The sequence below is a fragment of the Sceloporus occidentalis genome, unplaced genomic scaffold, assembly GCF_023333645.1.
Source record: "Sceloporus occidentalis isolate IW3139 unplaced genomic scaffold, rSceOcc1.0.p SCAF_52, whole genome shotgun sequence".
Lineage (NCBI taxonomy): Eukaryota > Metazoa > Chordata > Lepidosauria > Squamata > Phrynosomatidae > Sceloporus > Sceloporus occidentalis.
The window spans coordinates 4,481,994-4,542,941 of NW_028317032.1; the positions used below are offsets into that span (position 1 = coordinate 4,481,994).

The 60,948-nt window shown below is 39.4% G+C and overlaps 1 protein-coding gene across 1 annotated transcript; it reads right to left on the reverse strand.

Moving 5' to 3' along the window:
- Positions 1 to 32,514: 32,514 nt before the first annotated feature.
- On the reverse strand, positions 32,515 to 60,733 carry LOC149288350 (phosphatidate phosphatase LPIN1-like). The gene is given in 21 exon segments (XM_089491826.1): positions 32,515 to 32,674; positions 34,073 to 34,176; positions 34,537 to 34,651; positions 35,212 to 35,364; positions 35,747 to 35,833; positions 36,125 to 36,273; positions 37,518 to 37,659; positions 38,358 to 38,425; positions 39,816 to 39,908; positions 42,870 to 42,939; positions 44,400 to 44,493; positions 46,222 to 46,412; positions 47,170 to 47,263; positions 48,124 to 48,430; positions 49,071 to 49,197; positions 52,374 to 52,481; positions 55,308 to 55,427; positions 57,049 to 57,176; positions 57,178 to 57,357; positions 60,245 to 60,340; positions 60,530 to 60,733. Coding segments are annotated over 21 exon segments (2,778 nt in total). The 5' UTR covers positions 60,722 to 60,733.
- Between the last annotated feature and the right edge of the window lie 215 nt (positions 60,734 to 60,948).

Below are 60,948 nucleotides of genomic sequence, written 5' to 3' on the forward strand. Positions count from 1 at the left end.
CACTGTGCTTTACATTCTTGTGAAGCCTATGGTAGCCTCGGCTGCCGTACAAAAGCAAACATATCTGTTACAAAGTTAATTAAAAAAAAAGAAAGAATAATAATAATATAATAATAAAATACAAAGCGAGCATTGGCGATTCCGAAACACAGATGTTACACAAAAATGCGATGTGGAACACAGCTGTTTTCGCAATGTGTTACAATGGCTTGGCTTTTACTGATTGGCTGCGGAGCTGGAATACCCCCCTCCGGGAGAAAACACATTTTAATATCTCCTAAATTATAATTGGGAACATTAAACAGACAAAACCATCCTTTGTTTTGGTTCTGTTAATTTAAGACATCTCTGAATTATTATTGTTTTTTTTAAACAAATTATCCTGACGTTGTACATAATGTGATAGCCGAAGATAGACTGGAGATTAAACATGTAACACCTTATTAGATTAGCTGCTTCTTTTTACATACATATGTTTACTCCGTAAACCCATATTGCACAAAACATAATGAGGAAATGGCATTAAGCTCCAGTTTATATTCCTTCTAAATGTAATAGCTAATCAGTATAATAGACCCATTTTTCATCTTAAATTAGGCATGTCAGAATGACTCACACTTTTACATAAATGAACCTCTAATCGCATTTTAACGGAAGTGTAGCTGTCAGTGCTATTTAACTCAAACGAGGAAGACTAATCCCAGGTTGCTACTCTCTGCCAGGGTGTTGATAAAGAGACATAAATATGTTTCCCGATGCCGTTTGCCTTTGCAAATACAACGCTGTGACGTCTTCCGTTGGCCGCTGGTTGTCCAGACTTGCAACTGATATTTTTTTCAAGAATAATTAAATATTGATTATTTCCATTCTGCATACACTGTGGAGTATATATATATATATATATAAAATCAGGGATGTTACATTACATATATTATTCTAGTATTATTTAAATCATTAATTAATGTTAATATAGATAGAAAGCAGACAGGCATTTTTGAATGATAGGTCGTGGAGTGTATTCATCAACCGTGGAGTTTGAAGGAGAGTTGGACTTTTTGTCACCCTAAATATCCAACTATTATTTGCATAGCCTGTCCGCTTATTGGGAAGATCCTTGTGATGCTTATGAGTGCTGGAAATGTGCCAATCCTTTTAAAACTTCTTGCAGAAGAGATTTGGCACTTTATAATGCAGAATTAAATAAGGGAGCTAAAACGCTCCTGAGAACATCTACATTAGTGAATAAGATCCTCCTGGATCAGGTCCCCCAGGGTGCCGCTGCTCAATGGAACAAGGGAGATCTTTGACGTCCTTTTACACTATGGAAGGAGTGTGCCGAGCCAGCACAGCCTCCATAGACTGCATTAAAAAGCCAAAGGTAAATACACCTCTGATACGACCCCATGTATCGTCTTCAAAATATTTATTCAGTTTCGCCCAGTTGTTTTTTCCTCTTAAACCAATAGAATCGGCACTTCTTACCTAAAAAGTTAATCACTGGAAAGAGCAAATGAATAAAATTCTAATTTTTGAGCAGTTAAGTAGCGTCATAAATTGAACCTCACTAACTCCTCATTTATAACTCATATACTGCACTAAATGCTCTGTTGACACAGACCACTGAGATACGTTTCTTCGGTGGCACTGTGCACATAGCTACTAACGTGCTTGAATGAATTGTCTTTAGCCTCTTTTTACCAATAATTTAATATTTTACTCTTGATATATAATGACATTTTCCCAGAGATCCTTGTTGTCTTAGCATATTCAGTATGACAGACTTACTGATCGCTCTCAGCAGCAGTGTAAAAGGTGAAAGTAAAATGATTTAAGCGTTCTTTCTGTTGGAACTGGGGTTATAGGTTAGGAGTACGGTATTTTTTATATTTTTATTATTTTATTTGTTTTTTGTTTCTTTCCAAAGGCTGATCCTTTTACTTATTTAGTGAACCTGAACTACAAAAAAATTATTTAGTGATTTTATTCCAAGTCTTCTACCTGTGGCAGTAGATATTATATATGTATAATTGCATGTTCAAAATAAAACTGGTTATTTTATATTAAAATAAATAATCTAGACACCCAGGGTAGCTATGATGTCTATTGCCCCTAGTTCCACTATCAAAGGGTTTCATATTTTCATTAATTACTCAACTTGGGGCCACAATCAGAAATTTTTGGGGCTCAGGTCTCTACCCCATCATGGTCCATCTTGTTAATTCTCAATGTTAAAAACTCAATCCTTCTTCCTACAGAGCACCGCATGTTTAAAACCACAGCTCTCCGTGGCCCTATGGTACAGATGTGTCCCTGGAAAACAAGTCATTGGTATTCAAAGTAGTTATGGACCAACCTCAGCCAGTTTCTAAACTTTCTCCTGCCAGAAGGGTTGAGCTGTATAATGCATGTTTATCCTAGACGCCATGTTAACTCCGGATTATGCAGGGCCAGCTCAGGCTGTCCTGCTAGGGAAATGCCCAAGAGGTGGCCCTTCATAGTGCCTACATTTTATGGAAGGGTGCGCGCTGAATAAACATATGTGTTTGTTATGAAATAATATGCTAAATTTTGCTTTTCGTGTATCTAACTTTCAGGATTTTCAGGCTGAATAAAATTATCTGAATAGATACCATGTTTGCTACTAAACAAATGCAGAAACCGTCCGTCAAAAAGTTGGACACTTATAGCAATATTATCCCTATTTAGAAATACCCCTACTAAAGCATACAGTATCCAGCCAGACCATAATTCACACCATAACAAAGAATTTCCTAGAACGTATGAATGTCTTGACTTCTTGGAAATTTTTTTTCATGCCGCAAACTCACAAACCTTTCTTGGTCCTTGTCTTATGCCTATCACATGTACTGTATTAACTCTTACCAGTCTGACTGGGTTGTATCGCATTCATTGTGTTCGTACTCAAATATTATGGCCCAAATCACAGATGGTAAATATACAAGGTATGAACAGAAAGACATATTATGTACTAATACGCATTATCAAATATATATATATATATATATATATATACGCATGTACTTCCAATTGATTCCAACAATGAATTCTGGGCTCCCTTGGGTGTGCTTAACTAATCGCATACAATTGAGTTTATTATTTGTAAAGAAAAAATAAAGGAAATAAAATCAATGAAAAGGTGAAAATGTTAATATAATTACTAGTGCACAAGGCTATTTGAATTGAGGTTACCGTGCCTCATACAAGCATTTGGCAAATTAATATCATTCACTTAGTGTCACGATTCAGCAACCTTCCTATTGATTAGTAACCCTGGATTCAACAAAAGATGAGTGGAGCGGGACCCAAGACACAATAAAACTTGGGATGCTATCGCATCTGTTCCTTGTATAAAGTAGGTCATGTGTGAGTGCAGTGATTACTCAGGCCAGGCTTTTATATCCGTCCTCTTATGCTGTCCTCTCAAGCATCTATGCCCTCTAACGTTCATAAGTGTTCACCTTATGATTCACTCAATAAAGACTTTTACGGCACGGAGGTTAAACCTGGCACAAACCATAGCTGTGTTCTTCATACTTCTAATTAAGGTACGACAAAAACACATAAATAATCCTAATTCGTATTTTGATGCCAAGTAACACTGATACGGATGGATATTTGTCTTAGAGTGAGGAGCAAAGTAAGTCACTTAATTGTTTGAGAATGTTTTAGAAGGCAACATTTGCATGCCAATTTATTTATAATGTATATATTCAGTTTGCATGAATATGTCTGGATTTCTATTTTGATATTGAGACACTTCACTTGTTGTCCTTGGTCCGTTACAGAATGGTGAAGTATAGTCCAGAGTTTTGGTAGTGACAGTAAAATGGTTATTGCCAATGGCAATGTAATGATTCCCAAGAACAATATTAATAATAAATGATGTGTTACTGAGTTCCATCACATCCAGTGAGTGTGTTCACTGTGTAAACGCATTAGAAAAACATTAAAGAATAGCTTATTCAACGATAGTCGTATGGGTCTCCAGTCGTATATTGAAAAAGCTATGTATGTTAGGGCTGAATGACACAAGAAGGTATGGCGGCTTAATGTTGGTAGAAACATTAGAGACAATTCAGAGGAAATCCAGCTTGATTCTCTAAAATCTTCATTTTCGTCATTGGTCCTCACATACTCCCCAACGATGTAGGGATCTCCTGTACAGGACACACGTTTTCTGCTTATTGATGTATGTCTGGGAATTCTTGTGTTTGACATGGAGGCTACAGGTATCACAAGTTATTAGTAGCCTCTTAGCCAGCCCTTTATTTTAAGACACAAATATCTGTTGACTCTTCCCATAGCCCAGCCAATTGCCAGAGGAGAAGAGACCTGGCCCATAACGAGCAGTAAAAGGAGCACTTTTGGGGACCATTCATAGAAAGCTATTAATAGAATCATCTACAATTATTTAAGGGAATCAGACGATCTGTAGAAATTATAATAATAGAATTTCAAAATGTCATGTCATGAAAGAGATATAATCCCTGCCCCTTTATGTATGTGCTCACTTTATTGTAAACTTGAGCTGTGCACACACAACGTATTGCCCATGGTTGTCTCGGCTCATACAGTTTTTGCAATCGTGAAGAAGTAAACAGGATACAGTATGTCATGTGTTTTTAGTTACATACAGAATATTTGGCAGGGAAGAGTAATCATGTTTATTTTCTAAAAATACCCATTGGAGTGACAAGGATGAACTGCGGAATGTCCACCATGGCCAAGAACGCTCATTTCATTTGAAATATGTCAAACTATGAAGGTAAAAAAAAATAATAGTGCTGCTTCCCCTACCCCGTCTCCTATTATTCAAGATATGAATGCTTATCTGAAAGCAGTTTAAGTCCCAAAGATTTCCGGGAAGGCCTTTTACCCCTTATTTGGAAGCTTTGCTTACAAACCAAAACGATGAAAAAAAAAAAAAAATAACCGTTGAAGGGTATGTGCAGAGAAAGGTCATGTAATCCACATCAGTGCGCCTCTCTCGGCATTTGCCTCCTGAGGTCAAAAATAGATTAGTCATTATTTAGCTTCAAGGCTAGTAAAAGAAAATTATTTATATCTCATTTCACAATAGCAACTAAGACAGTGATTGATTTGATTGATTGATTGAAAGGGTAAGATTATCATGGCCTCTTTAAAATCAGAGCTTTTGGCCATACTGGAGGAACATCGGTCCTTTGACTATATGTTTAATTCCCTCACTCTACGACAATGATTCGAAGATGTCTTTTGATACATTATTTGATGGTTGTAACATTGTACACTGATACAAAGGTATGATTCTTAACACTACATTTTAGTAAATTCTGCACTTGAAGGTGACATAAGAATGAGATTAACTGATTGGCCTTCGAGTAACTTGAGTGAAAGTGGAGCTGGTACTGGACAAGTGCTTTATGTTAGATACTGTATATCCAGGAGTCTAGAATACAGTGAAGTGATTGTTGGTGGTTTCTCAATTAAGTTCTCTATACAGATAGGTCCATGAACCTGGAGGTAGTTGCATGGCCTGTAGGACTGGGCCCACACCTGAACTGAGGATGACTGGATAGCACAGCCACTTTAAGACCAGCGGCCACCAAATGATGGAAGTGCGGCTTTTGGCTTGATATCCACAGCCAAGCAGCATTTTTATACTCACACAGCATTTGGTAGGACATATTCAGCCAGTTGCAAGACACTGCAGCTACCAGCCTGCAGCCCACCGGGCATTTTCGAATGTGTGCCAGATGGCCAGTCCAGGCTTGAGTGGGCCTTATACCCAGACTATATGAGGGAGTGCTGACCCTGAAAGAGTCTGAGCTTTGACCTGGAATACACGCCTTGTAATCCAAAAGCAGTGGGTCAGAAATAATGAAAATAATCATGAGCACGCTGAAGTTAATGAAACCTGCTATTTGTAGTGAGTATAATACAATACACCAACCTAAGAACCTAAGTTACTTCCTCGGTCAAAGTGTCAGGCGTATTAAGGCATGTTAAATAGTCTAGTCTGCTCATAAACCTACGTGACTAGCTTATTCAGGCTGCAAGAGAAAGGAGCAAAACATAGAAAGGTCTCTGGGGAGTAAAATAAAAAGGGACACATTGAAATACTATAACAGTCAATAACCAGTTTTATATAAGATATATTACCCAATACTGCTTTACTAGTAATCTAACTGCGAGTGTTAAGCTTGGTATACCAAATGCCATTCTGCTAACCCCTCTCACACATCCCGACTGTGCAGGTCAAAGGAATCGCTGCATACAGATGGCTCTTTCATTAGGACAGGTGGATCTGCCAGGAAGACTGAAAGACTGATTCATTCAAAGGTTCTCATGTAACAAAATTGTTAAAAAAACTGCAGGTGACTTTAGGACTGGAGGAATACTGTTTTATCCACTTTCTGCATGACTCTGTAATAACAAATATTCAGAACTCTGCCCCCCCCCATCTATAGCAGAGGCAGAAGCTGCTATTATATGGCGCCATCATTTCTTAGTAAACGATTAGTAAGCTGGAATTCTAGAACTTTTCTTACACTATGTCTAGGAAAAAAAATGGCCGACGTGTTCCATGTAATGACATCAAAGCAACTTGTGAGTTATAGTTCTGATGTCTCTCAAAGAATAAATAAACCTTATATACCTTTTGATGGTGTGCGTTTGTACCGATACTCTGCATGTTACGAATAAAGGGTTTGACAATATGACAATAGAACGTGTCACTCTCCGTATAATGATCTAATTACAAAATCAACAAAGGTAATATTGCTTCAATTTTTATGCAGATTAATAATCGTTCTCATCAAAAATGCATGGGTACGCACCAATTTGTCTTGTTTAAAACTATTTAATTAAGCCGCAAGTTTAATTTAACGTAAAACCTTAAATTGAAGATAGTCCAAGTATTTTTTTAGGCAGGCTGTTAATTTCCATATTTGTCCACTTTAGGAATTCTCGTTTGAGAAATGTTTGTTCACCAAAGGTGGGCGCTAAAGCATTGTCCTAGAAGACAGAATAAGTTTCCTGCCTAGCTCATATACAGTATGGAGGATTGAACCTAACCGGCACATCCACCATAGTGAACTTACTCTGTTTTTTTTTACTTGTACTGAATAGCAACTAACTTACTTATAGCTTCTTAAAAAAAAAAAAAAAATCTGGCTTAGGTAATAAGCATTCAAGCGTTGATTGTCACATGGTCAAGAATACGATCAATGTGCATCCGGAATGTAATGTAACCATAACCACAGGATATTTTAGAAGGGCTTGTACGGTTCCATTATGGAAAGTAGCTGGAAGATATCCAGCTTTGACAAGGCCGGCCAGTCATGGATATCCTGCTGTAGCCACAAAGGACCAATGGAGGAAGCAGACTCACAACAATTGAGAGAAAAAAAAAAAGGTTTGTAACCACAGGAGTCGAATGAATGAAGCCAAGAAGAGATGCCAAGTGATGCAATCCATGAAAAAAATAGGCTCCTACACTGGAGTATTCATCATTCATTGTGACCTACGAGGAATGTGCTGACAGACGCAAAGTGTTTTCTGTAATATTCTGCCAGTGAACTGGAACAACTGATGTTTATATATCTAGTATCTTGAAAGAAGGGCTCCATCTGCTGGGGAGCAGAGATACTTTGTGCCCTACAATATAAAAAGTAAGACATTCCCTCTTCCACATATTATGTAATTGTATAAAAAAAATAGTTTTTAAGATAAAGGTCATACCCTGTAAAAATTATTGAATACTTTTCGGATGCTGAATGGGGCTTAATGGGGCAATCCAGCGTCCCGGGCAGCCTTCTAAATGAAGAAAGTACTTTTTGTAAGTAGTTTAATATACATTATGTAACCTGTAAAAATAAAATTACTTATCTCTAGATCTAGAGCACAATACTCCCTTTTGTGACCCCAATTTGCGGGATTGCAATCAGTAGCAAGAAAGCGCTCCCGCTGAAATCAATGTGAGCACATGGGGTTTCAGTAGACCTCTGGAGGAGCTGTCGATGTAGGAGAGTGGGAAAGACGCAAATGCATATGGGGGGCTATACACGCATTTACAAGGGGGACACCACAAAAAATGAAATGGACCATCTAGCTGTCATATGCTTTGAAGTACATATAACGACTGGTGTGTCCTTTAGACTTTGACAAAAGCGCATAAGTGAGTAATTTACTAAACCGATTAATATATAGTAAGCTCAGGATTCTGTCTTGTGTTTCAAAATGAACTCTCTCTCATTTCCTCCTCCCAGCATAGACATGACAGGGAACCCTCCAGACTTGGTCCAGAAACCCCAGGAATCAAAGCCACTGGGATATTCCCACCTTCATGACTTACAACTCCTCCAACGTACATTGTAATCATATACAAATGCCTTATAGTTTATTAGATGTGCTTTTATATGCACATAATATAGAAAAATACATGTGACTCTTTGTTTACTGGGTACGTTAGATTGACATACTTACTTTAATTACAAGCCAACCCAATCTCTAAATTCATTATTAACAAGAATAATAACGGAGTGCATCAGTCATGATATAAGGGGTTCTGTCAAATTATCCAATTGATGGTACACATATGGGTTAGGTGTCATGCACCTGACGCTATTATTAATCTGACCATAGATCAATACCAGCTAAAAGTTAATTTGTTAATTGATCTTCAAATCCATAACATTGGCAAAAAAAATCAATGAGTGCTATTTCAAAGACAACTATATATTTTCTGTCTTGATATATTTTGTTACTGTTTATTCTTGTTTTTATTTGTGGTATTAGTCTTCTTAGAAATCACTTCATACCGGTCCTTAGAACCAAAAGGAAAGACATTCAGACTCATAATTTATTCAGAGATTGAAAATAACCATGGGAACATAGAATAAGAACCATTCTGCCCATGAGGGGGCTAACTTCCCCAGGGGCCTCCAACTTCACACCTGGTCTGTGCCATCATTGCCCCCAAACAACTTGTCTGTGCCTTCTTTGCCTCTTTTTCCCACATCTGTAAACACACTTACACAAATTACACACACTTACTCATATTCTCTAACACATACATACACATTCATTCTAACACACACTCCATCTCACCCACTTACACATCCATGCTCACACACACATTACACATCCATGCTCAAACACACACACAGAAATACACATCCATTCTCACATACACAATTACAAATTAATGCTCAAACACATACACTACACATTCATGCTCACACACGCAATTACATATCCATGCTCACTTGGTCTATTCTTAGATGTTGGATAGCATTATGTCCATCTCATGCATGTTTAAATTCCCTCACTGCATTAGCCTCTACCCCTTCTCATGGGAGGCTTTTCCATATATCTACCACCTTCTTATTAAAGGAAAATATTGTTATAGTCTGGAATTAAGTATATATATACTCTATTCATGCGCTTTGTTGGTATTTCAATAAAATACATGTTTGTGTGCTTATTCAGAAGCTTTTGAAAGTAGAAATTCTGGCAGTCCCTATTGCGTAGTTTTCTATATAATGGCTTAGCTCAGCCAAGACTACTGAATCATTTTCATAGTATGCAAGCTGTTTTCATTTAGATTCATTTCACAGTTCTGGTCCAGCACTGCTGGATCTTTCTCCTGATGGTATACAATAACACTGGGATTACCATGTGTCGTCCCAGCAGTTACAGATGACAAAAAAAAACAGAGCCTCAGGAAGGAAATGAAATGTGGCAAAATTAGAGTAGACCTGTGGTTAGGAAACTGGTTTCTGAAATGGAGAACCAGCATCCGAGTCCTAGAGCCAGACCTAAGTCACAAGTCAATTTATAGCACAGCGTTCTTCCTGAAAGAAGTAGTAATGGTATTTCTGTGGTGTATGGGGATGATGCATTGCCTCTGTATGTCCTGGGATCAAACTATTTTTTATGGTTGTTAATGTAACATTAAATTACCTTCTGGAAAAATTTGAAAAGTGTAGCTGTTGCTACTATTAAGTAGTTCAGGAGCAGCCATGGGGGAAGTCACAAAATCCAAGTTGCTGGCCTGGCTGCATACACATGTGGATGGGGGAAATGCTAATCTGGAAGATGGCTCAAGCTGATCAATACAAAAAAGGATGAATTAAGATGCAGTCATTGATGGTTTCCATAGGTCCATAAATCACATTTTGTTCTCACTCATTAAGGATGATTCAGATCCTAGTGATAGAGGAACAAAGAACTTATCTGGCTAAAACACATGTTCAATGCATTCAACGTACACAGTCCTGTACAAATCACAGTCACCAAAAGGAATAACATTAAAAAGTCCATACAATGCGCACATAAAGGACCCGATTATGGTCAAAATTCTGTATAAAGCCCTTATTACGCTACACCATTGTCTTCCTCATGTATAGTCCTGGCACTAGAACTAGTATAATAGGATAGCTTGCTCTCTGTGGACATCAATGGATGTCTTAGTGTGAGACAATTAGGAAATGTGACCTTCTGTGGACTCCTCCTAGGTCAAGCCCTGCCTAAGACCATTTGCTATATGCTTCCAAAGACTGGGAAAGTACACTATAGCAGGACCAGCACGTCTGCTAAGAGAGACACTTGTGACGCAGAAAAAGTGGCCACAAGAGCAGATCTGTTAATGACATTAAGACAAAATACCTGCGCAAGCTGCCAGCGGGTGACACACCTTGATTATGCAAAGGACAGACCCTAGATCTATGTGTGCTTACACAGGTTGTGCTATCTACGCCTTCCATGGGCACCACATCTCTCCTTGAGGATCTAGGACTGGGCTCTCAGCAGATGGGAATGGACTCCCATACTGTTGGACTTTGGCAAAGGTAGAGGGACTAAATGGTAGCCCTGCCTTCATAGTAACATATAGTAACATAGTCATTTAGGTTAAAAAAAGACCCAAGTCCATCAAGTTCAACCCTTCTACCTATCCTTCCTACTTGTGATCCAAAAAACCCTCAATGAAGCTATTTTCGGATTTTGACGGAAAATAATATTATTTTTTGTGGGGGGGGTCCTTTGTGACTCCAAAAAGCAATTAGATTTCTCCTTGGATCAAGAAGCTCTAAAATATGCTTTTCTAAAAAAAATAGCTAGACCCTTTTTAAAGCATGCATTGAATCTGTGACGGGACGCCCTGTACCGACTGGGTACTTCCCGCCAAACATTACTTCCTCCTGCCAGGACACCAATGATTAACCCCTTCAGCGCCAGACAGAACCAGCGTTGTAGAGAGAAGGGGGGACGTCGCGGCACTGGAGCTGCGCTGGCACTGGAGCTGCGCTGGCACTGTGGCTAGCCGAAGCTTAGCTACACAGCGGGGCTATTGTCCTGAAAAGGACAATAAAGGATCATCGCGGCCCACCCCAAGCATCAGACAGCCCACCCCAAGCATCAGACAGCCCACCCCAAGCATCAGACAGCACTCATGTTGAGGTGAAAACAGGACTCAGTTTATTTGGAAACGCAGGGGTATTTAAACAGTACAAGGGGTAATTTACATACAATAGACATAGCAAGCCACACAAAGTTCTTCATCAGGTCCTCCTTTGCACACAGTACATACATTCGCCTCTAAGTCTATTTCCGTCAATTTGTGCAGTAACCTTTTGTGTGGAACCGTATCAAAGTCCAAAAAGGTCACATCTTCTGCTACTCCTAGGTCTATATTTTTATTGACTTCTTCATAGAAATCTATAAGGTTGGTTTGACAAGACCTGTCTTTCACAAAACCATGCTGGCTTCTACTAATTATATTCTGGTTTAAGGTGTGTTCTTGAATGTCTGCCTTTAGCAACCCTTCAAATAAATTCCCCACTACAGATGCCAAGCTCGCTGGCTTGTAGTTGCTGAGATTTTGAGACTGGGCACCACATCTGCCTTACGCCAGTCTATTGGCAGTAAACCTGAACTGAAAGAATCCCTAAAGACAAAAAAAATGTGTTGGCCAGATTTAGCTTCTTAAGTACCCTTGGGTGTATAACATTTGGCCCTGGGGCCTTATCTAGCTTAACTGTGTTTAATTACTAAAGCACTTTTTACTTTGTTAGACAATCCCATGCTTGTTGCAAAAGTTCCGTAAAATCAGCCAGCAGGGGCTCAGCCATCGGTTCTTCGTTGGTGTAAACAGAAGTAAATCAGCATTGTCTCTGTCCTCACTAACGGAATGTCCAATTTCAGATAACAAACGACCAACATTTTCTGCCTTTAGTTTTTCCCATTTACATACTTAAAAAGTCTGTTGGGGATTAGTTTTACTCTCCTAAGCAATCACTTTCTCATTTTCCAATTTAACCATTTTAATCATCTTTTTGCAAACTTTGTTGGCATCTTTGTACTCTATTGACGATGCTGCTGATCCCTCGCTTTTATAGTTTCAATCCCAATATGTTGTTTTTTTATTTCCCATCTTACATTACTGGTAAGCCACGTTGGTTTTTATTTGCTTCCTTCGTATTTGTTTTCCAAAGTTATGCATAGTTATGTGTAATTTTGTAACATTGACTTTAGTCCTCCGGAAAACAATCTATCCAAGTCTACGTGTTCAATAGATACCATTACTCTGTCAAAATGGTCCCTTCTAAAATTAAGTGTCTTGGTGAGAAGTTGCCAATTTGCTTTTTTTTTAATTGAGACCATGTTATGGTCACTATTTTCCAAGTGATCTCTTGGATATTTGAGATGAGCTCCTTATTGCTAGTTATTGCCTGGTCCAGACAGGAATTCAGAAAGTTGCTGCCCTTAATGGAACTAGTTGTTCCACAAATCCAATGTACTGTACTGTACCCCCCCAGAACCTAGTTTAAAACTCCTCCATCCCTCTAGCTATTCTCTCCCCTTATACCCTAGCTCCCTCATCATTAAAGTAAGACTGATGGATCATCCCCAGCCCCTACACACTTTCCCATTTTGGGCAATCTCTACCAACTTCATGTACATTTTCTGCATATGCCACTCCTAAAATGTATTATTTATTTTTATATAACCTAAAATAAGATATAGCATAAAAAACACTTTCCGCAAATATAAATTATACATAACAATTTTTTGCCGTCATGAAAGAGAAAATCTATCCCAGTCTTTTACTTTTTTTTGAGAATGCCCAGACTAATTGTGAATATGTCTAGTTACTGAGTATATTCACATTCAATTAAAACGCAAGTAATGTTATACTAAGTGATTAGGCTCAAACATTGAGAGATAAAGGCATGTTAATCACACTAATAGCTATCAGGATACGGGATTCTTACTAAATCAATTTTTCATTAAAACGTTCTTCTCAGGTAATATTCCACAGGGAGACAGAAACATGAAAATAAGTCCCACAATCGCAGCGAGACCGCTGATCTTTCATGAGATCGGTGCTGCATTTTGATGAATCTCTCTTAAGAAGTTATCTGCAGGTTCTGATATAAATACACAAAGTTACATGAACTGCAATGTTCTGAGACCCGTTTGGACCGTTATTACATAACCTCCAACATTTTGGGTGTCCAAATCTGCTCCCTGGGCCGGTCAGGGGAGATTCTTTGATCTCCCAAATGGGCTCATGATCCCCATTGCTCAGAAACGTAGGACAGAGGGGCAGCTGCCCCATACAACGAGACAGCACCCCTAAAAGTCTGTTGTGATATGTTGCATTTCCCTATAGCTGCCAGATATTAGTTTAAATTGAAGTCTACTTCTTTTTATTATTTATTCAACCACAGACCGGCGTGTATATTATGTGACACCATCCAGATCAACACGGTCCCTGTTGATATGCAAACATTTCCTTAACACAAATTTAAAAAAAAATTCTGGTGACTTGAATTTGAAAGTGATTTCATTGCTAGAGATAGTCAAAACTGCAGATTCAGAGTTGCTTTTAGCCCCAAGCTCTCTTCTTGTCGTATTTCATGTACTTAATCATTTTTATTCTGCAAGTATCTGCCAAGAATAACATTTTTGCATCCATCAGAAAGCAGAACCTACTGATAAAAATGTATTTATTCCTGTTGCTGATATTAGATAACAGGTTGTTATATCTTTGTTTAAAAACATATCCTTTATTATTTTAAATTAAGATGCTTAAGTAGACAAATTTAAATGATAAAGATATGTTAGATGTTCTAATTATTCTTATTGCTTTTAATTCTATAATACAGGGGTAGATCAATATCTTCCAATTAATATATTAAGATGTTAAAACAAATACTTAATAAGTACTTCAATCATGTTGAACAGTCCTTCATCCTCACATCTTGACTTTGACGTTTTAACGTCAGGAGTAAGGTGTTCAATTCCAGCACTCTTGGTCTCAGAGAGGATGTCAGAGAAAATCAACCAATGCAGAATCCCAGATAAAACATCCCTTATACGCACCGGCCCATATATACAAAAATATACACATAGACTGCCCTTACTTATACCTGCCCATACACACACACATATACACATACACTGTCCTTACTTACGCCTGCCCATACACACACATATACACATACACTGCCCTTACTTACACCTGCCCATACACACACACATACACATACACTGCCCTTACTTACGCCTGCCCATACACACACATATACACATACACTGCCCTTACTTACGCCTGCCCATACACACACATATGCACTAATGAAATACAATCTTACTGGCTATACTAAACATAGGAAGTATAACTATTGAGTTATAGTGCTATCCCCCTCTCTCCCAGTGGCGTCGGCAGGGGGGGGCCAGAGGGGGCCATGGCCCCCCCTACATCATGCTGTGCCCCCCGGTGTGCCCCCCCAATTGAAACGCCGTCTTTTTTTTTTTTTTTTTATAGACCCGGAGGAGAGAGTGAGAGGCGCCGAGCGGTTGCTGAGGATTAAGTTCTCAGCAACCGTTCGGCGCCTCTCACTCTTCTCCGCGACCGCGAGGCCTCTGCCTGGTTCGCAGTGCCGGCATTTCAAGCCGAGCGCCGGTATATGATGTCATATCCGGCGCCCAGCAGTGAAGCCGGCAGAACCAGGGATACAGAGACCGCGCGATCTCACCGCTGGACAACCCCAAGGTAAGTGAACTTCAAAGTTAGGAGGGGGTTAGAGAGAAGAGGTAGATAGGAAGTGAGAAGGGGTAGATAAGGATAGATTGGGAGGGAGAGGGGGTAGATTGGGAGGGAGATGGGGGTGGATGGGATACATTGGGAGGGAGAGGGGGGTACATAGGATAGATTGGGAGGCAGATGTGGTAGATAGAGAGGCAGATGTGGTAGATAGGGAGGGAGATGTGGTAGATAGGATAGATTGGGAGGGAGAGGGGGTAGATAGGATAGATTGGGAGGGAGAGGGGGTAGATAGGATAGATTGGGAGGGAGAGGGGGTAGATAGGATAGATTGGGAGGGAGAGGTCTTTATGGGACAAAAACGGCGTACGTTCAGCTGTTTGGGGACAAAGTTGACATAATGTGTAACTTAGGTGCTGGTCAGGTTCTATGTGGGCAGTGTGGACACCAGGGTTGGCTTTGGGGTGTGTGACCAGTGATCTATGCCTGTAATTTAGGGGGTTTTATCTATACCTTTAATGCAGAGTTTATATATAATTTCCAATTGATTTATATCTGCAAAGCTGGGTTTTGTGTCATTCTGTTCATCTGTATCGGCTATATTTCCATACATTATTAATGTTTACCTGCAAATATAGGATTTGCATGTCTTATTCAGTTGATCAATACCTGGAGTGCTGTTTCCATGTGTTGATTATTTGATCTAAACCTTTAGTGCTGAGTGTACATGTGATTTCCAGTATATATATACCTGCAATGCTGGGTTTGTGTGTTCTGTTGGTTTATACCTGCAATGCTATGTTTCCATACATTATTTATGTATACCTGCAAATACAGGTTTTTTTTTAATCTCATTCAGTTGCATGTGCTGTTTCCATGTGTTGTTTATTTGATCTATACCTGAACTACAGGGTGTAAGTAAAAGAGCGCTATGGTTTAGTGAATGAGGGGACAAAGGGACTCTGGGGATGATTACAGGGGAGAGGACCTCTCAATGTCACGGTGCAGTCAGAAGGAGGGAACACTGCACTGACTCTCACTGTCTTCCCCTGATCTGCAGTCAGTGTGGCAAATATATTGGCTGCAGTGGCTAATATTAATATATATCGGAAGCTGGGACTAATGTTTATATATATCAGCAGCAGGGGCTAATATTAATATATATTGTCTGCAGGGCCTATTATCAATAAATATTGGCTGCAGGGGCTAATATTTATATATATATTGGCTGCAGGGACTAATACTATATATCGGCAGTAGGGGCTAATATTAATATATGTTGGCAGCAGGGTATAATTTCTATGTATATCGGCAGCAGGGTATAATATAAGTATGTATCCGCAGCAGGGGCTAATATTAATATATATCCGCAGCAGGGGTTAATATTAATATATATCGGAAGCAGGGTCTAATATTTATATATATTGTCAGCAGGGGCTAATATTAAAGAATGAAAAATAACTGTCACTTAAGCTGTTATTTTGAAATCATATTTTAATCACAGTCTTTACTTCAAAGAGATAAGTGCATATTATGTAGTTAAAAATGCACGTCTAACGTGTGTGTGTGTGTGTGTATATATATATATATATATATATATAGTGTATATGTACCGTTTTATAATTGGCCCCCCTACTTTGGTCCCTGGCCCCCCATGTGCCCCCCTAAATATGAAACCTGCTCTCTCCCCATCATCTACCAGCCTTTCTCCCCATCATCTGCCCCCCTTTCTTCTAATCTCTTAACATTCTCCACTTCCTTTTCCATCTACTATCCTGTCTATTGCCTGGTGCGCCGGCAATTGATGCTGAGATATTATGTCATATCACACTATTCGACATCAGTTGTTGGAGTAAAGTCATAAGGGAGCATGGAAGCTGAGATCTGAAGTGATGACCCTCAAGCTCCCTTAATGTTTGGCCGGTTAGAGGGAGATTGTGATCTCCCCAACCGGCCCTGCTCATTGATCACACCTGAGGGCACCTGCTATCCAGACCAGCGCTCATGGTGTCTTGCACCAGCCTCCGCGCGGCCCAGAAGACTAGTCCCAGAGCAGGCAGCCTATCGGAAAATCTCTGGGTATCCCAGTAAGCCAGTCCGTCTCTGGCACCGTGCCTGCGCCCCTTGCTTTGCGTACTTTGGGTGGCCTTTCCACATGGAAAGTTTCAATTTGACCTGTTATTGTACTCGGTTCAACTGCAGATGGCCCCTACTGACTTTAATACATCTTGTGTGTAAAAAACACAAGTGTGCAAAACAAGAAACATAATTCAATTTAACCCCTTCGTGACAAAGGCTGATTTTACTTTTTGTACCCTTCGTGACAATGGCCGTTTTAACATTTCTGCGCTGCTCGTGTTTAGCTGTAATTTTCTTCTTTCCCGTTTACTGAACCCACACACATTAGATATTGTTTTTTTCAGGACAAGAAGGGATTTCTTTAGATGACATTGTTTTGATTGTATCATATTATTTACTATTAAAAAAAGTATAAAATATGGTGAAAATTTAGAAAAAAATGACTGTTTCTAACTTTTAGTTGAAAAATCTTTTACTCATCTATAAAAGGTAATAAAAAAACCTGCTAAATAGATTCTACTATTTGTCCTGAGTTTAGAAATACCCAATGTTTTTATGTTTTTTTGCTTTTTTCTGCACGTTATGGAGCAATAAGTACAGGTAGCGTTTTGCTATTTCAAAGCCATTTTTTCCAAATCTGGTAATTCTTCCCCCCATGTGCCATTTCGGGTATCTTTGAAGCCGGCCAATGCAATTTACCCCATCAAGTCATATATTTTTGAAAACTAGACAGCCCAGGGTATTCCAAATGCTGGTATTTTAACCCTTTCCAAGCACTTATTCTACCATCAGCCTTTGTCAAACTTTATGGTAGTAATTTTTTTGCATTTGTTTTTTCACACACATTTTACTTTAGGTATGAATAAACAGGTTCTGGTATATGTCACTATCAAAAAACACCCCAATATGTGTTTAGCAACATCTCCTGAGTACAGCGATACCTCACATGAATGATTTTGCCTGGCTGTTTGGGGGCAAAAGGGCCACATTTGGGGCATGCACATTTTTCAATGTTGCACTTTGGCATTTGGGGATCCACTGCCCATGCCCTATTTGGTACATCTTTGAGCCGGGCCATTTCAGTGTGCCCAATAAAGCTATATATTTTTGAAAACTAGACACCCCAGGGTATTTCAAATGCTAGTATTTTAACTCTTTCCATGCACCATATCTACCACCAGTCTTTGTCAAACTTTGTGGTAGTCATTTTTTTCCATTTGTTTTGTCACACACATTTTACTTCAGGTATGAATTAAAAAGTTCTCGTATATGTCACTATCACAAAACACCCCAATATGTGTTCAGCAACATCTCCTGAGCGCAGTGATACCCCACATGAAGGATTTTGCCTGGCTGTTCGGGGGCAAAAGAGCCACATTTGGGGCATGCACATTTTTCAATGTTGTACTTTGGCATTTGGGGATCCACTGCCCGTGCTCTATTTGGTACATCTTTGAGCCGGGCCATTTCAGTGTGCCCAACAAAACCATATATTTTTGAAAACTAGACACCCCAGGGTATTTTAAATGCTGGTATTTTAACTCTTTGCATGCACACATTTTACCACCAGCATTTTTTCAAAGTTTGCAGTAGTATTTTTGTGTGTGTATTTTTCCCACACACACCTACTTTATGTATGAATTTACAGCTCCTGGTATATGCCGCTGTCACACGACACCCCAATATGTGTTCAGCAACATCTCCTGAGTACAGTGATACCCCACATGCATGGGTTTGTCATTTTTGGGGGGAACTAAAAGGCCACATTTGGTACGTGTGCATTTTTCTAATTGGAAATTAGATGTGTGGCCATCCTTCCCCCCGTGTTAATTGGGACCTTGTTGAACCCGGCCAATTCAATTTACCCCATCAAATCATACATTTTTTAAAAGTAGACACCCCATGGGCATTTAATATGCCAGTATTTTAACTCTTTCCATGCGAGAATTGTTTTAAGCTAATATGCTAATTTTAGGACTTGCTCACAAAAATATATTTTTTATATATATATATTTTTTTTTTGCCTTTTTTTAATTTTTTTAACATTTTTTTTCAACTTGAAGGTTCCCCTGATAGTGACATCAGTGGGAAATTATTTTTACACTTTACTGTTTTTTTACTATTTTTTTTCTAATTATTATTAATTTTATTTTATTTTTAATTTATTTTTTCTAATCACACTGTGATTAGAAAGCTGAGCTCCATTGACTTGCATGGTTGAATGCAGTACCTATATTCAACCTGCAAGTGGAGCCAGAGTTCTCTAGAGGGTCTGGAGACCATCTAGCGAACTTTTTAGACTTTATTGTTTTTCTTTATTGCAGATGGCGAAGATCACCGGCAGCTGCGGCTGTGACCGCTCTCCGGAGCGGTCACAGTCCATCCCCAGGTAAGTGTTTGGTGTCGCTGGATGCCTCCTGATCGAGGCATTCCAGCGACACCATTTAAGTTTAGGAGGCGATCGTTGATCGCCTCCTAAACGCTTTTAAAACGGGCGTCCGCCGCCATACAAAGTATGGCGGATGTTGACGCCCCGGGGAGGGGCCAGAGTTTCGGTGCAGAAAGCGAAAATAGATCGCTTTCTGCACCCGTTTAATGACGTTTGTCGTTATCGACATGAATTTCCGTGACGTGCCCAGACCGGCAATTGTCATCAAGGGGTTAAACACTTTTAGCTCTGGGTTACGGATTTTGTAGATTCAGTCTTCCTTTATTTGGCATTCAACGAACCTCCTGTCAGAATCCTGAGCTCTGAATTACATGAACCGTATTCAAACACCGCCTTCTATTTTGATAATTCTGCGCATGTAGTGCGGTACTGTTGGGATTATAATATTTTGGCAATTAGATGCTGTATGCTTTTCAGTGCTCACAAATTATTTAAAATGCTTTACCAATGTGTCCATTGGACCATATACAAGTTCGTAACAGTGGAAAATCCTTCCAGAAGCAGGCTTTTATCTGTGGAGGCGTCATATTGAGTTATAGTGCTTTTTGAAAGAGCCCATGAATGTTGATAGAAAACACTATCATAAATATATGCAAACAAATTGTTTCTAAAGTCTAGACATGGCACATCACATTATATCAACAATACAAAAAAGAATAAGAAAGTAACAGGTTTATTGTATTAATGGGAAGTACATACATCCCTCCTATTACTTTTCTTAGGGGTATCCAACAAATTACAATCCAGTTTTTGCTGAACTATACCTACCATGATCTTTAGATAGTATTTTGTGCCAAAAGGCTTGCGGCGTTATTGTTAAAGTTCTAGGGAACCAGCTGTGTGCCTATGGAATCATGTTCTAAGGGTAGCCAATGGCTGCCTTCCTGCTAACGGGATACATTTGTAGCGCACTTTGGGCTATAAAGGAAGAAGTGGCCACATTAACTATTTACTGCTACTTAGTGGCACAGAATCAGTTACTTCCAAGCCGTTTGGGTCAGTGGTCCTGGTGGAGGATTTGAAGCTATCACCATGGAAAATAATTGTATTAACGAGTCTAGAGACCCACACAAACATGCAAATGACCTGTTTGGATATCGGGAATATGTATAACCAAGAATTATTACCAAGGAGGAATATTTTTGTGTCTCTGGCTGACTACACAGTTCCAGGAGTTGATCGTAATCTATCTTTGTGAGCTTTATTGTATTTCTTTTTGCTAGTAATCTTCTTTCACCGTCTACAGATATTGGTGTTTTATTGTGACAGTTTCTTTTAAGAAATACTAAGCGATTGCAAAATCGTAAATAATTTCATACTTTGTTGTCCTTTGTTTTTTTCTTGCTGATATGATGTCCCATCATTTATATAGTTGATACAAAGTTCTGAAAACCCTCTTAGTTTATGGCACTTGTCTTAGTCTACAGATAAATTCTCCCTTCCTGCTGGTTAAAACTCGTATAACCCGTGCAAGTGATGTGCGGGGTATTTTTGAAGGAGTGAAAAGTTATTATGAAGGTCTGCCTGAGAGTTCCTTCGTCAAGAAGAGCTGAGTTTGTGCCCCATTAGTGTCATTAACACACTAATCACCATTGTATAGTAGTCATTTCTCACACCTGTTGGTAGCCACTGGTGTCCCACCAGGATTTACATCACTGGGGGCACCAGGCCCAAGGATAGTCCTGCACATGTGGCCAAAAGCCTGTGCAAAGAGTATCCATGGGGTACAATAAAGTCAAGATAATCATAACTACCATGGATAACAACATAAGATAATCTTTGTAAAGTTTCCTACCAAGCAGGGGAGGGCTGGCAGCCTAAGGCCTGGGGGGCAAGTCTAGTCAAGTGGCCCGTTGCGCCACCGAATCAGCCCACTATACATGCCCATCTTTTCCTGATTTTCTAACGCATATTGATGTAATGTGATGGGACTGGGAGTAAAAAGAATTATGTTTAATACATTAAAAAACAGCTAATCTTTGTAACAAAATAAAATTTAAATATGTAAAAAATTGGACCGTAGGCATTTCCTTGGGCCCCTGCCTGTAATTATCCCCAGAGTCCCTTTGTCCCTCATTCACTAAGTCCCACCTCTGTTTTACTTACTTCCGGTAGTTCAGGTATAGATCAAATAAACACATGTAAACAGCACGTGCATGTATAGATCAACTGAATAAGAAATACAAACTCTGTATTTGCAGGTATACATAAATAATGTATGCAAACATAGCATAGCAGAATAACACACAAACCCAGCTTTGCAGGTACAGATCAACTGGAAATCACATAACAACTAAGCATTACAGGTATAGATAAAAAACCCTAAATTACAGGCATAGATCACAGGATGCACACCTCCAAAGCCAGTCCAGAGTGAGCCAACTTTGTCCCCAAACAGCCCAGGGTGAGCCAATTTTGTCCCCAAACAGCCTGCCCTGACACCAGTACAAGCTCTGCAACACCGACACCCAAACACACACACCAGTACAAGCTCTGCAACACCGACACCCAAACACACACACCAGGACAGGCTCTGCCACACCGACACCCAGACACACACACACCAGGACAGGCTCTGCCACACTGACACCCAAACACACAGACACTAGGACAGGCTCTGCCACATCAACATCCAAACACACACCAGGACAGGCTCTGCCACACCAACACCCAAACACACACACACACACACACACACACACACACACACACACACACACACACCAGGACAGGCTCTGCCACACAGACAGCCAAACACACAGACACCAGGACAGGCTCTCCCACACCGATATCCAAACACACACACACACACACCAGGACAGGCTCTGCGACACTGACACCCACATCCAAAATGCTTTCCACACTGGTTTGTTTGTTTGTTTTCCCCCCTTGTGTATTGATGCCCAGCCAGCCCCCCCCCCTTTGGTTTTAATGTATTTCCCCCCACACCCTTGTGTATTGCCCCATGTGGATTTGTGCCCCCAGCCAGACCCCTTTGTACATTATGCCCCTTGTGTATTGCCCCATGTGGATTTGTGCCCACAGCCAGCCCCCTTTGTACATTATGCCCCAACACCCTTGTGTATTGATTTATGTGATGTCCCCAGCCAGCCCCCTCCCTTGTGTATTGATGCCCCCCTTTGCATTGTTAATGACTGACCCATGTAATTTGAACCCAGCCCCCCACCCCCCACCTTTGTGTATTGATTTATGTGGTGCCCCAACCACCCTGTTGTGTACTTATACCCCCTAGCCACCCCCATTTTGCATTTAATTGTTGTCCCAATGCAGCCCCCCTTTGAATATGGCTCCCCTTCCGCCTATTACCCCAACTATTTTTTTATTTTTTTAATACTTACGTTTTTGCCGCATCCTTCACTGCTGCTGTGCTCCAATGTGCTCTTCTAGCTGTCACGAGGAGCTGTTCCGTGTGACTCCGCCCCCTTGAGCGGCCCATCACATTGACGATGTGACGTGCCGCTCAAGGGGGCGGAGTCACACAGGACACTGGGCGGCACTGTGCAGGCACGCTGGCACGCGGCCGGCCTATTGCGGATGCTGCGGGCATTAGACGGCCCTGGTGTGGCTGAATCAGCCGCTTAAATGGGCGGCCGCGCGGCCATTTAATGTAGATTCAGGGAGGTCTGGGGGGCAATTGCCCCCTGGGCCAGCCTGCCCCTGCTACCAAGTACCAGTTTCTGTCACATGAACATACATGATGGTGAAGATTGGTGATGCACCACAAGCCCTAACAACACTGTCTCAGGGGCAAACTGTGTCCACCAGGGTATCAAAGGCAATAAACATGTTAATGTGTAGATCAACTTCCATTTTGATCCATTTCTACATTTATTAGGTTTGTAGTAACTTGGTGGCTTAACGGCTTGGAGTTAAGGTATAGTTGCTCTGGGCCCTACAGAGAGAGCGGCAAGTGAGCCGGCAAACTGTTTTTTCCTTCACACTCAGGTTTGCCCTAAAATTATGGCAATTAATAGGAAATAAAGTTAAATGTTTTAAGCCATAGGAAGACAAAGTAATTACCCTAGTTTAGTGAAACAAAGTATATGTTCTCCAGTTTGGGGGGTTTTTTTTGGTAATAATCGAAAGAACTTGATGGTTGATATGTTAACAAATAATTTGTTGGGATTATATACAATGCAAATTCATGAATGCTAAATGTTATATATTGATAAAAATTTACCTGCAGGTTTTTTTTTTTCCCCAGGGGGTAAATTCTTTTATAATTTATAGTAGTCCATGAAAAGACAGCATGTAGTTTAGATGTCAAAATGCTTTTGAAATGTTTTCATTACACTACCAATTGTGTATCTTTTTTGCACCATTCTACAATATATAGAAATACAAAATGTCAGTTATTAATGTATCAAATGTGGCTTTGAAAGGGAGGGTTAGGATTCGAGATGTGGAAATGTGCTTTTCAGAGGAGGCTATACAAATGTAATTGTGACATAATGATTGAAGGAGATTGACAGATGAAATGCAAGAAAAAACAAAAATTGATATTTTTGATTCAATTGGCCATATGCTAGAATATCCTTATCTAACCTAAAGTGCTTTGTACCCAACAGTGTTCTCTGAAGTCATTCATATTAAAGGTTGCTTAATCACCTACACACTGGTTACTAGTTAGTGTAGTTAGTTTTAGGGTCTCAGTATGCTAATAAGGAGCTGGGTTAAAGTTCCCTAATTAATATTATAATTCCGCTAATTGTATAAAATCTAATATAGGTTAATTATGTATATATTTACTAGACATGTACAAATGGGCCAAAAACGATTAGGACAAATTGTGGCCCATTCATTTTTGCCTGGTGCCCACATTCACTTTCATTCACCCTCTCACATTTTCATTCACTCTCTCTCACACTCTATAAATGTTTCCCTACCTTCTAAGCCGACTACTTCTGCCGGCCACTTCCGCATCTTCTTTTTCTTCTATCTTCTCTCTTCCCTTTGATCTTCAATCTGCAATCTTCTATCTTCATCTGCACCTTCACAGACATAACCCGGTAGGAACTTCAGCCAAAATGGCGGTGCTTCCAGTGACATTCTCTCCCTGATCCTTCAATCAGTGAGATGAAGTCAGCCGAAGTGCACCATATTGCCCTAAATTCATGCTTCAAGAAAGAGATAGCAACAGATATTCATGAGAAACTTTGCTTGGACACTTCCATTGAAAGACATGGAATTTGAGGCTAATGTATTAAGGTCCTATCCCAACAAGGTTATGAGGGAAACTGGGGGAACGTGTACCAGTTCCCAACATCCATTGCATTTTTCTCGGAACCCCTAGCAATTGGTTATTTTAGGCCATCCACATGCATGGGTTTAGGTACAATAAATTCTTCAACCTCAGGGCCACTTTAATAAAGTCAAAGCTGTACCTCATAATATCTTTAATATAATAGTATCATGTTCTACAGGGATAAGGGTCAATGCAACTAAGTAGCAGATGATAGACACTTCATGCTTACTTCCATTGGCAATGTCCAGCAGTGCTATTAGCTCAGCATTGGCAGAAAATAATGGGACCCTTGTATACCCATCTACTGCCTGGAGTCTGGTCAGAAGTGGTCTTCATGGAAGGCATGCGGGCAAAAGCCATACCTCGGATGTGGTATCAAGGCCAAGTGACTAATTTTTTCACAAAAACATAGGAACTAGGGTGCAGAAAATGGCAGCAGATGCTATGGACTGAGGGGTCAAATTTTTAAATATTTGACTACAGCAGGAGGCAGAAGGTTTGGCCACCAAGGGGCTGGAGAGTGCTACAAGAATTAGTGTTTGCAGGTAACAGTGAAGCATGGTGGAGGTTTGGGGCTGCATTTCTGCAAATTGAGTTGAGCATTCGATTGGAAATAATGGTCTCCTCAATGCTGAGAAGTACAGGCATATACTTATCCATCATGTAATACCATCAGGGAGGCATCTGATTGCCCAAATGTATTCTACAGCATCACCACGACCCCATACAGCCAAAGTCATTAAGAACTATTGTCAGCTTAAAGGAACAAGGAGTCCTGGCAGTCAGGGCCGGCCCGACAATGGAGCCGAGTGGGGCAACCGCTCCAGGCGGCACTCTTGAAGGGGCGGCACTTCGCCGCCCCAAGCCTTTTTTTTTTTTTTTTTTTTTTTTTTAAAGCGAAAGAGAGAGAAAGGGGCGCCGCTGTCAGTACCGCTCGACGCCCCTCGCTCTCTCCTCTGCGGCGAGTCTCCCTGTTCGGTCTCGGCGCCGGCTTGTAATGCTGAGCGCCGGAAATCTTCCGGCACTCAGCATTACAAGCCAGCACCGAGACCGAACAGGGAGACTGGGGGCGGCAGGGACGGAGGGAGAGGAAGGGTAGATAAGGGGGGGGGCGGCAGGGATGGAGGGAGAGGAAGGGTAGATAAGGGGGGGCGGCAAGGACGGAGGGAGAGGAAGGGTAGATAAGGGGGGGGCAGCATTTTAAAATTCGCCCCAGGCGGCATTTTGCCTTGGGCCGGCCCTGCTGGCAGTAATGGTACGGACCCCTCAGAGCCCTGATCTCAACATCATCAAGTCTTTGGGATTTAATGAAGAGAGAGAAGCATCAAAGGCTGTCTAAATCCAAAGAAAAACTGTGGTTAGTTCTACCTGCTGAGTTCCTTTGAAGCAACTGTGTGTGCGTGTACCTAGAAGAATTAATGCTGTTTGAATGCAAATGGTGTGATTGAGATTTTTTTCTATTCACTTACTTTGCGTATTGTTAAATGATAGAAATAAACTATTAACAATTCTATATTTCCTACCGCATTTTGCACCTGCCTAAAAATTTTGCACACTACTAAATAGCTAAACAGACAGTTACAAACTGGATCCAGGTGTAATTAGAGAGATTGATCAGTGTCTACTGGTTAGGCAACAGCTGCCAACCTTGGCAAATTCTACAAAATGAACTTGCGAATATTTCATGAAATGCTAGGAAAGATTCAGCAAACTGATAATATAACTTAAAATAATACAACAGTTGAAATAAGGTGAGATAAGTTGTTGTTTTTTTTTAAGGTTTTGCGGCATTACATCAGGAAAAATGGGCAGACTAAACGGGCTGAATGTAAGGGGTGCGCTAAGGCAGTAATTAAGGCACCCAGTCAGTGGGGTCACGTAACATTATGCGCCCCCGTGGTAGTAGGACTGCAGCTGATACGTAGGCTGCAAACTGCACTGAAGACCTGGCTTTGAGCAGGGTAAGAGAGATGTGGTGGAAGTATAGGGAGGGAGAACTGTGTTAGCCGCATGCATAACAGGAGAGGAGGAGTATGTGTAATTATATGGTGTTTATGTGTGTAAATGTATGGCATTTGAGCCTGTATGTATGTTTGAGTGTGTATCTTAGGTGTAAGCATGAGTATGTGCATGTTAGTGAATGATTTGATTTTAGCAGGAGGGTGCATTAATATTTGGTGTTAGCGTGTGTACATGGGTGGTATGGAGTTTGCATGAGTAAGTAAGCGTGTGTTAATATATGGTTGCAGAGAGAGTGGGTTTACATGTTAGTATGTGCGAGTGTGTTGAAAGGAAGGATACCGAATAAATACTGCACCCAGCACCATTAACCCTAGGCTCACCGATTCTTATCTGTTGTCACATGCTTTGTTTGTGTGGCTTCACTTTGCATTCTAGTGGCCTTGATAGTAAATCTTGAAGGTCATAAAACCAAAGTTTGACCATGCATTCAGCTCTAGAGAATTCCTCTGTTTTCACTTTTTTCTGAATGTAAAGCTTTTCAGCATAAAAAAAAATAAAAATCGCAAGTAGTTGCGTTCGAATGTGAAACCTAAAACCACAATCTCCGGTTCAGAATACACAGAATGAGTCACAGGAAAGGGTCACTTGCTTGCAAAACTCATTAAAGGGAAAATGGATTTCCTGAGTCGATAAATAGATTTCTGGCATCTCGCTAAACGTCTCTTGTCTGTGCATTTCAAAAGATATATATAAAACCATCCAATATTTCATGAATGATGGTAATCTCGCCCATATATCATCTTGCAATTACTCCCGCCCATGAATATTATTCATATATATATTTTTTTGCCCTTCCACTTCTCTAAGAATTAATCTATTTTCTGATTGTCTTTGCAGTACACACACTTCTAGGTAGAATGAAATAAATTAAAAAATATGCAATTTTGCAATATTTGTACCGTAAAATACATAAGAGGCTTTATATTAACTTATGAATTATGTATAGACTTATTCACAGCGGTATATTAAGTCATTTGTCAGGGAAGCTTTGAGTGTATTAAAAACCGAGGCGTGATTGGTGTGGAACATATTACAATATATTGTATAATAGAATAAATGAAGATTTATTTATATCCAATGCCGTATAGAAAGAATAAGGTGTCAAGAGACAAGGTGATGTGAAATCATGTATTAAAGATATCCATGGTTTCATTGGCCCTGTAGATAATTTACTTTGGACTCGGCTAAGTTGCTAAACGTCAAGGAAAATCTTCATCTAAATGTCTTATCAAGCATTAAGAGCCACCACGTGGAACAGTTCTATGGTAGAAGTGGCAGAAATGTCATTTGGGTTCCGGAGAGTTACTCGTCACATTAAAAACATGAATAAAATGGCCGACATGGACATCTCTAGGTCAGGTTCCTCCTCGTGAGCATTAAGGTCTACTGAGGAGAACAGAGGAACCAGTTTGTCAATCCAGCATGACCTTGATCAAAGTCGTCCTTGCAACTTTAAATACACCAGATGGCTTACCGTGACGGATAACATGTTTCTAAATATGCCATTGTGGCGTCAGCACGGGTTATACATGTGCCTCTTATATGTTGATTGATGGGGCATTCTGCTGCTGCAAGCACAAGAAGGTCAAACACACCAAGCAGCCGGAATCCAAAGCTTATTTTATATGAATACTATTTTATCAATTGTATGAAAGATGGAAATTAAGAACAACAACGTAAATACATTAATCAGATCACATCAGCCCAGTCCAACATTTCGGCTGGACATGCTCCATCCACTTCGACATGGCATATGGTTAGTGGTTAGGTCTAATTAAAGCTTTTAAAGATGCTGTTCCACTTACACAATTGCTTAATTGCCCCTTTTTAAGCATGCTTTCCAGAATTGTCATTTTGTTCTTTCTTCTTAAGGCTTAATCACATAAAGTAACATTTGCAGTTTCTAAGACAACAGCCTTTCAGTGGAAAATGAAGATGCAATATTTTACTTGATTAAATAATTCATTCCGGGGAAGGGTTTTGGCATTTAACAGCACTAGTAATTATGTTTCTAATGCTGCATTTAGTTACGACGGTATGTGTAACAGCATTTTTAATGGAATACAAGTAGAAACAACTACATTTACGAATATACTCCCTTTCCCAATTATTTTATTGTAATAGTGATTTTTTCCCCACACACTTTGCTTAATAGACTGCCAGCACCCATTGTAAATAATAAGTGAATATGATAAAAATATAAAAATAGACCGATTTGAGCTACAAATGAAGCAGCCTTAACTATCTATAACCAATCCGCCTTATGAAGAATCTGTTCTGATCATTTGTTGTGCTGTTGGTTCTGTGGAGTGTGCCGTATGATCTGTGTCGGCCAGAATTTAGCACATACTAACTAAAAAACATCCGTCTTTGCAATTGCAAAACTCCCAAATGTCCGTACAGTCGAATAACTCCCTGTTGTCCCGCCAAACACCTCCAACGCCCCACAACCAAACCAAAAAGGTGCCACGTTAGTTGAGGTCCGTGTGTTTGTGCAGCAAGGTAGTTAGACAGGTAGCAGGTGGTCTTGCCCTTCTACTAACCCCCACCTCCAATGAAGGTGTCTTTATGTGGGCACCTGAAACATTGGGGGGGGGGTTGGATTTTGGATACACACAGTACACCTTACTGTTGTGATGTCTCATAACTCCCATTTTTCCATAAAGTTAATGTAACATATGGATTAGCTGTTATCTATAGGCTGTATTTACTATACTGTATGTTTATTGCTAAACCCTTCTTGCTAGGTATATTAAACGTGCCGCCTAAGATGCACAGGGTGACAATATCTCCATTGAGTCAAAGAAAACAGAGTTTGCAGTAAAACCCCAACCAGAACACAATGCCCAACATCTACAGTACCTTCTCCCCAGCCACCGCCATATACACCGGGTAGACTCACTAGCCCACCATGATAAAGTCTTGGAAGAAGAAGTAGGGTATTTGGCTAGATGTCCATCAAAAGGCCTGGAAACTTTTACAAGTCTGTCACGTCTGCTAAATGATGAGGTAGCGACCTCTAACTCGTACACCATTTACGTGAGTTGGACTTGTACCCCAAGAACCAGTTTTTGTAATAAAAAAATAAAAAAACTTACCTTTTTTTGGGTGCTATAATGACAGCCCTTACAATTACTAGTTGGTTATTAAGTCATAACAACTGGGTAAAAGATTCCAAATGAGAACACAATGATTTCTTTGCAAACAATTTCCATTTATTACATTATGTCATTATCCTTACATCGGGCACATCAACATTTTATTTCCAGTCATAAATCCTATGTAATACACTCAAAAGTACAACAGGGTGCGTGTGTCAATATGCTGTAGCCGGCAGCTGAGAATTTTGGTTTTCTGATATGGGTCTATCATCACGGCTTAATAGCTTGTGTCACAAGCATTATGAAAGTATATCATTCTATACAGCTTCCCGGTGCCCACTGCTAGTGTTTGTGATGGAGAAAAAAAATAAATAAAAATCAAGATCCTCAAGTCTACTGGCATGCCAAAAGTGTTGATGCCATCAAGGAAAATGGCAGCTAAAACAAACAAATTAACTATTAAAATGTACACTTTAAACACAGACCTCAACTTTTTGAGCAAAAAAATAAAAATAAATGCAGATCTTAAATCCTTTCTATACCAGAAGTTTGAACATGTGGCTGAAGCTCAAAGGGTAAGCTCTTTTGATGGACGATGTGCCAGCATTCTAATTTAGAACGGTGTGCCGCGATAGGAAACACGTGTGAAAGACTCTATATCTCATTGGCTACAGATCTGCATATAAATAGTTATTTTCACAGTATTCAAAAATTCATACTGACCACTTGGCGTATCCAGTTTGGGACCCAAAGCCCCGTCTTACGACGGCCCACACCTTTTTTTTTTTTTTAAATCATGAATTTACTTACAAAATTACCGTACATTAATTTTAGATTCCTTTAAATGTCATCTCCTGGAAGTAATATTTTGCTTCTACAAAAATAACACATTTTCCTTAAAAAGTTGTTTTGAGACCTATTGAGATTTTAACATCTCAGCTGGACTTTTGTTAAAATATAAGACATGAATTTCCAATGTATTTGTTTGCTGGATTATTCCTAATCTGCCGCTATATACAGGACATATTAAACACACGCGCACCAAAATGTATGAGTTTTCCGATAATAATGCAATTCAATCATCACATTATTCTCACCAGTCTGCCCCCCACACAATGCGAAAAGGACACAAAAAGACAATCTGCACCGCAATACGTATTCTTGCAGCGATCACATAATAAAAAAATAGGAGTATATAGGTGAAAATGAAAAACATTGTAACAGAAAACAGCGTTACCATGTAAGCTATCAATTTTCTTTCACAGAAAGAATACGTTGTGTAAAACATTCCATTTTTCATGTGCAATACAGCAAATCTATTATCCGGGCATGTATACTCATCACTTAAAATGCTGAATTCAATCTTTAAGAAGTTACCATACGGAGGGCTCAGTTCTTCACGGCAAATCAGATGTAGATAAATTACGTTAGGGTAAGAAAATTATAGCTATAACCTGGCTAATTAATTCACCTGTAACATATCGCGAGAGAGAGTACCAGGTCTCAATATCAACGCATCTTTACTGTGCAGTGAAACCGTGGGGCTGCACTCTAGTGCGATGTGCGTTAGATCACATGATCTATGTACGCCTTTAAAAAACTACCATAAGATTCATTCGATTTTCAGATGGTTTCTATAAACCAGTCCATCCACTGCCGTCTGCTTTAGTACAATATCCTAGGCAGCCCTTTTGCTATCTTGTGTACACCAAAGAGGACAGTTGTTATACATCTGAAACTGAGCTTCGTAACTAGCCTTACAAATAGGGTCATACTAGGGCCACGTGTTCTAGATCAGGCAACATCATTTCCAAAGACATAAAACTGTAAAGTGATTAGCCTTGACTCCTCTATAAATAGACAGTGAAACAAACATTGTAACTTTTCCTATTTACCTAAAAAAAAAAAAGTTGTTTCAAGGGTAAGGGTATTTCCTAACATCCCCACTTTGGAAAGCATTAAGCTGCCTGATAGCACAAATATTGTCCACCCGTCAAAAACTAAAAAAAAAAAAATATATATATATATATATATATATATATATATATATATATATATATATATATATATATATATATATTATATATTAGAAAACAATATCTACTCCACTCCCTGTTTTATTTTAAATTCAGAAATCCTCCGTTAGCCGCACAGAGTTCCGGAACCCTGACTTTGCCATCAGATGCAAACTGAACCCAAGAAAGGCTCCGGGGACATAGATAAACGCAGGAGATAGGCATTCTATTACGTAGCAGGTAGACAATCCTAACCGTGTGTATAGGAAGCTCAGACGTCAATCAATACGGTTTCTCTGAAGAACACAATTCTATACCAGCCTCCCGGAAACGGGAAATCCCATCCAAATTATTCCTGACAAAATCATTTCAGCAGCCCCCCAGACAATGGGGGATTATTAAATGCTGTGACCCTTCCTCCTAAGTGCCTCCTAGAGCATTGCATATGGATGTTCTGCATCGCTTTCTACACCCTCCTTGTACCGTGGGGGTTAATACACAAAACCTTATGCACTATTCAGTCATTCTTAAGACGCTGGAGGATGAATGTCTTGGTTTTCAAATGGGGGCAAAGGCTCTCTCCAGTACGTGAACTGACTGTACGTATCCGAGCAGGGGAAGTCTGACGAATGGCTTCTCTTCAGAAGAGGGAAAATGTGATCCACCACCTCGCAGAGTCGGACGTAGCTGAAACAATAAAATGCGTACGGTCAGTGTCCGACGAGCCATTTATCAGCGCAAATCCATTTCCCGGGCTGATCGGATTAAACACATAAATAGATACGGGTTTTAGCAAAGCACATCAAGCACACCTCCGAACTCGGAGCAAATGGACAATTTAGAGTGCACTACACGGTTATCGACGTGCGCGTTAAAAGAAGAAAATTGTTTGCCTGAATTAATGGCATCTCTACAGGCTCTGCTCTGATGTAGCACAGCATGGTAAAAAAATATTTGGAGGCAATATTAGTGGACTTTCAAAGCAAATCACCATTTTTGAGCAGTTATTTTAAAGAAAAAAAGTAAAGCTCCCTAAACCCTTGGGACCTCAGAGGTCTCTTCTTGATTCCATCTGGAGGTTGTGAAAGTGTATGTAGCTTTACATGACTTGATAACTTTTTATTGGGCCAACACAGAAAAGGATGGAAAGACCACATTTTCTCTTGGACTAATATGGCTGCATCCATTTTTCTTCTCTTGAAATCGTTGAAGAGCTAGGTTATCCAGAATGCCGTTGTGGATGTCACTAGAGTGTATCAGTAAAATGTCTTAATCTCGATATAAGGATCTATTGATACATACATTTCTTTAATGGATTGAGAACAGGTCTTAACAAGGAGCTGGCGGACCAATGAGTTTCACAGCAGAGTTTCTCTGTGTCTCTGCACTCGCGCACGCATGATGGAAAATTGCACCAAAATACAGAAACCATGGAGGAAAAGTCAGAACAAAGGAACGAGAGAATCTTCCGATTTCCTCCGTGGTAAATATTTTCTTGAAACTTTTTTGGAAATGGAGTGCTTTTTGAAGGTTTTTTTGCATGACTTTATTCTGTGTCCTACAACGCTCAGGGTTTATGGCTGTTCTCAACCTACGCACGGAATTGTCTGCCAACATCTATCATGCAAGGAAACAATAGCGATCTTACCTGAATAGGAACATCCGGTGTATTGTATCATTCGAGCTGCACATAAAGGGGGGCATGACACAAAAACGTGGACTTATAGAACCAAAGAGGTTAAGAGGGGCCCTTTTGTTGCTGGGGGTCCGAATTGTTGTATGATGAACTACTCGCTGTGTCCTGCTCGCCAAATTTACGAACATGCCACGGGTTTACGATCGGGAGCTTTAACTACTCGTTCCGATCAAAGTATTTCAGTCTTAGAGCCTCACATCAATCCTGCTTGTTCCAAACAGCTAGCGGGAACGCTTACAAAGCGACCAAACACATTAACGCTATATAACGCAGCTAAGAGTCAGCGGGGAGGCTTGTTCATCTCTCGCGCGCTTTATTGCTAGCACTTGCCTGGATTTATTAGAGAGGATCGTTTGAGTAATAAACGTAGTAACAAGACCATTACTCACGAGGAGATGTTCGTCTTTGCATGCTCCTGAATCAGCTCTCCTTTGGGGTTGACTGTAAATATTCTGTTTAAGGAAACCCCCACTTGCTTATACGAACAAACATCCTGTGTGGATTATAAAAGACATTTGTTATGCATTTTCAACGAGGGTAATAAAATATGCGGTCTGCTTAAAATTAATTGTCAACATAAATATTGTGCACAACCATACCATATAGAAGTAACTTCATAAAAAAAATCATTATGCCAAAAAAGTAAACTAAAACATGTCGGTGTCGATTTCATGGCTTATTGTGTGAAGAGCAATGCCATGTAATCAGTTCCTTCCCTTGAAGAGTTAAATTATTGAGTATATGTAAGATTCTTTCTAGTTTATATGCAAACTAGATAACGTTTTCATTGCTTCCCCATTTTGGTTATTTTAACTTAAAAAGAGACTTTTTTTTAAATGATCCAGTAACTTACGGTGGCACGGTTTCCAAAAGCAGCATAAAAAGGCTCCAGATTGGGGAGGAAGAGGTTTTTGATGTCGGTCAGGCACTCGATCTTGAACTTTTCAGGTTTTTTTTCTATCACTTCCCTGTTAATAATAATAATAATAAATAAAAAAAAAAAAAAGAAAAGAAAAAGAAAAAAAGGGTACAAAGCTTTAATGTGCATTCCGTGGCAATGCTTCGTAAACACTTTTTTAAAATGCATGAAAACATTTATGCATAATGAATGAATGACCTTTTTCCTTCTTTCAACAACAAAAAAAATTGTCCATTAGCTTGGAGAGCGAGGCAGCCTGCCGCGTCTGCGCGTTATCCGGTTAAGCGGTATTGCTAGCCTTTTGGCACCCATAGGGTTAAATGGGCTGTAATGTAGTGTCCTAGTGGCCATAGCAGAAACTATGGTTGAAAAGCAGCATTAGGAATGATTCAGTTCCAAAAGTGTTATATTCAGTAAAGTGGATGGAAGAGCGGCTTTACATTTTGATGTAAAGTTAGAAAATTCCATTCAAAACCGTAAGCGTGGTCTACATTTTGCTGTCGTTAAGAAGAGGGCCGTTTCTTCTACCCATATTTTGATTAATATTAAACGTCTGTAAGGGAATCCCGGTTTAGTTTTGGTACTTTAGTGACGCAGGCGCGGACATACCTGTGCAAGGCCGAAAACAAACTACTGGGACTTAGAAGAACGGGTCCCTGAGGTAGCACTGTCCCTCGCTCATTCACCCAATGGAGATATCCTCTCGTCATGTCTGCCATTCCAATAGCACGGGCTGAACAATACAAGAACTTATAGCCATTTCTAATAAAAGGAAAAAAAAAACAAAAAAAAAAATAAAAAAACATGTTAATCGAAAAGACAACACATATTTCAGGAGAGAGAGCTTTAAAATAAAATAAATAAATACATTCACACGGGGCATTTTTAGCCATAAACTTTAGGGCTAAACATAACTGGTCCTTTTGCGGTCACCAAATACACGACTGCAAATGATACCCAGAGCCTCTAACGTGCAATATAGGACAACAATGGCCGTAATGAATTAGAGGACTATACCCACAACGTTCTATAAGGACATTCCTGTTGACTGTAGTTGTTGGCCGAGTTAAACAAGGAACCCTTTAAGAGCTTCTTGCGTTTCCTTACACTGAAATCATGAGCTGCAGAACCACAAGATACTCACTGGCTAACTTTGTGATACAACTTTGCAATTCCTTGGTGAGTCCAGTCTTTCCCAAGTGTTGGCAAAATATGACCCAATGTGTCAGATCTGAAAAAAAAAAATTAAAAAAAATGTATATAAGTAAGCTGCAGAAAATATATATTTTATTACAAGCAAACATTTTACAGCGTTTATGCTCTGTTTAAGACAATTGCCTAGAGCCACATTAGTTCAAGAAAAGATGGCCAACATAGAAAAATATGTATAGTCACAAGAACTTTAGAGTTCTGTTCATTTAAACGGAAGAAGCTATAGTCCAGACTGAAGACCCCCCTACATATTATAATAGTGTGCACATACTGAACGGCTCTGATGAAGCACCGTTCCAACATAACTCACCTGGTGATGGTCCCATCGATATCAGAAATAACGATTTTATCATCCCAGTTCCACAGGTAAATGGTGCCTTCACAACGGCAGGTGCCCTGATATTGAGTTGTGACACTGAATACAACATCGTTGGGGCCACTCTTCAGTTTAAGGCTTTTCTATAAATCAGAAAAAAAAATACATTAGCCTACTAACCAAGGGCCAATACGATTCTGATGTAGGATGGTGGACTAAAAACTACATCACACTTTATTTACGGACAACCAGCAGATTTAGTAGCACTAAGGAGGACAACAGATACCTGGATAGTTAGGATGACACTACAATTACAGATTAAGGTTAATTGCGGTTGCCTGTAATATATATATATATATATATATATATATATATATATATATATATATATATATATATATATATATATATATATATACACATACATATATATATACACATACATATATATACATATACATATATACACACACACACACACACACACACATACAGGCAACCGCAATTAACCTTAATAATATATAATATATATATACCCCCCCAATGACTCATCAATTATAAGCAAATTAAGATTTATTTGCCCATAAAGTAAACCCTGTACATAGCTAAAGCTCAGTGTGCTTTATGTTAAAGCCCAAGTATCAACCATTGAGGGGCACGCAGTCACTGTTTCCAAGTAGCTAAATATTAATTACATGTGTAACAATGTGACCACTTCCAAAAACCAATTTGCAATTAAAAAAAAAAAACATTTTGTAGCTCTACATCTTGTGGAGAATGGCATTTTAAACAATGTATATCTTCTTGTATTCCATTTGTCTTTTTTTTGAGTTTTATTTTTTATCCATCGTCAGACGTATCCTCTAGGTCTCCATTCTGCACAAACACTTTTTTGTCTTGTTTTGAAGTACATGCCTAATTGATGATGTCTGTGTTACACACCAATATGTCTAATGGATATTCCTAATGCATTTTCATTTGACATCATCCCAATTAGATTTTAGATTCTGCAAGCCTTTCAAAGCAGCAGTCCCCCCGTCTCCCGCTGTTAAAGTGTACATGCTGTATCCGGATTAATTATCCTAATTCATTTTTTTGTATATCTTAAATTAGTCTGTAAATAAACACGGAAGGGCAACTGTTTTGAAGATACACCCGATGCACTATTGACTTTATAAATATATTATATCCAATTTACTCTGTCCTTACATATTATTATTATTGGCTTTAGGCTTGCGTCATAGTAACACTTAAAATCACCAAGGTGAGAAGAAGATGCTTTACGACGAAGACTGTTTAAATGAAACATTATTAAAGGTCGGAGCCCATCTCTTCTGCGTCTTCTCGATTATCTGCCCTAGTACGAGGTCGTAGGTCTGTAACTCACCAACTGGTCGGAGCTGAGACGCAGCGTCTTTTTATACGTTATGCCGGACGAAGAGAGGAGAGTCTGGATTGACTGTAAAGAGCCTATGTTTTGTTTGGCTGCCCTGGGGTCTTCATCACTTGAAGACGACTCATCCTTTATTCTAAAAAATAAATAATTATTCGCTCAACTGGAAATAAATGTGCGATTCTAAAAATACATTAGCAGTGAATCACCAAGTGCATTCATTGATCATCTTTAAAATACCATATCTCTAGGGAGGCTACCGCCTCTCAAGTCATCAATGAACAATCTGGTCTTCAATGCTTCATTCATACACATATCCAACCATTAGAATACATCATTTTCTATGAATGGAAGCCGAGCTCCTAACCGGTGGTTAAACATGCCTATGTTTAGGTAGAAATCAGACGGTATCGAACACTTAATTAAATGTACTTCTAGATCACAGAAGCATTGGGAAATGGAACTGGCTGCAGGGTTTTATTCTGGTATTACGATACCGCTGCCCTATTGAGTTGCTGATTTTTGTCAGTGGGTTGAAGGGCGAGGAGAAGAGAACTAACGCACAGAAATTTTTTATTTTTTTTTTCCTTTTGAAATCATTTAGCATTACCCAACCCAAAAAGAATGTAAAAGGTGCTTGAAAGAGTAGGTGCAAGGTATAACCTCCTCCCAAAAAATAAAATAAATAAATTTATTGATGAAAAGGAGAATGGTTATCCACGATAACCAACAAGATGTTGGAATTGACCTTGTTTTGGGGATAAATGGTCTCTGAAATTGGGTTTTATTTAGATTTTTTAACAAAGTCCCGGATTTATATTGAATGCGGATTACCTGTTTTCAATGCCTGTCACAGCTGCTTGTTCTCCGTTCCCGTTCAATCCTTCTTCTGGCTTAGCCTCCTAATAAAACAAGATGTCAGGCCAAGTTCTTACACGGTAAAGGAAATGCATGAACCACTGTTGCACGCCTGAGCATTCATCTACACGCAGATTCCAGATGTCCAGGACTTTATAGTCCCAAACAGATCTCTAAAACAGCTATCGTAAATTTACAAAGGAAATTAAAAAATAGTTCTGTATTTGGAAACTGTAGGTAAATCAATTTCACCGGAAAACGGGAAAGCAGAATTGAGTTAAATGAATATAAACTATTGGAAAAGAAAATGTGAAATATAATTGAAAAAATAGTAAACTTTTTCTCACATAAAAAATTATCTACAATGTTATACTGTAAAGCTAATTTATATGGCTATCCACCTATATACCCATAGAGAATACATTTTTATTTAAAGTTTAGGGTCACTAAGTCCTTGTTTTTGAAAGAAAAACTAACTTTGTCCATTAAAATAACATGAAATGGATCAGAAATCCAGCGCAGACGGGGTTAATGTAAATGACTATTGTAGCTGGAAACAGATGATTTTTTTATAGAATATCTTCATAGGGGTACAGAGGCCCTTATCACTCCCATCACTCCTGTGTTCAAATGGCCCTTTATCATTCCCATCACCCCCATGTTCCAATGGCCCTTTATCATTCCCATCACCCCCGTGTTCCAATGGCCCTTTATCATTCCCATCACCCCCATGTTCCAATGGCCCTTTATCACTCCCATCACCCCCGTGTTCCAACGGCCCGTCATCACCCCCATCACCCCCGTGTTCCAACGGCCCGTTATCACCCCCGTGTTCCAATGGCCCTTTATCACTCCCATCACTCCTGTGCTCCAATGGCACGTTGTGTTCGCTGATCCAAGTTTAAAAAGGCCAATTAATGGTTAGAAAACCTTTTTGCAAATCTGTTACAGCTAGAAATGTCCTTGTTTTCCATGACAACAGCTGAGTGGCCCCTAACGTTTTAATGGTAATGTATGAGTGTGCAAACAAGGTTTTTTTTCCTTGTGTAACTTTTTTTGGGGGGGGGGTTTACTTAAATCTGCCAAGACGAGCGTTACACATTAATTAAAGAGCATTTGCTTGAGTTACGCTTAACTAGACTTGTACGCGAGCTTGTTACTTGTCTATCTGCCCTGGGAGTTAAATCGCTTAAAGGCAAGTATGGGTTTAGTGTCCGTGTTTTTCTCTCTCCCAAAAGTATGATTTCAAATGGCTCATTGGATTGGCTACTAAAAAGTATCCTCTATCAATTTCCTTGGATGTTGCTTTTATGCCTCACTTTATGGCACTCTTTGCTAGATTAGCCTGTAATTCCTTCCATGTTTATATATTTTAAAGACATTATAAAATAAAAAAAGCACAAAAAGATGAGTTTTTGAAAATCAGACACTCACCACCTTAATATTGGTGTTCCTTCCGCGCCATGAAAACCACCATCTTCCTCCCTTTTTGGGCATCTTGTCTCTCATGAGCGTATCCACAGTTACCTGCGTTACATGCATGGTGACCAACACATAACAAAACAAAAAAAAAAAAAGGGGGGGGGGGGAAGCAAAAATAAGTTTCTAAATTAAATAAATAATAGCTGAAAAAGAAACTAGCATGTTTAAGAAAAAGTAATGGCAGGCAAGCACGTGAATGAGAACCATGCATACTTTTGGCTGGCCACAGAGATTCAAAAGACAACATCTAATGGAATCTAGAACAGCCCAGACGTAATCAAAGCAAGAGTGCTTGAAACATTTATAGAGGGGGAAAAAAAAACAAAAGAAAAAACGTGTTAGTATTTACAGTTACATGGAAATGCATACCAGATGTCTGTGGCCATGAATTCTAATATATACCGGTATTTTTTACATTCTTATAAATCAGCTGGAATAATGATATGAATGAAAAAACACAAATGTATTAATATTGCACATATTTTATATATTATTTATGGTTTAGATATATGTGTTATATATTTGTAGATATTAATCTCCCTATTAAGCCGTTTTGCTTATTATAATTATTAATTATTATTATTATTATATCACTAGGTGCAATTATATTCTTGCAGCTTTGGAACGTGGTTGACCCAGAATATGTTATAATATGAATCAAACTTCCGCCGGCAAAAAACTAAATCTTTAGCGCTTTAAATTCAGGAACCCAGGTTTACTTGTTTTCTAGCTCATGATTTAGTGTGGATGATCATGGCCAGGAGACAAAAGTGGGATGAGAATACAAACAAACTTATTATACTGTATGCAGCAGATAGCGTCTGCCTTCAAGGGAAACTACAATACCAAACTCCTTTTAAATAGCGCGTATAATACCCAAAACGTCCCCCGTTTTGAGGATGTTTAACAAGGTATATAAGTAAGCAGTGGATGCGATACATGTGGCTTCGTAAAATGCATTTCCCAGCTCTCCAGATTAGCTGATAGAACCATAGAATGACCAGATCTGGGAATTCTCCGCATTTGGCCTGGAGAACTCCGGGGGAAGCACTGCTTCTCCGGCTCAACACCCCACTCCCTGCCCATTTCTCCTTCAAATGGGGGAGTTTCCTGCAACGTCAGCAGGACCGCCCACCCATGTCAGTGGGACCACCCACCATCGTCAACGGGCAGTCATGGCCGTCTCTTGCAGAGGCCAGAAGTTCCGAGGTATGAGAATGACTAGATGGTCCTAATGGTGTCAATTTTTCAGCCTTTGGTCTCATCTTAGATTTAAATTCCCTTCCTGTATTAGCCTCTACCCCAGGCATGTCCAAACTTTTTTCGAAGAGTGCCAGATTTGATGAAGTGAACGTGTGCGAGGGCCGACCATTTTGCCTGACATTCTTTGAACCGTTAAAATTAAATGCAAATTAACTATTTTATGCAGAGTTTATTGAAAACGGCATACTTTTCAATTTTGTGACTTGGATGACAAATCTAAACAGGTGTTAAATCACTCTGCCTTTAATATCAAAAAAACAGATCTATATTCGGGCAACTTATCTGTGGGGCCTTATCAGTCCGGAACGCGGGTGGCAATTGGCCCTCAGGCCGGACTTTGGACATGCCTGCTCTACCCCTTCTACTGGGAATCTGTTTAACTTAATCACCACCACCCTCTCACTAAAAGTAAAAAAAAAGATCTATTCCAGACTATAATAATGCGATCATTACATGATTCATGCGTTATTATTCTTCGGATAAATAAAACACGTCCTGATAGAAAATGTTGCTGCGCAACCAGCATCTGACAACGGGAGACGCTCGGTTATGTTTATTATATATTATACCAATAATGGGTAGCCAGTAGCAACTCACTAAATATTATCTAGTGTAGAGATGAATCAATACTATAACAAAGGTTAAGCGCCAGTAGATTTTAGCAGTCGTAGTTACATGGCTCCTCAGATACGTCCACCAGTAGTTTGCTATATGATGTTAATAGGAGGGATGTAGACTGACCACCCTGGTTTCAAAAATCGAATTAAATAAATTCAGTGTAACATTTTAAAAGTGATCTTATTGCCATAGCAACCAATGGAATGGGTTGGTCGGCATTAACCCTTTGGCAAGCCAACCTTTATAGGAGACACAGCACAGAGCACACTGCAGAGGAATCTAAACATACATACACACACGGACACATATACACACAGTGTTAAGACCGTGTCTTGATTGATTTGATTGCATTTGTAATAAAAGTCTATTGAAGTCAGCATTTTTTTTTATTTTTTTTTATATATACAGCTTGCCAAGTGTTAGTAGTTTGTGAAAACTGTCTTATTTCAATTCGGTTACGGTATGTGGATAGATACGATGACTTCAACAGGCAATGAGGTGACGAAAGACTTTGCTTTCACGATATAAAAAGGGAGAAATTAAATAAAAAAAGGAGTTTGAATGTAACTATTGCAATAATGACACCTTTTTTAATTTTTTAAAATTATGAGCTGGGCCAGTTCTACATAAACTACTAAACACAAACTTTCCAATCTGCGTTAAATAACAAGTTTTTTCGTGGGTGGGGGCAAGTTAAATCTGCTCAGATGACTTTTAATTAAAAAAACAGCATTTTCTGGAGTTACGCTTAGCTAAACTTGTATGCAAGCTTAAGGGCTTGGTGCTTGTTAACTGCTTATGTGCCGTGGGAGCTGAATCGCTAAAAGGCAAGTATGGTTTTAGTATGCTTTTTTTCTCTCTTTCTTTCTTTCTCTTTCTAGATGGTTCAATGCATTGGCTACTAAAAAATAATTTAATTTATCATTTGTGTTTTAGAAGAATTCCACAATTAGGTAAAAATGCACAATATTCGGAAAAAGTTATACATTCTGGAAATGAGGTCTGATATGTCAATAACAGAAACACAAAGTGAATGCAGTGTCTAAATCACCAACGTCACAAGACAAACACGTAACAAGCGTGGGGCAATAAACAGAGTTCTCTGCTAATAATACTCTGGCCTACCTTAGGCAGGGGTTTCTGAAAAGCCTGCATGGCCAAGAGGAGAGGCGCTGCTGTTGGCCAGTTGAAGTACCTGCGGAATAAACACGTTTATTAGTAAAAATATATTTATAAATTAAGTGTATTTTCCAGGGCATTACTAAAGGACATTATTTAGCATTAATCCTGCTTTAGAACAGGTGCCGACATCATTTTTTTTAATTCTAGACGCACTACGAGCAAAATAATTGTGATTCATTTCCAGTGATGAGTAAAAAAAAAAATATACCACACATTCCCGTTATTATTTGGTACACATTTGCCATCAAATTTTTATAATTGCATATTACAAACTGTCCAAACATTTCGGGGGAAGCAGCCCCATTTCTTAACGTGTCTGCTTAAAATAAAATACAAAAATTAAAAGATTTCTATATTTGATAAACCCTTGATTTAATCTGCAGACTGCCATTATTGTCAGTCATGTGATATTTTAGGTGACTTTCCCTGGTCAATCACCACACTGAGCTGATGCTTTATGGCAATGCTAATGAAGTCCGCTCCTCCATAGACTCATTACCCAGATGGCCCCTCTGGGTGATTATGACTGAATTATTTAACCGTTTACCTCGTGTCGTATGAAAAGGTCAGCGTGTTTGTCTAGTAGATTGATTTAAGATAACAGCCATACAAATGGCTAATATACAGCTGCCTGGCAACATTATATTATGTACAAGCCAGAATTCTATTAAAAACAATATTTTATGGACTCTGATACTAGAGAGAGAAAAAAAAAAAAAGTGGGAGTTCTCCTTTAACAAGCTTTTTAATAGGGAATACACACGCCAGGTTTTCTTCTATTGTAATAACTTTAATAATTACATTATTTCTAAATCCAGGTCTCAATTACACCAGAAAATAGATTTATTTTTTTTTTATTTTTTTTTTATTGTTGTATATAGCGCCATACAATGGGTAGACAGGACATAAGTAGTATGTAACATAACAATTTGACTTATCAATTTGACTTATCATAATTTTTATTTTTTTTTAACCACTATTACTTTAGAAATAGTAAAACCTTATATTGCTGCCTTTTGGTGGACAATAAAATGTCAGCCGTTAAGCAGAACTGTAACCATCACAGCTTTTATAGTTACAAAAAACATCAATTAAACTGCAGCTTGTGCTTTTTTCTGCAGTTTCATTGTTCTGGAGTTATTTACTAGCAGCGTTATCCAATTACATTTCCTGTTCTGATATTTTCTTCCTTCTGCCCACCCTCAAATATTGGCTACCAGAATCAATCAATAACTTAAGAATATAGGGTGGATAAATTAATGGGGACGAGCAATTATGATGCAAGACTTGGAAAAAGTGGTCAATGTGCTTTAGTCATCAGATTAGCAGGGTTGCTGTAAAGAATCAGCTCAGGGAGGTGTCTGAGCAGGAAGAGTCGCCCGGAATATCACATGACCGATAACAATGGCCGCCTCCAGGTTATTGGAACAAAATGAAATAAAACAGAATGCACCAAACGAAGGCAGTACTTACTTGTTTCCAATTTTTATAACAAGGTTTGGGTCATCAATAATTGCAGGGTTTTCCACAAACTGCTGGTAAGTTACCACTTGTTCTAAAAACTGCTCTGTTGGGGGGAAAAACAAAACAAAACATCAAACGAATCAGAAATGAAAGGTCTGTTTTCCGAACCAAATAAACAAACTATAAATCAGCAGAGATGCTGGAGGGAACGCCCTGGCTTCTGATTTAAAAAAAAAGATTCTATGCACACTGGAATTCTAGATGTGTTCCGGTTAATTATTCACTTCTCGGTTTCCAGTCAAAAAAACAGACAGACACAGAACTGCCTTGTGTTATAAACATTCTTTTCTCATCATTCACGGACACATGAACTCAACATCACTTTAATTACGAACCCAATTCCATGTTCAGGGACGTAGTAAATAAAACCAACACACTTCTCGTAGTAAATGTGCTTTACGATGAAAAAAAAAAAAATGTATATATATGATTTTAAGTGATGTGCATTATTCTAACTGCCTGTGTTAGTGAATAAAGTCCTTTACAGTTTCACTCATCCACAAACCGGTTAAACCATAGTTAATGGCAAGTGGCACACCAATGTAATAGTAGCTTGTAAGGAGGTGGCAATAAAGGGTATTAGGTTTCCAACCAACCATTGGGTGGACACATGCTCCGATATTCATATAATAAAGAAATGGTCTAATTAGTAGATTTTTTTGCATTGCTCCAGGGTTACAAGAAACTTTCCAATTAACCTAACACAGGTAGACGTACATTTGTAATTAGCTGAATCTGTTAAGCTTGAACACACAAAGCACAGTTGGAAACCTTTCTAATGGACAATCACAGCGTAACAAAGCCCAATCCTCAGTTGAAAACATCAATGATTAAAAATAGATCCATCTTAAACAAGACGTATAGTGAAGAAGCCGCCCGCTATGTTGGCCGACTCGTTCCAAGTACATGTATCGTGGTCGCACGGCGGAAATTGTTCAACAATGGCATCTTTCTAGAAGCGGAGAGGTGGCCCAGCTTGTGTATACTCTAACATGCTTATAGCATAGAAACACAGAATAGGAGAACAGGTCGGAACTATTTCAGCCCATCTAGTCTGTCCTAGGGTTTCCAGCACCCTCCGTGATCCAGGGCACTGGTGGCTCCGCTAACTAACCAATAAAAGAATATGGCGGAGGCATTTAAAAACTCCAGACAAAAGTTGCTTTTATGTGAGATTTGGTAAAAACTATTCTAGCCTAGTTTAAGATTATGAACTCTTGAGAACAGAATTGCTTACTTAGTGGGTTTTTTTGCGAGGCAGGAAAGATGGGGTACAGCCAAAGAAACGGGACCAGCTATGAATTGAAAGAGCCAAACTGTGGCACAGAATAAGATGATCTAAACACAATGACTCTCCCCACCCATACTATCAGAAGTACTCTCCCAGATGTCCAGTCATCTTGGAATGTCCGGGAGATATCTGAGAAGTTATCAGACATGTGCTTAAGCCCTGAAAAAAACATGAATGCAATAAACTCGAGTGTGGTGCCGTCACTGCTCCTCCAAAGTACTGTAGCTGCTAACTGTCATTAGTCTAGTTGCTTGTGATAGGTAAGAACAAACAGTGGACAAGAAGAAGAAAATTTTTTGACTACACCTAATATGGTGACTTTTCTGCAGAAACCTTCTTTTGTGCTGGCTTTTAGGTTTAGAAGTAATGCAGCTCCATTCCATGCCTACATATAAACCTAAATTGTAAAGGGACCCTCCAAGTACATAGACCGGCCATTATATATATATATATATATATTTTTTTTTTAAGGGTTTGTACCTTTTGTGATCTCTTTGTTATCACTCAGGCCTCCGCAGAGCGATATGGCTATGGAGGGTAGATCTCGAATTCCATCGGAGATGCTTTCCACGCCGCTGTCCCCCCCGGAGCTCCCCACGGACTGGGGAGACTGGTTTTCAGACCGCACTCCATTCTCACTGGTGCTCCTGCTTGAGGTAGAGGCTTCTCCGCTGTAAATTAACAAACGTACAAATTTAAATGCACCGCATTTCATCCGGCCGCGATATTACTAACAGATGGCAAGCCATTTTCTTCCGATTCAAGGGACACAATTATATCGATGCATATGCCATCTTTTGGATTGAGTGTAATGGTTGAAATAAAACTACTAGCCCGTCTACACAATACAGGTATGACATTGCCATACATAGGAACGTCCCAGGGATAACCCTCCTTCTCATTACGGTAGATGGAGGAGGCAGAACATGGCTAGCTGCACATGGACTGGGGGTAGTGACCAGCCTGTGGCATTGGCAACGTGGGCAGAACTATCCAATATGCCCCCACCTGGATATCAAACCACAGCAGCCAGGAAAACTGCTTAGATTTCCAGAGCTACCCGGGCAAACCAGACGAGTTTTTATGCATCTGTCTCTTGTAGTACATTTGTCAAGAAGACCGATAACCAATGATGGTTAATCCCGTGAAAAGTAGATTGCAGACTTCATAAAGTATGAAGCGTTAAGTAGTCAAATCGCCAGCAAATACATGTAAATATTAGCACACATGGATACCGCAAAGGTAACGGGACCACTCTAGCCCACTATGCATTGCTCAACGTCCAAGAACGCAAGCAAGTTGGCGCTGAATTCAATTTCTCACACCCATTTCATTGATTAAGTCTAAAATAACATTCATGGATCATTGGGCTACTGAATTTAAAAAAAACGCATTTCTTTAAAGTGTAGTAGAATAAAAGGTGTGCACCTTTTTGGAAAATATAATGCAGCAACTTCTGGATCCATACAAGTGATGTCATCCAAATATACGCCATCCGTCCCAAGATGTCGGCTCCGTTTATCTGTAATAAATATCAAATGATTACAAACCGCCCAATTTATTAGTCCCTTGCTTACTTAAAATGTACAATTGCGAATGCTGAAGCTTTCTGCCACACCGATGACCACGGTCAAAATTTGTCCACCACTTTAAAGCCGATGCCACTTATATAGTCGGTCTCTTTAAAATGTTTCGGTATCAACGGCTTGGGCAGGGCAGCAACTAAGAGGATAGTAGCTTTTTAGGATAACTAAATTTATTAAAACTACTATAAAATGTACTTTTACACCAAATGTAAATTGTCTTGGAGAGGAACTATTTTATCAGTTTCTTGTCAATGTTATTACCACAGAATGGTTGACTGATCCATTCAACAACAACATGGTAGATAATGGGTGGGAATAGTGATGTAGATCATAAAAGAGTAGTGTGTGGCATACATATACAGTGGGGTTTTAATAGATATATATGTTGCCTGATATAATCTGCACATAAAATCATATATGTTTATTTGGTGTACTGAACTTTAAAATGCAGGATTTGGGGGAAAAACACAACAGATCCAACTTAACTAAGCAGCATTTTGTGCTTTAAACAGGGTTAAAAAAAAAATAAAAATAAAAATATTACTACAAGAAACCATTCGCAGATTTAGTAAAACCAGCAATAATCACGTTAAAGCATAATTAGCCATAACCGTGGAAGAAGTGCATGAGATGTAACGTTTTACCGCACCCAGGCACGACACGCTTTCAAATAAGGAAATATGAAAAATTAATTAAATATTGGGAATGCCGCAAAAGGTGCGTCAAGCAACGCAAGGATGTTATCACAATGAACAAGAACGTTGGATTTACTGGCTCTTTAAAGTAAGCGTCTAACCTTTCTTCTTTGAAGGAGAATCCGTCTTGCTGGGAAGGTGGTGGGAACCAGCGGTCATGGGGCTTATGTCTTCTTCTGCGGGGAGAAGGGCCGCAGCTGCTCCGAGAGATCCAGGATCAAACTCGCTTATGTTCAGAACAGAATCAGGACCAATGTCTTCTATAGTAACCAAAACAGGCTTATCCAGGTCAGGGTCACGAGGCAAGCCTTTGCCCTCATCGGAAGCGCTGGGGATGGTCCTGAAATGGGTCTTTTCACTCATACTGATGCTCACGGTGCCTGCATCCTTAGATTTATGTGGAGAAGACTACAAAACATTGTGAAGATGTACATCAATTCTTCAAAAGTTAACACGTTTTATTATTTATTCATCTTTTGAAAAAAAAGCGCTAGATAGCAAAAGAATTCAGTTTTGGCCTTTTTAACAACAACAGTTTAGTTAACAATAACCATAGAATCAGAAAAGCACATTTGTAATAGATATGTACTAAATTAAGGGGGGAAAAAAAATGGAACTGAGCCATCTTGAATACACAATAGAAAGTGAAATATTTATCCCAAATTAACTACTTCTACTATGTGTCCTTATAGTAAAGAGATTCATGTATTGGATGTGATGTTGTGATTTCATCCATTTTTGTAGTTTTATCAATCATGTTGCAGAGCTACGGTAATAGCTCTTGGAATGTTTGACTAAGGAGATATTCAGTAGACTCCTATCCAATGTTCCGTTTCGTACATGGGCGCTGCCGTTATTACGGATTTGATAGTACTGATTTGTTCACAACCGTCTACATTAATCTACTGCATTTTGGGAATAATCTGCATTTTGAACAGAAGTTTAGAGCAGAGCAGTCACATCTTTTAAGACACCTCCTGTAGGACAATCCATCTGAAGGTACCTAGAAGGTGGCACCAGTAACTCCTGTTTTAGAAGTATCCCTCACCTTTTTAGCTTGTGGCAGCTCCCCCCATGCCCAGTGCATCGGGGGCTCAGTCTGTAACCCTCTATCCAAAGGCTTGCCGACCAATTCTGAATCGCTTTTAGGGGTGGCCGGACGGGAACCTGGAGGGCTAAACAAAATAATGTTTTCAGCAAATTAAAAATCAATGAAATTTATAGAACAGTTTAATCACATTATTATTGTTACGTAGCATCATCACATTCCACGTCGCTATACACTGGGTTAACAGGACAGAAGTAGATCACATAAAAATTTAGATTTACAGAAACAACGTTAAGGAGGACCCCGCTGAAACGAGCTTACAATCTAGAAGGAGGGGTTGGTTTATTACACAAGAAGTTAACAGACTGATAAATGCATGGAATAGATATAAATCTCAAATATGAACCCTAATCAATAACCAAGGATTAGGGAACGGGCAGACCTATATACAGGTTCTTGTTATTCAGATTTTATGTTTATTTATGTCTTTACTACTGAAGAGTATTTAGCAAATTTGACTATATTTAAATGAAATGCTTACTTAACCCATTAAAAGACTACTTTACAGTCAATGCCATCCTGAAACAGGACTTTAAGCTAGCATAAAGTATTCATCATATTTACCAATAATTCCAGACGGTGGTCCTTATAGCCCTTTTTTTTTTTTTTTTTTTTTTTTATTTATAGATTGGATATTATATTACGATGTGTAAACCGGACATAGTATGTAGTGAATCCTGTAACATTTTGGAATGACAGAGAGTAAATGTGAAGACCGCTTTGTCATAGTATAGAAGGCATGGGCCACCAGTGAAGCGACGGAGTTAAATAAGAAATTCCTTCCATTCAGATGCATCCTAGCAAAACGTTATATGGGCCACCATAAATTTTCATTTGGCACAGCCAGCGCTTCGGAGATGTCCTTTTTGTTTTGCCAACTGCCTTTGTCCCTTTTCCTTATTTTGTAGAATACTCTTTATTATATCTTTTGACCAGATAACTTTATGCAGCCCCATAAATTTCAACCAAAGACAATGTTTCTAATGGTTTCAAGCAAGAAGCCGCACACCAACAATACTAGTCAAATGATTTCTATTCTACACAGAAACATATCAGAGGTGTAATATTCTGTTAGTTTGGATCCTAATCGTGACTTCCAGATTTGGTCGGAATAGAGGCTGTTCCAGAAACAAACACATGGATGGCGGCATCCGCCGCAGACCAGATCCCACCTTCGTTACAGGATAACGAGATGAGGAGCAGCTTAAAAATATGTGGATATATTAATTGTGTAACTTCACAACTTCCAACGTGCGCGCGGGTAGAACAATGTCATCGCTGCCAAATGTAACCAAAAATCACAACAGGCGCATAACTCAACAAAGCCGGGCATCGGCGTGCGTTTGTCATGGAGAAGCGGCAAGGTGCATACGAACAGACCTATGCTGATCAGAAGGGAACACACCTTGGAGTACTTAAAACGGACAATTTTTTCCCCCCAAATCTGATTATTCTTGCATACGCATCAGTCTTCTATCATCTTAAAGCTTTGTGTGATTAAACAGACCAATGGAGAGAGCTAGATATGTCTCTTGGAGCACTCAAAAGGTTGAAGATATCACCACGATATTAAACGGACAGGCCAGTCATGAGAAGCACTTTAATGCATAGGATAGCTGAAAGGTCCCTTTTAAGTTTTTGCGATGCCCCCCCCCAGTACATTAATACGCATCCAGTATGTCATGCCACGGCATGAGTAACTGGAGCTTGGCACTGAATGGGTTAAGGCATTTGACTGATGCTAAGTCCAGTGACATTTGTTCACACCTTTCCTTTTGGAGCCAGAACCCAAAATAAAACTTGATTACCCCATGCTGGGTATTGTCACCTTGGACAGGAAAGGATTCCTGTGGAAGAGTGAAAGGCCAGACATCCTGGCAACATCTCCCTGGGGTGTGGAGACAGGGTATCAATAGACACAGGGTACAATTATTAAATGTATAATGTCCAAAATATGATGGGTACATAACTTTTGGGCCCCATCGTACATTGCATCCTTATGCCTGCGACGTGCTGGTTTCAGGGAGACCAAACACGCCATGCAGGCATGACCATAACAAGTGTTATGCGAACGTGTCCTTGTGCCAACTGATACAGGTGTGGAGTTTGGTATGAAAATGATCGCTAGGACCAGAGAATTATGATGATCCTGGTGTCATAATTATGCCAAGCTCGGCCGGCGTCATATTACATATTTTGTGATCCCAGACCCAAGATGAGAAGATATAACCCTGCCTTCAGAAGGTCATAGTTCTGAACCCCCTACTCCCATCCCCTTGCTCAGGTAACAGGAAAAGGGCGGTCTTGGGGGGGGGGGGGATAAAAAGGTGGGCATTTGGTAATGGGAGAGAGCCTGTTTTTACCATCACAGAGACAACATCAAGGCTCCAAGGAAGTATGGTATGATACTCTGTTTCATCCCTTTTATTTTACACTGTTTTGTACTATTTTAGTCTATGTCTCTTTTTATATGCATTTTTATGTAACAGCACTGTGACCCATTTTATACTCAGATTAAACATTTTTAATCAGTTCTGTCTTTGTCCTCTAATCGAATTCAGCCTGGAGATAGCCTTTTGTATACATATAAATACGTCACGTTACTAAGCGGTTAACTATATAGATATCAGTTTGGGGATTGTGTAGTTATCGCGGTCTGATTGTTTTTGGGTAACCTAAGACGCCCGGTTTTAAAGTTCTTGGTGGTGGCAGCGTGGTTTACACTGGGAGTTTTGGGGTGACTGGTTGGGGTTGGTGGTGGTTGCTTGGTGCCCTGCGGGGAAAGTGACCAAACGCGTCTGGTTGGCGTTTAACCCTTGGTACACCCATACTCCCACGTCGCGGCTCGGCCGATAGCCCTGCCCGTGACACAGTAAGCTGTATCTTATTAGCGATAAGCAGCAAAGTATCCCACCGCAGAACATCAGAGATCTAACTGAAGCGTTACAGAAGGCGTACGGATATGTAGAATTCTACAGACATCAAATAAGTCTCAAACGGGGAATAAACATTCGGTGTTATATTAATGCATGAATTCCACACAGCTTTTAAGTATGTATGTTCTGAATATTATACGGGAGCTTTTTATGGCGATATTTGCATGCCGTGTTTTACTCTAAAATGATAAATGAAATGCATTTTCAAAGTTAAATGTGTTAGTAACAATCGTGAAGTGAAGACAGAAGATTTATAGATTTTATATAGTAAAAGAGGGTTAGTTACTTATAGTAGGAGGTCAGCTACCTGTCAGAAGCACGGAGGAAAGAAGACTGTTGAGGGCAAGAACTAGAGAGACCTCCATCAGATGGAACGAGGAGATGAGAGGAAGACTCTCTGCGTTTTACCGATTTACTAAATGTAATGTATTTTGGGGGGGGAAATAAATAAAAAAATCAATTACAGTTTTCTCCATAACATTATACATCTCAACCAACCCGCTATACCGCTGGCACATACAACAACCCAGCCAACTCCAGAAATAGCTTCCTACACCTAAGTATAGAGAATACAGCTATTAATATGCACAAGGTTAGGTTTTTAAGGCCCGATGAATAGCGCAAGTACGTTTTTTGTTTTTTTCTTAAAATCGTATATATTTCCACTACTTTAAGGCTACAAGCGGCTCCCTTGCAGTTATTTGCTTATATGATATTCTGGCTACCTAGTATTTCATAGAGAAAAAGACGCTAGGGGGCGCTCGTGTATACCGGTTAGGAAATAAAAGATAAAAATAAAGCAAAAGACAAATGATTGTGTAGTATTTTGTGCAAATCAAAAACGCTATACGTATATATAATGCACTCACAATCTGTCTAGGCTTTCAAGCATCATAAAGCATCCCGTCCTCCAGGTAAGTATATTGTAGGAATATGTAACGAAATAGAAGACAAGTGGAAACCACAATGGTGTTGTATCTAACCACAGTGTAACCCGCCAATGTAGAGAAACACTTACACTTACTACGAGGGTATGACACCCATCAGATGTATATTCCTTGTCTTCTTCCTTCGTGCTGGATGTTTCTCAGTATTCCATGGAAATGAACTGGTGCTTTAAGTCGGAATAGAGGTCGGTCCACACTGTATTCCAGTATAAAATTATTTATTTAGGCTATAAGCCAAAAAAATAAAAAAGTTTAACAAATATCCGCTCAGGGATGTTAAAATCTATAAATTAAAGTCCAAATAAAAAGAGCTCTGTGAAAATCCTCAACGCGTTTCGCCTGGTAGGCTTCCTCAGGAGTATCTTCTTCATTTGATGTGTGTTTCCTTTTTAAAGGTACCGGGCGCCATCGTGATCTGCCGGCGTCTGACGTCATTCCGTGCATCGTTGGCGGTCCATTTGTCCTCTGACCCTCCGTGTGTGCCGTATAGATGCCGTGGTAAGTAGAAAAAACTTTGTTAATTACTTTTCCCCGGACGTGTCTCCGCCTCTTTATTATGCTGTCCAGCAGCATTTGAATGAAAATAGTATTGTACTAGGGGTGGGACGTATCGGGACCATGAGACGTAACGGGGGATGATATTTGTATGATTGGTGTATGCCGTTTCTCGGATGCGGTGGGTTAATATAATAAAATAATATAATAAAATAAAAAGTGGATATCGGGAACTTTAAACTGAAGAAATAAAAAAGGTGAGGGTGACGAGTTCCGCTCATACAATGCACACTATAGCACGACATATAGATGCGTAGGGGCTGTTAGACATGGCTAGCAATATGATACTTAGCCTTGTGGGGTGTATAATCTAAGTATCATATTGCTAGCCATGTCTAACAGCCCCTACGCATCTATATGTCGTGCTATAGTGTGCATTGTATGAGCGGAACTCGTCACCCTCACCTTTTTTATTTCTTCAGTTTAAAGTTCCCGATATCCACTTTTTATTTTATTATATTATTTTATTATATTAACCCACCGCATCCGAGAAACGGCATACACCAATCATACAAATATCATCCCCCGTTACGTCTCATGGTCCCGATACGTCCCACCCCTAGTACAATACTATTTTCATTCAAATGCTGCTGGACAGCATAATAAAGAGGCGGAGACACGTCCGGGGAAAAGTAATTAACAAAGTTTTTTCTACTTACCACGGCATCTATACGGCACACACGGAGGGTCAGAGGACAAATGGACCGCCAACGATGCACGGAATGACGTCAGACGCCGGCAGATCACGATGGCGCCCGGTACCTTTAAAAAGGAAACACACATCAAATGAAGAAGATACTCCTGAGGAAGCCTACCAGGCGAAACGCGTTGAGGATTTTCACAGAGCTCTTTTTATTTGGACTTTAATTTATAGATTTTAACATCCCTGAGCGGATATTTGTTAAACTTTTTTATTTTTTTGGCTTATAGCCTAAATAAATAATTTTATACTGGAATACAGTGTGGACCGACCTCTATTCCGACTTAAAGCACCAGTTCATTTCCATGGAATACTGAGAAACATCCAGCACGAAGGAAGAAGACAAGGAATATACATCTGATGGGTGTCATACCCTCGTAGTAAGTGTAAGTGTTTCTCTACATTGGCGGGTTACACTGTGGTTAGATACAACACCATTGTGGTTTCCACTTGTCTTCTATTTCGTTACATATTCCTACAATATACTTACCTGGAGGACGGGATGCTTTATGATGCTTGAAAGCCTAGACAGATTGTGAGTGCATTATATATACGTATAGCGTTTTTGATTTGCACAAAATACTACACAATCATTTGTCTTTTGCTTTATTTTTATCTTTTATTTCCTAACCGGTATACACGAGCGCCCCCTAGCGTCTTTTTCTCTGTTAAAAAACACCCGGAGAGTGTTTTGTACGGGCTGCAGCTGGGTATCCGGGACAAGTGACAAGCAAATACAAAGGGAAGTATACTAGTCACTGGTTTTTCTCCATATACACCCGTTTCATACTGTCCTTCATCACTTTGCGTTGTACCTAGTATTTCATGTTAGAAAATCCGGAGGATATTTAATGAATTATATTACAAGTTAGTTGTGTTCAAAAATTACAAAACAGAAATACACAATGAACCCCACTGTAAGGGTTCACAGATCCATTTAAAAATCTATGAATCTTTCCAGAGGATTGTGTTGGATATATCTATGAAGCCATTCGATATATTTATAAAGCAATTATTCTGTGTACACACACACACACACCTTTGAATGGGTGACCACTCTCCATCAGAATGAGGGTATGCATCCAAAATGGGGAATGAGCTGACTTGTGGGGGTCTCATCTCAGAGGTTCGGTCACTGTAGCTGTTCTGAACAGATGATCTGGAAATAAAGAAGAACATTTAATTCAACCGTTAAGATAGATCTTACCATGAAAAGTATAACACACACACAAACGCCGGCAACTGCGCCACCTAATACACCCCCCCCCCCCGAGTGCAAGGAGACAAAGGAATGGACCGAGATCTGCCTCTAATCACTGGAGTTGGTCCAGGGAAGTGCCACCGAGCTGCCCAACAATATCTCATGGAAGCCACGGCATGGAGCGGCTCGCCCAGATTATAAGAGGAGACCCACGTTCACAAAGAGCCGGTCCGTCCATGCAAAGTTAAGTGGCCCTGCAGTGAAAGCGAGGCTGCAGTGTGCAAGTAGCCAGGGAGAAAGGGGTGAGGAGAGGGAGGGAGCAAGTGAGTGAGTGAGTGGGTGGGTAAGGGAGGGAGTAGGTATGTATCTATAGGTGTACGTGTAAGCATTTGTGTGTGTGTGTGTGTGTGTGTGTGTGTGTGTGTGTGTGTGTGTGTGTGTGTGTGTGTATGGGAGCACAGATGTGTGTGTAAAAGTTTGTGTGTGAGCATGAATGTATAAGAGTAAGTATTGTGTAAGCATGGGTGTGTAAGTGTGTGCTAGTGAGTATGAGTAAGTGTTTGTTGGTGTAAGCACTTGTAAGCATGTGTGTGTACATTTGTATAAGTGTGTATACACATGTGGGCCATATATTGTGCGGGCAATGAACTGATCATTCCACTTGGGTTTAACACCATCTCCCCGCTGGCCAGAAGGTGACACCCCTCCCATTTTGTTAATTTACTGTGGTTTAGGTTGGGTATAATTATATATAGATAGAAACACAAATTGCGTTAAACTACGGCATTTTATTTCCTTAAACCAAAAAAACTCTGCTTTAATTTACTACAGGAAAAACTTTTTTTTTTTTTTATTTTTATTATTATTATTTTTTTTTTTTATTATTTTTTTTTTAAGTATACCCATTTTTAATAACTCATTTTAGTGTTCTCTCAGCTAATTCAGCTACTATTTGCAACTGTATAATTTCAGAAAACTTTGAAGATAAACCCTGGGATGCAAAATAATGCAATTCAGCCAAGTGTTTAAACACAACAGTGCTAAGAAAGTTCAAACTACATTACATCTTACAGTGTAATACTTCATTTCATCACTAGAGGTCACCGAATCCCTTGATTAAAGGTGCTGTTCCACCCACACACACACAATATTAAGTTCACGCTCTGCTAAACCTTTTGCTGAAGGTTCAATCAAATAAAAAACAAAACGTTAAGAATCTTTTTCCGTTTCCATGGGAACAACCTACCTGACGTGCTTTTGTGTCCATGACAATTAAGGGTCCTTTGCAAAAAAATATGAATGAGACCATATTTTATATACATTAAAGAATTATTGTGGGAAAGGATGTGGTCTCCATAATGCTGCAAAGTTACAAAAAAGTGTGGAAATAACAATTATGCAGTAATGCAAAAAACAGCATCTTTCATAATCTATTACTTTTAGCACCTGTACTGGAGATTGAGGAGCTGTCACCGGACAGAACTACATGTCCACAGACACGTATGTTCTAGAAACCTAGAGCTATAAAGAAAAAACACTTTCTGTGGTTTTAAGCAGAAGCAGGCAAAGTAAAACACACCTGGCCGTTTCGAGTGCCTCCGTCTCCTCGTCTGAACTCATTTCTATAGGGAACATATCCTCGTCTTCCGTGGTGTCCCCATTTTCTTCCCTCTTCACGTTATCCAGCCTGGACTTCCTCCTTCGTTTTACGCCTTTTTTTCACAGAGCTGTTTGAAGAGTTTTCTGTCCCAGCCTGACCGGCGTGTGAGCTCCCAGGTTGGTCACCGCTCCTGGTCCAGTCCATAGAGTTCCTCTTCAGCTGCGATTCCATCAGAGCAGCGCCTTCCAGTAATATAGGCGAAGTGGCCAAGTATGAGGGTATGGATACCTATCGTAAAACATATGGAATTTATTAGACTTCAATATGTGAAAATTTATAGGGTAAACCAAGTAGTTTAGGCTTTAGTTCGGAGGTGGGCTCTCATAACTACAAAACAAAAAAAAAAAAAAAATATATATATATATATATATATATATATATATATATATATATATATATATATATATATATATATATATATAATGTAAAAGGGTGAAGCCGTATTAGTCCAGTAGACACAATGTCACAATGGACTATTAGTATTGCTTCGGACCTGATGAAGGGAGGATAACGAAAGCTTGTCTTTTAAATATTATGTTAGTCCAATAAAAAAGGTATCACCGCATACTCTGCAATACTCTATTTTTTTACATCGTTTTATATATATATATATATATATATATATATATATATATATAATGGTCCAGTGATTTAATTATTTTACACCATACATTGCTGGCAACCTGTAAACCACATGTAGACCGATCTATAGTCTAGAATATCAAATGGTAACAAAACAAAGAAACACAAGCATGGCTCTTTATTTTAATTTAAGAGGGGCAGCTCTTAAGCAGAGGATTAAGTAGGATTTGGATGGCAGTGAACATTTCCAGTTTATACATGCCCTTGTTTTTAATCTATACATTTGCTAAAAAATAAAATAAAAAAAATCTACTAAAATGTATGGACTTGGTTTACGCTTATAAGTCATATCTTCTCAATCCATGTGCATGTTTTCACATTACACCTAAATAGGAAAACGAGAAAAGCAGAAGTAGGATGTAATAATAAACACACAAAAACAAACAAGAGCGTCTTCAGTGAAATGTCTCTCCGTCTCTTCAAAGGGACACTCCAGCCGTCCACTTTTAATTGACGGGGTGTCCGCCTGCAAATAAGTGGGGGGATTCTGCCTCTTTCCCCACCTCCCAGAGATCCCTGCATGCGTGGAGGAGCTTTCGTGTGGATTTCAATGAGTGGAGGGAATCGTGGGAGCACAGAGGAGGAGCTGCAGCTTCTCCCCAAATTACGTCAATCCCCCCCCCTTTTTAAACAATGCATACTAAAGTATGTCACTAGCGGAAGACACCAGGACTCCAACAATGGTCCAGGAGCGTTAGGTGCCTCTATCAACCCCGCCTGTCATCTCACATTGGAAATCCGTAATTTGTAAATAGGTGCAAAGTCACTGCAGCCACTAAATACGGAGAAGAGAAGGTCTGCAGCCAACAGCGCTGACAAAGGAAACCGTTATGTGTCCTCTTAAGCTTGGAGGTCAGAACGTTACACAACCGGCCAAGAAATATTTTGCCATCTCTGGGCTTTTAATTTGCCAAGAGAGAGAACAGCACCCGTCTCCATTACAACCCTTTAACGCCGCCACGGCTCTGGATAATGTCAGGAGCCGTACAAATAGATCGTGACTAACGAGCGGCCGCTCTGTTATTTCACCTACGCGGACGGAGCAGATATATAGATCGTTATATAGAAAGTCGGGGCAAACTGCTACCAGTAATTCAGAACTCTTAACATTTGGTTCCTTCGCTTACTGCTTCGGAGTACATCCGTGTGCATTGTAGTTACTCATATGTTTGTACGGAGACACATGTATGCGTTTCATTTATACGAAAGGGCGTGATACATTATGCCTTTTCGTGGTTAGAACGCCGCAGGGGAAATTCCAGACTCGGCTTGGCTCAGAGTCATGTGATTATATCTACATTTAAACGCTAATAAGCAGAACTTGCTTTCAAAAACAGACCCGTCTCTTAGATTATGCAAAAAATAGAATAAGGAAAAAAAAAAAAATCAATACAGCGTAATCATTTCTTGCCGGTTGTTTTATCTTAACCTCATGTTGACTTTTGGGTTGAGCCGCCCCTCCTGCCAGACAAGAGCCCCATTAATGGTGCGCAGAGAGGGCTTTAACGTGCAGGAGAGTCTCAGTGGGTTAAAGGGTAGTTCTGTCCCACTCATTCAGCTACATGGTCAGCAATGTGTGCGGATTATATATGGATCATTTCAGAAGCACCCCAGAATCTGAATTTATAAGCATATTATGAAAGTGCTTCCCTTTTTTGTATTGTTTGGTAAGAAATTTGTAAGGGGATTTCCTGTCACTGCTGCAAAAAAAAAAATAAAGATAAATAAAAAGTTTTAAAATACTGTTTTTTAAAGAAACAGACACACTATTTTTATTTAATGTTCCTCTTGATTCATCCCAACAGCCCACTTCAGTCTCACTGCCTCTATTAATTCCCAACAGCCATAGGAGGAGAAAGCCTCATTTATTATTATTATTATTTGTTTTATATAGCGCCTTCATATTCTGCAATGCCATACACCGGGGCTCTAATCCACAGAATACCAGCAGCCACGGGAGGCAGCTGCCAGTACAGTGAACCATTAGCGCTTCTTAGTTAAAGCGAATTTCAGTGAATGAAAATGCCAAACTTGGGGTACTTTAACATAGTGGTGGGCTAAGCACTATATATGGCCATATAGAGTGACAGAATCGCCAATATTTATGCTTTAGATTGTTTTTTGGTATTCACTGGGTACTGAATTCTTGCTTTGTTTTGTTGACATTTCGGATATTACTGTCACTTTAAAAAAAAAAAAAAAATTATATATATATATAAAAATATATATAAAAAGTTTAGTGCCTTCTTTTTTCAGTGATTGGTCCACAGTGACTATAATAGATTCCTGTTTGTTTCTGAGTTACAGAACAAACAAAAAATAAATACTTTGTTCCTGCTTGGTTTTACTTGATTAAAAAGATGTTTAGAACAAATATAAAAAAAACCCTCGGAAGGAGAATGCATCCTATTACTCCACAGGTTTTTGTTTCCTTTTAAATGTACATTAATATGTAGTAATGGGGTCAGCCTACCTCATTATCTTCCATTTCTTCAACAAAAAACGCTTCTCCATTATCTCCCAGTTTCATATGCAAATCCACACACTCTCCGTTAATTTCGATATCAACCTAGGGGGATAAAAAAAATTAAAGAAAGAAATTATCAAAATACTGTATGGTTGGCATTATAAAATCTCCGCAATTCATTTCTTATTATACAGTATATATATATATACACACACACATACATATATATATATACATATATTAGTATAATATAGTGAGAGATCAAACGGAACACGTTGTTGTCTTCCTTACCACTTTCTCTCTAGAGCGTAGCACTCCCATCTTCCCGAAACGCACGTGGAAGGGGGAACACTGCAGGTTGCCATTAGGTTGTCTCACCACGATAACGTCGATGCATCCCGAGAGCGTGGCGGGGTTTAGGCCTCGGTAGAGCTCTTTCACCGTGACAAATACTTGCCCTGCTAACTGCCCCACGTAATTCATGGTTTGAGCCTAGAATACAGCAGGAAGACATATTGAAGCTCATACAACGCTCACAAAGTTATTAACTCAAAAAAAGTAGAATACGGCAATAAAAAAAATAAGTGTTTCAATTCTTTAGGGATCAATGAAACAAATATTTGTTATTATTAATAATTATGTAAGTATTGTTTTATATAGCGCCATCATATTCCACAGCGCCGTACAATGGGTAAATAGGACTTAACCCG